We start from the raw sequence: 72,089 nt of genomic DNA, 5'->3' as shown, positions 1-72,089 counted from the left end.
ACTAATATTCTAACTATCTCCCCCTACCCAAAGTCCCAAGACAATTGCTATGGATTCTATAATTCTAGACGTAGTGAATATTTTGCACGATGAAGAACAAATATCAAGGACAAAAAATACAATAAATAACGAGCTCAACGCATTACAGTATCTTTGGATACTTCTTATGGAATCTTGAATTCAGGATTCTGCTCAACGAAAGCTGGTGGCCTTTTGTACACAACAGACGCAGCCCTAATTAAGATGCTAGCAGTTAAACCTCATGAGGTATTTTTTATGCCTGATGCCATAGTCAAAGAAATGTACCAAAAACTTCTCTCCCATCCACTCCCTCTCCTCCTATCTTCGATTTTCATCCTGGTTAAAGTATTGATATCAAACAAGAGATATTAAGAATGAAGAACACACAAAAATCAAAATAAAAGTAAGCATGAACCTTGAGAAACATTTCCAAAGGTGCATCAAATACTGCTTCCACTTCAGCTAGATCTAGAACAGGTTTGAATGCTTTCTTGTCATGAAGTATGCCAATGACTGGAACTACTCTTAGGAAGTTCTGCAAATCAAACAGTGATAGATTTCAAGTACTGGAGTGAAATTTTCCATTCAACCCTTTATTATATGAAGCTTATGTGAAATAGACTAACAAACAGGTGTCCAAATTATATAACATCTGGGAGTCTAAACATCAACATCATCAGCATAATGAGATGGCAGACTTGGCTAGAGTTTATTTTTTCATTTATAGAAATGTTTACAGTTTTCAATCTGTGGTGATTATCCATCAAATAAATTTCCAATCATTTCCTCTATTGACCAATCATATACCAATTATTGCTAATAACTTAATAAGATCTTATTTCCATGCAATGTTTGCCAAGGAAAATATTATTACATTATTCAAACTTTTCAACATTTAGTAATGTTGTTATTATCATGTTTATAGTGGCACTCTAATAGGTAACATATACACTTATACAGTGTCTAATTACTACTTAGAACTAAGAGTCTTTGACTACTATATATATGACATAGTGCTACTCATTGGAAGGAACACAAGTGTACATGCATTTCCAAAACTATCTTAGTTTGGGAAAATGTTGAAAGGAAATCACAGTAAGCATCCAAAATGAACAACAATCTCCACTTTTGATGCATTAATCTATACTTGACTCTCTTCAGTTCCAGTTTTCACTAAACAGTGTCACTCACATATGTAATCTCCACTTTTTCCTGTAAAAATGAAGAGGTCCGGTTCACATACGACGATAAGAGAGATTAAGGGGGAAAAAAGGAAGGGAAAGCATTGTTTATGGCCTATCCTACTACATATTGTGCATTGTTTGAGGAAGTATTGAAGACTGAGATGGCATAAAAACAGGATCACCAATGGATAACTTTTCCTATACACGTTATAAAGTTGAACATTTTTCGCCAACTCATGACTAAAAGCCACAAAAAATCATCTGTTCTACACTCAATAAACTTGGCTCTGTATAATTGAATTACCCATTAAGGATATAAAGAAAAAGATTCAGCCCTTTCTAATTTTAGCCTTGTGCAAAATATGTTAGCGTTATCCCGAACATGTATTACTCAATAGAATTCTAATAAAATTAATAAAAATTGAATGATACTCCTTGGATTAGACGATTAGTTATATAATTATCAGTACCAGATAGGGTACAATACTAAAGATTTTAAATTGCGACATCAATTTAGTTACATGTTTTTAATATTGAGAAATTGCAGTTAAATACAGTTGATGTCGCTTCAACTTTAGTAGAATTGAGGTTTGAAAAATCTTGAAATTGTGGCTAAAATTGTACATGTGATCTTGGACTGTATTCTAAAACCAATTATATCAGTAATACTTTCTAATTTTTTGAACAATGGGGCTTCATAGCCATAAAAAGTACACTATTCATGTCAAAGCATGACATACCTGCACGTCCATGGTCTTTCCTTTAAGCAAAGCAGCTCTCCACAAAATTTCATACTGCAGCGTTTTTATCTGGAACAATTCAAAACAATCTTAGACAATCCACAAATACAAATAGATCAGTTAGGGAAATGAACCAACTCATTGAGTAACTCACCCTTTCTCTCCCCAAGTTAAGCTCCTGCAAAATCAAGCAGAAACAGTTACTATCACAATCACCTTCAATTAACAAAGCATTTGTTCAATTCGGTGGAAACTAACTAACCGCTAACATGTGGCTATTTGACTGAGCGAGGTTCCAGTTTTGAAGCTGCAACTTCTTCACATCGCCTCTCAGCCTCTGCAGCTCCGCGCCACTCACTTCAATGATCTTACTGTTCAATTTTCAAACAACATTAGTTCAATTAACATTAACATTTCAATTTAATGCTTTCGATTCAGATCCTAAAAAGAGCACGAGAGGATACTTTCTTTCCGCAAGAAGTTGGATCAACGCCGTCCTTTCCTGCATCACAATTCATCCAATTAAAAACAGAAAGAGAGAATGATATTACAAAAGTGAAAGAGTAAATTAATGTACCTTCAGGAGTTGTTGAATGGAATTGTTCTCGAAAGGAATCAAATCTTAGCTAGCTCTTAACAAACAAAAATGTGGTTTAAAATAAGGTATGCAATCAATAAACGAGACACATATCCAACAAACATCTTACCTCCAACCAACATCTGCTTTTACATTTTTCAGATTACAAGCATTGTCTTCTCTCTCATTGAGTTGGTACTTCAAATCTACATTCAAAAGAACACAAAAAATAAAGTGTTGTGCGGTGAGAAAAATTAGGAAAAGAAGAATGCACACACGACATTGCCACTCTTACCTCATCTGCAATCATGGCAATAAGTGCTGAACTGTTGGTAGGAATTTGAACTCTGTTGGCCATTTGGTATGACTGGAGAAGATAAACAAGAATAACAATAAACGTCAGAGAGCTTGACAATTAGCCATAGGTATTAGACTGTAAGTAGTATTAAACAATAAAATGATCCACTTCCAAATAATAAACATGATACATCATTAAAGCACATTATCTGTTCATTACTACGAGTCAATTTGGCACCCCCTTAAAATTAGGGGTGAGAATCAGCAAGGAATTTTTCACACAAACTCTTCCCTGAATAATTCACCACAATTTTTCGTGAGGATACCAAACTAACCACGACTCGAAGATCGTAAATCTAAGTCAATCCGAGTGCTCTTAAATAGTAAATAATCACAGATCTTAGATCCTTTACACGTGACTAATTGAAATTACGATCCCTTTACTCGTCATTGATCCCAATCAAAAGATCTATAAATTAGGGGTGAAATGAAATGCGAATTGAAAACAGGCGTACAAAAATCTGCCCTCTGTTTAAAGTGATTTAAATGAATTATGCTCTGAAATTCCTCATAAGAGGATCGACGTAAACAAAATCAGCATCAAGGGAACTAAATCCAACATTTCACAGTTCAGAGCAAAGGAAAGATAGAACAAACCAGATCGGAAGGCCGGAAGCGGAGAGGGCGGATACGACAGAAGATTTCAGAGCGTACGGCGGCGCTTGGCGGAGCTAGGGAGGAGTCCGGCCTGGTTTGGAGCTGAGAGAAGTGTTACAGTGAGCGGTGTGCGGAGGTTACGTTTACGGAGGTGCGAAGGTTACGAAGGTGACTTACTTGAGAAGTGTTGTGCGGCGGTGATGAGTAAAAATACAGTTGCGGAGGTGAATGTAATCAGTACAGTGAAGGAAGACAGAAATGTGTTTACTTTTATGGAGGAGTCAAAAATATTTTCAATTTTTAAATTAATAAAAATAATCATAAATAAAAAAAATTGGCAGGAAATACTACTCACAAAAAAAAACAAATTACTTGCAAATTTATATTTAAAACAAAAATTTGTAGGAAAATAAAAAAAAAATCTGCAAATTCTTTTAAAAATTTTTATTTGCAACAAAAAATTCATATAATTAATATTTTTGTAATAAAATTTGCAAGAATTTTCTGCAAATTTAAAATCATAAAAATATTTGCAATAATTTATTGGAGATTTATATTTGCAAGAAATTTTGCAATAATTTTCTACAAATATTTTTTCGCATGAAAATCCTTGAATAAATGACATATTTTTAGTAGTGTTAATAACGTTAATTAAATAATAATTTTATTTTTAACATTATTTTGTAAGAATTTAATGATTAGGTATTTGTTAGCTTAAGTTCTTGTGCAAGTATAATTTTTATTCATAAATTCATAAAAAAATAAAGTTGTCATCTTTTGATAAAATATTAAAAAAACAAATATATTCTGCAACCAATAGTGAAAATTGAGTAGCATCTCTATCTTTAACGTTATTATGAGAATTTAATAATTAGTCATTTGCTAACTCAAATTCTCACACAAGTTTTTTTAAATAAAAATACACAAAAAAAACCTATTAAAAATTAAAGGATAAAAAAATATTTCTTAAGGGTAAAATAAGTATTTGTAAAGTTTTATAACTTATGCGCAATTAATTAAAAGTATTGTTTGTTAATAGATGTTGTAGGATATTAACACTTTTCTTACACATAATTGACTTTCGAGTCTAACTTTAATTTCAAAGACCATTTTTTTAAAAGTTTTTTTTTAAATATTTGTCTCTCAAAATAAAATATTGGTGGTAGTTTCATGAAAAATATTTTTGCTCATTCCCATGGTGATTCTAGTTATGATAAATTTTATATCATTTATAACGTTTGATAATTGAATTGTTTGTGTTTGTATGATTCATCAACATATTAGATGAACAAAAGCTTCCTCGATGCTCACATTCACTAAAAGAAATAAGAGACATGTTTTGCGTAAAACAAAAATAGATTCCCCAAATCACAGAAAGCGTCAGATAAATTTGCTCATGACTACTCCAACCTGACACACACATGGTTACATTCATTTAGTACCTAAAAAGTGATAAGTAGTTTCCTTGATCAAATAAGAAGTGACTATTTGGTGAAAATATTTAATGCATTAACGAACATTTCTCCCCACCAGGAATGAAGATGAAGACAAACAAAGCAAGTCAATAAGAGATGCTTAAGGATTTGTAATAGTCATCTTTATTGAAGCACCTATATAAGGAACCATGATGATTAAGAAGGAAAAAAAAACCAAATCAAATATTGTTCATACTTTTTCTTTCTGTAAAATAACTTTGTGTTGTATTGGTTGTATAATGTCTTAAAAGTAAGATGAAAAACAACATTGTTAGTTTTACCCAACTATAACTTAGTGTTATTGCTTTGAGCATATAGATATTTAACTGTAAAAGAATACTTGGTGTTAAAGCCTAAAGAAGTTGGGTCAAAAGAATATTTAGTTGTTAAAGTCTTAAGAGACTCTGTGTTGAAAGAATACTTGGATAATTGCTTGAAGAGACAAGTCAAAGAACTCTTAGGTTTGACCTAAAATTGGCTTGGAAAAAGAATACTTGTATCTTTGTGTAAGATAGTGGAACTTGATCTAGTTGGGTTAAGAACTAGAAGTAGTCTCGATGGTTGAGACAAACCAGTATAAAAATCTTTTGTGTTCAGTTTCTTAACTCTTTGTCTACACTTCTTTGTAAAGTTACTACTTTACTATTTCTAAAAAGTATGAGTTTTTGATTGATGCTATTCAACTCCCTTTCTGGTGTTTCTCTTTTCTCTACAAAATAAATGATGTTCTCACTTTTCAATGTATCATTAATTAAATTTTTCTTAATTTATCCTTTTAGAAATTATTTAACCATCACAATTAAAAGTAATGCATTTATTGATAGGATGATTATTTTGTACACTGTGAAACTATATAATCATTTACTTAATTTTATGAAGTAAATGATTGTGGTTTATTGTTTTAATCCATTAAAACTCTAAGGATTTGGGAATTCTCACAAGTTTAGTTATTTAGGAGTTTTTTTGAGTTGATGTTAAAGTTGACCAAGTTTAGGGAAAGGTATATAAGATTTTCTTAAGACTTGAACTTCATAAATTTAAGAGACAAAAACTATAGAGCCATAAATAATCATTCTTCCTTATGACTCCATAATAGGGTTCTGCTTCTTCCTATGGAGCTTAGATTGAGTTGTAGTTAAGTGACTCAAAGTTGGGAGTGTTGAGAATCGTTGTTGGAGCTGTTATTTGACAGAAGTTGAGAGTTGTGTTCTCCGTGCATTCTTCATTTTCTTCTTCTTTTTTGGAATATTTGAGGTAAGAAAAACTTGTAGAGTTGATCTTATTGTGTTGTATATGTTGATCATTGCATGAATTCATCAATTTTATGATTATATGTTAAATTGAGAAGTGGAATTCTTATGTTTTTGGGTTTTGGTTGGTTTTGAATATGTTAAGGAGAAAGTAATGATTTGAACTATTGGTTGGTTGCATGTTGAGATTTTTGATGTATCTTAGTTGGTTATAGTGTATACATGTGGTCTTTTGTCTTGCATGTCGGAATTGTTGGAGAAACGTAGGTGGTTGAGCCAAATCACGAATTCTGCCAAGTGAAAAAATCATCTTTGTGTCGGGTGCTACTTCATGGCGTCAAGCATGATGCAATTTAGAGGTTTTTACCCCACTAACGTTGGGTACAAGATAGGTAGCATTAGGTGTGATTCAATTAGGAGTTCTCTAAATTGCTTACATTGGGCATGGGTTAAGGGGCATCAAGACTGATTACTTTAGGAGTTCTTTGACTTAGTCACATTAAACATATGTTAAGTATAGGTGTGATCAAGTCAATGGCCCTTTGCCTTGACGATGTTGGGCACAGATTATGCAACATTGGGCATGGATCAAGTAAAGGCTTTCTGCCTAGATGATGTCGGGTGCAGGTTTGTAGTGTTGGGTGTGATTTACATAAAGACTCCTTATCTCATTTTTGCCAGGCACAAGAGAATTGGTGTCGGGCGTGAATAAGCTAGAGGCTCTTTGCCTCATTGCTACCGAGTGCTAGGTGAGTGGTCTGGGTGTGGATGCTAGGCATGAGTTGATCACGTTGAAAATGAGTATGTTGAATTGAATGTTAATAACATGTTGTTGTATGTTGTGTTGTGAATGTATGAGAAATAGGTGGATGTGTAGTATGATGTTGTGTTATGCATGAGGCATGTTGTAGTATTGAAATATGTTGATGAAATGCTTGATGCATATAGTTGTGTTGTGGACTTAGGACTAAAGGAGACGTGTTGTTTTTAGAAGTTGAAATATCCCATTAAGTTGATATGTGTTGTGGTGCTCTAAGAGCTTGATTGATGAAAAACCTTTGAGTATAGTTATCTCTTGAAGTGGAGTGTTGAGTCTCCTCAAGGTCCTTAGTTGATATCGTATGGGGGTAAGGTCAAGTCATATTAGTTTAGAAGAGACCAATCGAGCAAGGTACAAGGTTGGGGGCCAAAATCCATAATTGAATACTAGAAAGGTGCGTAGTATTTAAATGATAGTTAACTGGCTAATTCCATATAAGTTTAGTTATGCAAGCTAATGTAGTGGTAGGCTTGCACCTAAGCAGTTTTATCCTTGACAGTAATATTAAACTTTCCTAGTTTAAATGGCGAAATTCGAGAATTTATGTTGTGTTGTGGATTGATATCCAAATTTGTTATTGATATATCAAGCCCAAAAATATTCCATTGTTAAGTAGATTCGGTAGGATCGAGTCATTTAGATTGTTCACCTATATTGTAAGAGATCTCTTAATTAAAATGTGTGATGACGCATTGTGATGTTGTGTTTCCATGTTGTAGTGTTGTTTTATGTTGTTTGTTGTTAAGTCATTGAATTTTGGATTTTTGGATTGAGTGTTATTGTGCTGCTATGTTGTTTGGTTGGGTTGTATGGTAAAAGAGAAAACAGAGAGAAAAGAGAGAATAAAAGAGAAGAAAAAAGAATAAAAAAATACCAATGAATGGAATGAGAATCATTAGAGAAGATAAAGAAAATCATGAGAATGTTAACAAAGAGAGTGTCGAAGAAGATGAAACAAATCATTCGAGCAATTGAGGGAGAAGATAGTTACAAGTTATGACAAGGGTTAGAGCTGTTTGTCACTCAATACAAAAGGAGAAAGGACTTACCGGCTTTAGGGAAAATTGCGTAAGGGGAGAATTCAAATGAAAAGGCAAAAGTACCCTCATTTAATGAGATGTTTTTTTTAAACCGTCGTGACATATCACTATTTATGTTGCTTCGCTCCACGACAATTGCGCTTGCTCCAACCATTACACAAAATTGTTCCGCTCCAAGGTTCCTGTAACCACATAGGATCGCCCCGCACCTCTACTATTGTGGCCACTATGACCTATATTGACTACTATGATATGTGTTTGTGTGTGCGTGTGTATATACATAATTGAAATGTAGTCCCATTAAGAGATTTGTTTTTATATTTTCAGTTGATTGTTTCCTATACATATGTGTATAAACACACACACAATATATATATATATATATATATATATTGTTGCATGTATATTCAAAAACATTATTCTTAGTAATTTTAGGTAATTATATTTATGTTTTTCACTGCTTATAAGATACTGAACTAAAAAATATAATGAACTTCTAAGTCATTACATATTTTAGTAAAATTGTATAAAAAATATTTGTTATAATCCTTAATCTAGATGTAAAATTCTTAAACTTTATAGGACGGGGTAAAAATTTTTGACCAATAATTTTGAAAGTGATAAAAAATAAATTGAAATTTGACAAATTTTATTAAATTAAATTTTGAATATAAACTTGATGTAAGACTTCATATTTTTTTTCGTCACGACTCTGCACAAAAGTAAAATGTAGGTAGTAAGTTCTGATATAAACATACATGTATCCAATAAATACAAAAATAAAAATAAAACTATGAATATAAAATTGTATACAACTATTTTTAGAAAATATAAATATGGAAACATATACTATAACATCATATTCAAATCTTTATAATTGCCACCCATATACGTGGGGATCATAAATGTTAATAAAACAATTACATAGTGGAAGAATAATAAGGATATTTCTTCAGTGGTAGGGTATTATTCTTCTTTGATGTGATATCCTCCTCTAATATGTTAAACAAAGAAATTCACCAATAAACTATGGTAGAGACATGCACATGACTAGACATGGCAATCTAACTCGTCCTCGTGGGTATCCCCCCGAACCCGCTCCGATTTGGATGGGGAAAATCCGTGTTTATCGGGTTCGGGTTCGAGTTCGGGTTTTCCCCGATTGATAAAATCGGGGACGAGGGTGGGGGCGGGGATGTTAATATCCACCCCGCCTTCGCCCCCATACCCGCCCCCCGCCCCCGCCCCGCTTAATAATATAATTAAAAAATTATTTATATATATATATAAACCAAAATTATAAATATTTATATATTAAAATTTATATTATTTTACTTTTCTTTTATTTTTTTAAATTATTCATATTTATTTAAAAGAAAAAAAAATAAAAAAATAGGAGAGGGGGCGGGGGCGGGGGGCGGGGTGGGGAAACCCGAACCCCGCTGGGGGCGGGGATGGGGACCCAGATTTTATCCCCGATAGGTATCGGGGGTGGGAGCGGGGCGGTTTAAATTTGCAGAGGCGGGGGCGGGGAACGTAAAACCCGCTCCGCCCCGCCCCGTTGTCATGCCTACACGTGACTTTGCTATTATTAATAATAATTTATGCCATATTATTCAAGGCAAACATAAGGAATAACGGAATAGAGTTATATTTTGGATTTTTTTATTCATATATGTGATTTTTTTTTCTTTACAATATCTGATAACAAAATAAATTTTAGTCAGTGACCCTTTAGCTTAAGTCTTACCTTTGGATCAACTCTATTATCCTTTAAAAAATTATTTTGTTCTTTTAATTTTTAAAGTTTAGTTAGTGTTATCATGTTAAATACTAATTAATTTTTATTCTATGACATAATTTTAAATAATTTTTAATTGATTCAAATTATGAAATTTGTCTCTTTATTTCATTTTAACTTATGAAAAAATTTCATTCATGTTTACTTTATATTTTATTCTTCTACAAGTGTTTATGAAAAATTTTATCTAAATAAATTCTAACTCATGTAAAGTATTAGGTTTAGTATCATATGACAAAAAATAGTTTAAAGGTTTGTGTTATAAGCGTCATTACAGTGGTAAAACACTGTATTTTAAAATAAGTCAATGATCTAACTTTTAAGTATTGAATATAATTGGAATCACACATCAACTATAGACAAAACCTTAATAGAGTATAAAAGTAGAATGTATTTTTTACCTTATAAGTCAGTTTAACAAGGTAAATTAGGTCCATAATCCACTTTCTTTAGATGATATTATAGCATATGCTAGCGAGTGTTGTTGGGTTATCGATCAGTATAACAACCAAGACAAGTTCATACACTTTATAACACAACATTTAAGCAACGAAAAAATATAAATATATTTACCTAGGATTTACAATACCAACAATCATTGAAAACACAAATATAAGTCTCTCAATGAGACTACAATAAAAAAATATACAATCATATATATAGTAATCCGAACTGAAAACATACACATAGGTTGTCAATCAAGTAACTACTATTTACAAGCTACATCAAAGTCCCCCCAGACAACACCCCCATCTCCAACATGTCCCTCAAAATGTGCTCATCCTCCAACCTATTCTTGCCTTAATCTCACATAAATATAATCATTGTAGTCCAACTATAAGGAGAAATGAAAAAGTAAACTTGAATTCAAAAGAAACAACATAGTATAGAAGTAATAAACTAAATATAAAACAAATTCAACCATACAATTTAACATCTTTAGCCCACACTACAAAAAAATTGCCATACAGTGACACACATCCTATACATGTTACTAAAAATTACTTTTACCCACACAATAACTACAACATATGTTGGTATATTATTAAAAATTGTGGATATAAGCTATAGTGACACACAAAATGTATTGTTAAATCTTATTCAAAATCAACATTAAAATTGTGTGTAACTATATGTCAAATAGATATATACCTACATATATTGTACCTATAGTAACAGTTTTTGTATGTCACTATATGTAACATTTCTTGTAGTACCATCTTGATCATAACTATCAACATATTAGCATATGTACACAAATTTACAACAAGGCAACTTCTCTACTCACTACGTAGTTTTCCAACACAATTCAACATCAACTTGGCAACTAAAAATCTTCACAACATAACACAAATATCATAATATAACAATAATGTCAACTTTCAACACAAATCAACTTAACAACATATAAACATAGTAACATGATGCGTCGTCACACATTTAAACTAAGAGATTTCTTACAATATAGGTGAACAATCTAAGTGGCTTAACCCTACAAACCAAATTAACAACACAATCGTTTTGGGTTTACTAAATCAACAACAAATTTGGATATCAATCCACAAAACATCATGATTTCTTGAATTTTATTACTTAAACTAGAAAAGTCTAATATATATGTCAGGGATAGAACAACTAGGGTGTGAACGTACCACAACCTTAGCATGCATAACTAAGTGTATATGGAATTAACCTACTGACTACCCTCCAAATATTGCACCCATTTTAGTACTTAGTTAGGGATTTTGACACTTGACATTGTACTTTACTCGATTGATTACTTCTTATAGAGTAAAGAAAGACACAAGAATGGAGGTTGAATAGTATCAATCAAAAACTCAACATTTTTTTCAAAACATTTAAGTAGTATCAAGACCTTACGAGTGCAGACAAAAAGTAAAGTAATTGGAACATACAATATTTTTATATTGGTTTGTTTCAACCATTGAGATTACATCCAATTTTTGATGAATTCGATCAAGTTCCACTATCTTCACAACGATAAAAGTATTCTTTCATAATCCATTTTTGGTTCAATCTAGGTGTTCTTTGACCTTGCCTATTCAAACAACTACGCAAGTATTCTTCGAACACAAAGCCTTATCAAGCTTCAACAACCAAATATTCTTTTACAGTCAAGTCTCTTCAGACTCAAAAAGCAATAACACAAAGTTAAAGTTGATAAATAACTATGTTGTTTCATCTTACTATCAAGATGTGATACAACCAATTAAGTACAATGTTGTTTATAGAAAGAATGTTAATATCTTTACAAAAGAATGTTATCTAATGTAAGTCAATCTCTTATTCTATTTCTTTTTGAAAGCTCCAAGCTTCTATATATAGGTGCTTCCATGAATATAATTGTTGCAAATCCTTGAGCATTTCTCATATGCTTGCTCCATTGTCTTCATCTTCGTTTCTTTTGAAGAAAAGTGTCTATCAATGCATTAAATGCATTTCGCCAAATTGTCACTTCTTATCTAGATCAATAAAGTTGTTTATCACTTTTTTGGTGCCAAAAGAGAAACTATGCGTGTGTCAGTCTCGAAACAACTTTATTTGAAATTTGGTGTGTTTTGAGGGATATGCTAATCATTTTTCTGACTCAAAACATGTGTTTTGCTCCTTTGTGAATTAAGAGTATCAAATAAGATTTCTTATTCCTTTCAATTTATTAAGGAATAATATAGACAAAAATTACTTAGTTATCAAACATCATAAATGATATATATTAAAAAAGATTGTCTTACTGGTGAAGTAATCTATCTGATAATAATGATAACTAATGGTCTTATCACCGTTCATCTTATAGAGTGATTTGAAAAAAATTTTCTTTTGAAAAACGTCTAAGTTTATTATCATTAAAACTTATAATTTGAGAGATCTAAGATCACCTTTTGACCTAACACTTTTATACCAATATGACTCTACCTTGCCCCCATGTGGCATTAACTAAAGATCTAGAGGAGATCCACTTCAAGAGATGAGTATACTCAAGAAGAGTTTTTCAACAATTAGACTCTTAGTGCACCACAATACCATATCCTCACAATGGGATATTCATATTTTAAAACAACATCTCCTCTTTAGTCCTAAGTCAATTAACACAACTCAACTACATGCGTCAAACATTCACCACACAACTACTTCAACACTACACATCTTATCATCATACAACTCCACTATTATTCAACTTTCATTTATACTCAACTTCCAACTTAAATTAACTACTCAATATCATCATACATCATTCTAGATCAATGAATAACGAACTAGAATCTTGCAACAACATAAATCATGTGAGTAATTCAATTAATCTACTTAACACATGTTCAACATTTAGTCAAATAAACAACAAGTTTTCATTTAGTTACCCACACCCATTGCCATTCTCCCAACACATGATGCCATTGAGGTAGAGAGTCTTTAGCTCGCCTATGTTCGATGTCAATCCACCTACGCCCATCATGAATGAAGTAGAGAGCCCTTGTGTCAATCATGCCTAACATAGCTAGACCTAAGTCAGTCTTCACACTTGGTGCCGTTGATCTTGGGCTCAATATCACTAAGTTAGAGAGTTCCAAAGGCAATCACATCTAGTGCCCCTCAACCAATGCTATGCTCAGCGTGATCATGACAAAAAGCTTTCCTCTAACATATTCCTAACGCTACCAATCTTGTGCTCGACGTCAATAAGGTAGAGAGTCTCTAACCTATATCACATCTAATGACATAAAGCTAAAGCCGACACAATAATGATTTTTACACATGGAAGAATTGCGAATTAGCTCAACCACCTAAAATTTCTCAACTAATTCAACATGAAATTCATAAAATGGCAATAAACATCTAGAACAACTTAGAAACATCAACACATACCAACAAATACATAACTTAGGATCATCAATTTTCTTCAAAATATGCAAAGCAACCACAACTTAAGAAATAAGAACTTTGCACTTCTTAATTCAATCAATGTAAACCCGGTTAAGTTAATTCAAACAACAATTAACTCGTTCAACATAACAGGAATCCATATGCAAGCTTCCTTTACCTCTGATCGCCTAGAACAAAGGAAGAAGAAGAAAAGTGAGATCCTCCAAGGAACTATGGACGACAACTCTAAGGTCTCTAGTTCTCAACTTTATAAGATTTGAATCTTTATACAGCTACTCAATATCACACCAAGAAGGCTATAGAACTCTCATGTGGACTCAAAAGAAGGAGGAAATATCTCTAGCTCTAGAGCTTCTTTCCCTAATTTTTCTCTAGTTTCTAAAGAAATGAACTTATGAAGTTCAAGTCTTAAGGAAAATCTTATATACCTTTGCCTAAACTTGGTCAACCTTGACTCTAACTCAAAAAAACTCCTAAACAACTAAACTCATAAGAATTCCTTGATCCTTAGAGTTTTACAACAATCAAACAATTAAACACATCAACAATTGAGTTAATAAAATCAACAATTACTAATAAAATTCACATTGTTACAATCAGATCACTCACTATCACATTGTAATCAAATTACACACAGATGTTGAGTCGTGTAAAGGGTGTGTATCGGAAATTTCTCATTAACTAGAGATAAACCCTCAATATGATATATAAGAAACAATTTTTACCTTATAAGTCAATTTTGTAAGGTTAAGTTAGGCCTATATCCACTTTCTTAAGATGATATCAAAACATATCCTAGAGATTATTGTTAGGCTTATGGGGCCACCAACTATTGGACTATTATTGAACTATCCATAAATGCTTAGTCTTGTAAACTTTATGTTTGAGATGTCCAATCCTCTATGTGGGAGTATGTGTGTTAGAAATTCTGCATCAATTAATAATAAGACTTTAATAGAGTATATAAGTTAGGGTAATCCTCTTACATATTGGTTTGTAAAGTTGAGTTAAGCTCAATCTAATTTCTTTAGAGAATTTAAACACCAACAATTTCTTTGAAATGTAAAAAAAAAAAAAAACTAGTGGAGAAGAAAGGAAGAAAAGGGATACCCATTTATAAAAATAAAAAATAAAACATAATTCTCCTGTGGTATGCAAGATAACAAGGTAGGAAAGAAACAATCATTCAAATATCATTTCTTCTCAATGATTAAAATAAAGTTAAATGGGTACAAAGTAAAAAATATCCTTATTTATTATACTTCTAACTTATTTAGGATAATAATATAATTATGTACATATTTATTTTCTTTCTTTCACTTTTTATACAACTAAATAACCTAAAAATAATTTTATTTTCTAGTTTTTTTTTTCTTTTCTCTATTATCTTTTCCTTTTCACTATCTTTCTTATATTTTTCTTTCTAAACTAAACAAAGCATAAATGTTGTTATTGTAACGAATGGATAGGTTATTATACTTGGTGCAACATAACTTACAACACAGTAGAAAATATAAAGGTTTATCATGCAAATAGTATGAGTATCTATGCAACCTATATATGTATAGGGTGCAAAAAACATGAAACAATCCCTGCCATTTTTAACTTGAAAATGTAAATCCCCTTATGGGGTTACAACAAATCTTGTACATATATGCACATATACATCTAATAAATAAGTACTAAAAACATAAAATCTTAGCGTAGATCAAGTGTCTTTATATACATGTTGTATTAGAACAGCTAAACAAAAACAAAGGTGTCATCCCTAACATACCTATCCACAAAGCATGCACTTCAACCTAATATTGACCTACTTTCATAACAAGTATGATGATGGCAGTCCAATACATGGAAAAGCAAAGACAAGCTTGTTAAAAAAATCATATTATCATATATAATAAGTAAACAGATTCATGCAACATATACAACTTTAGCAATAGGTCACCTTTACAACTTAAAAGCAAAACAACAAATTTAACAACTTAACACCATGAATCAATTAAGCAATTGAACAACTTAAAATAACTAAACTTAACAACTCATGCATCATCACATATATCAACTTTGGAGATCTCCTACAACTTTACAAGTAGTCTAAGTGACTTGATCTATTGAACTATAACAATTAGCATGGTGACTAGAAATAACGGTTGGCATGGTGACCATAATTCTAGTTATTTTGACTTCTCAAATTTTGCCACTTATACTAGGAAAGTCTAATACTACTATCAAGAATAGAATAACTTAAGTATGAGCCTACCACGACATTAACATGCATTAACTAATCTTATATGGAATTTGATGTGATTCCAACTAGGTAAAAATTGAAGACTGACAAGTCCAAATTCATATAATAAAAAAGAAGGATTAATGGGCTAGAATTTAACTAATCTTATATGACTTTGGACTTGTCAGTCTTCAATTTTTACCTAGTTGGATTCACATAAGAATTATTCTATTGATTAGCCTCCTAATATTACACATGTTTCAAATACTTGGTTAGTGATTTTGGCCCAAACTCCATACCTTACTCATTGGCTGCGTATCATAAGTAGGGTTCGACCTCCATCATACTGTTTCAACATAGAAATGTAGAAAAGACAACTTTAAAAAAAAACTTTCTAATCAGAAGGCAACTTACTTATTGAAAGGATTCAACTTTAAACTCTTAGAGCACCACAACTTATCTATACAATGATATATTTTATTTTCTAAAACAACTTTTCTCAACTCTAGTTTTTCATGCAATTTTCAACTTTAAATACATGCCTTACATATTCTTATCACAACTTAACAAATTACAACATACAACTTACATCTTCAACTTCATACAACATATTATTTTCAATTTAAACAAAATAATTCATCATCATATATCATTATATATAAACATCCCATGAATAAAGGTTCAATCATCATCAACTTATATTAATAAAATATGTAAATTAACACAATATGTGTTTCACAAAAGCAAGATTCTCATTGGGCAAGCGATAGACTTCTTAAGCAACCAAAGCTATCTAGAGCTTGTTGTTAGGCGAGTTACTCTCACTCAAAAAGAAAAACTCTCTATGGCTTTTCTCGTTGGGTGCACTCTTGCTCGTTGAGCGACCAAACTACTATGGAGCTTGTTGCTAAGCGGCTAAACTCGCTGAGCAAACAAAACATTACATGGATTTTTTTTGGGAAACCATAACTCATTGAGTGATGACAACCCCCTATGGGTTCCTTCATTGGATGCAATATGACTCGTCAAGCGAGCTTTCATAGAAGCTACCATAGAGTTGTATTCTCATTGGACGACAATCACGTCATTAATTGAGAATGTTGTTTAGAGCAAAGGATCATCAACTCTGGATGAATGTTGAGTGAGCATCCATCCTTGCTGGGCAAAAACATGAATTTCCCTCGTAGAGATTAATCTTCTTTCATCAAATCCAACCACCACAACTTGAATCCTTCACATGCAAACCATCAAAACATGTTTAAACAACTCATACAATACAAATTAAACATCAATTTCATCATGTAACATCAAAATATCATGAATTCAACTTACTTAGGTCACATGTTTCTTTACTCTTGAAAACCCTAACTTTCAACTATGAAACACAACATCAAATCTTAACAATCTAACCACCAATGGGCTAAATAACATCAAAGATAACTTTAAAACAACTTAAAGATTCAAACAAAAAAAATTCCTTACCTCAATTGCTTCACAAAGTAAGAAGAAGAGGAGAAAATGGAGAAATATCAAAACCTTTTGTACGCTGATTCTTCTCTAAGATTCTCAACTCCTCAATTTGAATCTCTACCTTAACTACTTGATCTCTATCTCGGAGAAGGATCTAAGCACTCCTAGTGAAGTCAAAAGAAGAAAATGTCTTCTTTTACTCTAAACTTATCTCTCTAAAACTTCTCTCTAGAATTCAGGGAAATAATTTCATGAAGTTCAAATTCTTTGAAAACCTTATATATGTTCCTCAACCTTGACCTCAACTTAAATATCTCTAGATAAGTTAATTCTAAAGGATCTTTTGACCCTTAGAACTTTAAAAACAAATACAAACACAACATAACATCATATAGCAACATATGTTTTATCATCATATAATAAAATATTAAAATACACGTGTTATAATTATAACTTACAATATTGTTAAAATTTTGTTATGATTAATATTGTGAGACTTTATAAATTCACAGTTTCATAAAGAAACTAGAAGATAGTATTAGTCATGAATTTGAAATTAACAATTTTTTCATGAACTAAAAGAAAAAAATATAAATAAAACCTAAGTAAAAAATAATAATGTTTTTATTTTAAATAATAAATGTTCTATTATATTCGGTAAGAATAAAATATAGGGATATAGCTTTTAAAGGTAGCAAGAAAATTATGGAACTAAATTATTTGAATAGAGGCATATTATCTTTATTAATACTATTGAAAATGAAATCATGATTATACATTAATTTTAAAATATGGATTATCAAAAGAAAAACTTTTGTAATTTGACATGGTATATGAATATTCAAAATATAAAAATTAAATTAAACTTGAATTACAATAAGTTAAATTTAACTAATAATATTTAAAAGAATAAAATTTATATCTATAACATTATAACATATATAGTGACGATAACTAGTTTAGGTTATATTTTTTTAAAAATAATTTTATCTTTAAATTTTTAAATAATAAATAATAATATTAAAAATTAAGATAAAACTTAAATTTAAGAACTTAATGTTTGAGGATTAAACCCAACACTAATTAATCTAATAAATATTAATTTTTTTTAATATTTTCATTAGATGAAATATAGAGGTTATTCTTTTTTTTTTCTCTACTTTTAAAATTTTTTCAAACATTTCACACCCTTAAATAACTATTCACTGTTTATAATTTTTAATTATTAACTACTCGTGTTTAACATCATTTTTTTTATTATTTACTTTATTTTTAACACAAAATAGACGAAAGCAAAAAAATAAAATTACGTTAGTTATAAATAAAAATACTAATAACTATCTATTACAGTAGAAATTACGTAATTTAACGTGGAAAAAAATGTTAAGAAGGGTTTTATTAAGAGTAATATTAATGTCTTTTGTTAACTTTGTCCGTATCATTATAGAAAAGAAAAATCTTATACACTAATTTGACCACGAGTGTGTAAAACACGAGTACAAACAACTATCTTAATTCTTAATTATCTCCACTTTTACGAAGGATCAGAGACATTTCTATTGGAGAAAGAATGGCGCACTCATATATCAAGTGCAGTTCTTTAATGTTACCAACCAATACCAGTCATCAGGGTCCAGGTATTAATCATTAATGAATAAATAAATTAATTAAAAGATAGTGAAAGTTGAGAAATAATAGGTCTGAAGGCACTCAAGTTAGAGGATATGTACCATTTAGATTTTTTTTTCTCTCTTTCATGTAATCTTCCATCAAAATTAATTTAATATTTGAGAGGTGTGATTTTCACTTATCAAATGTTATTTTAATTGTAATATATATCTTTTGGTCCTGAATAATTAAATAAATAAATAAATAATTTGAAATCAACAATTTTATAAAATAATAATAAAGATCTTCTTGCTGACATTTTGTAAAAGGGTTCACAATATTTTTTTTCTAATTTTATTAATTGGGAAAAAATATAAAATAATATTTGAATTAAAGCAAGATACAAGTATACAATCACTTAATTTAATAAAGTCCCAACAAGAAAACTTATGAAATAGAAATATAACAGCTACAAATAATTATTGAGATTAAAACTTTATCTCAATGTCACATTATTAGAGTAAAATCTCCCTTTTTGTCTCTTCCTCATCAAACTCATCTTCTTATGCTTGTTCTATTCATGCATGTGGCGTTCAACCCATATACAAACATACAAACATAGAGAGTGAGAATACATCTCATTCATATACATCATATATAAGGTACAAAGATAGACACACACATCTATAATGTCAATGACATCATCCACACATGTAATCATCTTTCCATACATCTACAATAACCATATTTAACATTCATTCATCATTCAAGAACAAGAAGTTGCACAATATATGTCAATCATAAATTAAGACTTGTGCAATAAATGTTCCCAACTCTATATGCATGTGGCACCAATCTCCTCCTCCTACTCATCATCAATACAAAATAACTTACAAGTCATGGAACGAGACCACTGACCCGTCGAATAGTATTAGGACCACCCATCAATAGTGCTCCCCCTAAACCACCTCAATCAAGGGATATCTATCAAGGTCCTGTTGAAGTGTTACATCTAGTCATGGTAGCCTCTCACTCCTGTTAGAGGTTCCCATGGAGCATAGGTAGATGACCTATGATATCCCATTTTCATAGACTCACACTATCTCACGAACAAAACAATGCATGGACTCAATACTCACATCACAACAAACACAATATGCATAATTTATCCTCATGTGTCAGTCCAAAACATTGGACTTATCAATCTCATCTCATCATAAATACTTTCATAATATACATCACCACATCTCAACATTTCACCTCATCATCATTCATTTCACTAAAATTAAGCATGCACGAGTGTGCTTTATTAAGCACGATTGTGGTTCCCTCAATTTTGACCATGAAGGGCATGTTTCTTTAAGCACGGTCATGGTACCCCGTGCACGGGCATGCTTCCTTAAGCATGGTTGTGGTACCTCTTGCACAGGTGTGCTTCCTTAAGCACAATTGTGGTATCTCTTGCACAAGTGTGCTTCCTTCAAGCATGATCGTGCTTATCAGTCCAAAGTTACAAAATCGCATCGAACTCAACTAATTCACACATGGTTTTCACCCTCTCCTTCTCTAGTTTGCATCAAATCATAAAATTATCCAATATTTGTATAATCATCCCAAATTTAAACACATACTCCAATAATATCAATACATCATCAATTGATCAAAGTTTATCCAATTAAACTCAAAACCCCCAAATTCATACATGTAATATCCAAACCTTTAGAATCCATAAACTCATCACCAAACAAATTTAATCAAAGTAAATTCATGGTTCATAAAATAAAGTAGCAACAAATTCTCAATTTAATTCATATGCATCGATACAAATCAAACAAATAAACAACCTAAGAGACTTAGGAGTTGCCTTTTTACCCCCTATCCCTCATATATGTCCATGGATGTGATAATCTCACTCCCTCCACATGGAGTGACGATTCTTGCATAACAACGCTTCTCTGATAGCTCTTGTCGCTAATTGGTGTCTCCTCTGATGGTCTTCTTTAAATTCCCTCATGTGAGTGCTCTATGTTTTTCAGAAAGTGTGTATTGACCTAACCTCCTCTCTATTTTTTTCTTTTGAATCAATCTATAGGTTGGGTCTAGAGTCTAGCTAATTTACCTCTTCTAATTTTATTTTTATTAATAAAATATTTCTCTGATAATATTCTAATTAATCAAATTGATTTATTTTAAAAACATAGAATGTTACATTAGCTCAAGAACCTATCGAACTTGGGAGCATCAGATCGACCTTCCATGTCCCATGACAAACACACACGCACAGCGCACGCGCACGTACACACACATATATAATATGTTTCAATCCCGTACAAATTCTCCACTATTTTTTTAGAGTCTTTATGAAATTGTAATTTTTAATAGTTGGATGAAAGATTTTAATTATAATTTTTCTTACATAAAAATTTTCAAAATATTTAAAAAAAAATGATATGCTAAACCAAAATTATAAAAATTATAAAGATTTTTTCTTATTCACCTTCGAAGTTAAATTATTTACAAGTCAATTTTAACTAGTCTCATTAAACTTAAGTTATAGCATTATACACCCTTTGAGTTTAGGATCAATCTAACTAGAGGAATAAGGCGTAAACAAGATGACAATAGGATCGACAAGGCGGATTTTACTCTTCTCATTTCTGTCTTTGTAAAAGGCAGGATGAATTCAGGTTTAGGTTCAAGTTCAGATTTTAAGGAGGCAAGTATATATTTTTTAAAATTTATCCTCATCTTCATTGGATTTTTTTGGATTCGGATAAAGTCACGAGACCCAACACATTTTTAAAAAAAAATTTAATTTACTTATAAATTTTAAATTCAATTATAAGTTAATGCTTATATTATAATATAAATAATATATATAAAAATTAACAAATAAGAAAAAACTTATAAATAGAAAATTTAAGAATTAAATTACAATTTTAATTAAAAATATAATTTTAAGTTTGTTACTTAATTATTGTTATAATTTAAATTATTTAATTATTAAAATAATTAATTTGTTTTTTAACATTTATAAAAAAAATCAAAAAAATATATAAAAATATATTAAATAAGAAAGAATTTATAAATAGAAAATTTAAGAATTAAATTATATTTTTAATTAAACATATAAAGTTTGTTACTTATTATTATTATAATTTAAATTATTTACTTATTAAAAAATTATTTTGTATTTTAATATTTATAAAAATTAAAAACATAGCTTTAATTTATATATATATTTCTTTATTGTACAAAAATGTAAAAAAAAAAAAAAATGCAACAAGACAAGTACTGGGAGTATCTAACCTGCATCCAAACTCAAATTCTCTAATCGAAAAAAATCTGAAATCAAATCTATACTTGATCAAAACAATTTTTTTTTCCATCAAAATTAGGTCAGTATCAAATGAGGATCCAAGTGCGAGTTTAATTATCATATCTAAGCACAAAGTTGGATTAATAAATTGGAGTTAATTAAGGTCAATGTTGTATTAGTCACCAAATTCGATTTCAAGGAAGATGAAAACGATTACTCGAGACCCTTGCCCCCTCATAAGGTAATTGTTTCTTATGTTCACACTTTCAATCAACCAGATCAAGAAAAAAAAAAAAAAAAGGACACACTTTAAAACGAATGACATGTAAGATTTGTTTGATTTTTTTTTCATATGTAAAAAAAATAAGAAAAAAAATTACAAATTAAAATTAAAATTAATTTATATATAAATTAAAAATATTTTTTTAATAAAATTATTTTAAAATATTTGCTAAAATTTTATTTAAAATTTATACTTAAACTAATTTTAACATAAATTTTACTTTTTCTATAAATATTTATGTAAAAGTTCATCCATGATATTCATATTTTAGACCAAAGTATGAGTCTACATTGATTGCAACAATACGAATACAAAAATTAAATTAATTAAATTTTTTTTAAATGCTCCTTTAATCTTTATAATATTATAAATTTACTTTTTAATTCTTATGATTAAAAATATTTTATTTTAATCATATATATGTTATTTTTATTTTTAATTTCTGTAATTTCATGAACTCTATTTTTAGTTTTATAATAAATAAAAGATAAAAACAAAAAATAAAATATTTTAAATATAAAAATTAAAAGATAAAATCTACAAAACTATAAAAATTAAACTACTAGTAGTATTTGTATATTTTATAAGCATCTGGTATCCTTAAGACACTCATTAAGAAATCAAAACTGATACATATTCTTTTTTATGCATTTTTATTGCAGTCTTTAATAATAATAAAAATTATATATTGACTTCAAATACTAGCTAATAAGACTTTTTCATGGTAAAAATTAAACCAAATATTTAAACTTTATAAATTCTCTAACCATTAGGTTTGATCCAACGGTGCGAGGGTAGGTAAGAAGTTAGAGTAATATACATAAAGTTTTAAATTCAAACTTTGTTAACGTCATTATAATTATATATATATATATATATAAGAAAATAAAACCTTATAAATTTGAATTAATCAATTTCAATATATAAATGAAATACTTCTCACCATAATCAATTTCCATTTTCATTTTTTTACCAATACACCTCAATTATAAAGAAAGTTAAAAAATTATTTTTTTAATAACTAATATTACCCAATTCTCTAAATATTTGTCCGTTTATAATGTTTTTATTTTTTAAGAATATTGAGTGTTACATAATATCTGTTAAACACACTTTATTTGAATACATAATTTAAAAAATTATTGAAAATAAACAATATTTTTAATAAAAAAATACTTATAAATTTGTATGTAAAGAACTTGAATTGGATTAATGTTATAATTATCTTTATAACATTTTATATATAAAAAAATGTAATTAAAACAGTGATACTATACTGAGAGATGAATAAAGTAGTGAAAGAGAATAATTTGATGGGGCATGTGATACCTTTGGAATGGAACCTCCAAGCAAGTGCAGACAACACACTAATAAGTATAAACGGTAACACCTAAGTCTCCAGCCGCATTTTACTATCACCCAATTCTACACGCCAAGCCTTGACTCAACCACTCTACACCGTTTCTGGAACATCACATCATCTTCGGAGAGCATGTATAAGTAATCCCTGTGCCATATTATTATCACATCAGTTCTGTCTCACCTTATGGGTTGCTTAAATTTTAGTAGAGTTACTTGCAGAAACAATTTTGCTAAAATTTAAGCAACTTATAAAGTAGATCAGAACTGATTTGGCAGTGATGTGATACAGGGAGTTGCTTATAAGCAATCTCCATTGGAGATGTTCTAATTTATCTCCATAATTTTCTCATTTAATTATATAAATATTTCATATTCTATTTGAGTTAATCATCTATACACTGTTAGTGTAAAATTTTTGTATACTAACAACCAATTATATCATTTAATTGTATCATGTCACTGTAAACACATTTATTTTTAACAATGACATAACACAACTAAAAAATATAATTGGTTGCCAATGTAAAAAAACTTTACACTAACAATATATAGGTGATTAACTCATTCTATTTAGCATCTACAACTAAGGTTGGAGGAAAGACTTCAATTGTTACAAATTACTTATTCATAAATGGGTGGAAATTATATGCTTGTATTAGTTACAATATGGAGTTTATTCTCAAATGCTAGTCATCTTGAATTGCTTAATATTCTGTTGGAGGAATTTCCATGTACGTGCAAGGTTGAAAGAAGAGAAAAGATGAAAAAGTTAATGTGTGAAAATAGCATTTGGTCTAAAGTAGATCACTGTTTTGTGAGTGGCCTGAGTATGTGTTCACATGTAGGGATGTTAATCACGTCATCACAAGAATTGAGGATGACACATGCAAACACCATCAACAAGACACACGATGCCACTTAAATAATTCTCTCAATTAACCGTTTGCCTTTTCTTATTCTCCATTTTTTTTTAATTCAATTACTTTTTAATCTCTAAATTTATTTAATTTAATTTAACCTCTTATCATGTTAAAATAATGTAATATGTTTTCTTTCTGACTTAAGCTAAAGTGGTAGAGGCAATATCTTTTTTTCTTTATATATATATATATATATATATATATTAACTCACTTTTCGAAATTTTATCAAAAACTTTTTATTTAATCAGTTAATTTTTAACTTCATAATTTATAAGTTTCAATTAACTTATAATTTTTTTAACTAATATTCCGTACTTAGGAGGCAGATTTTTTTTAAGATCAATGGTGCCATTTTATATATAAAGGTACTTCATTTAATAATTCATATTTCACACCAAATTTAAATAATTTAACTATTGAATTAAAAGTTCATAATTTATAGATTAAATTTTATAATTTTTTAAAAAATTGAAAATTATTTAATATTTTATTTTATTAATTTAAATTAACTTATAAAATTTTTATAATTATTTGTCAATTTGAATTAATAAAATAAAGTATCAAATAATTTTTAATTTAAAAAAAATTTGTAGACTTAATCTATGCATTAAGAATTTTTAATTTAACAGTTGAATCGTTAAAAATTTAATTTAGAACATAAGTTATTAAATGAAAAATGATAGTTACTTCCTTAAGTGTTTTTCCTATATTTACTACAAGAAATGTTACATATAGTAACATATCAAAAATGATAATATGGGTATATTATATGTAGGTATATATCTATTTGACATATATCTACACACAATTTTAGTGATCATTTTGAATGAGATTTAACAACATATTTTATGTGTCATTATAATCTATACTCACATTTTTAACAATATATTAATATATATTGTATTTATTGTGTATTTAAAAGTAGTTTTTAGTGATAATTTTTATGTCACTATATAACAATTTTCTTATAATGATTTGATATTAGAATTTTGCTTACAAAGATTACAATTAAATGTATTATATATATGAATAAAAAATATAGAGCTCGTACTATTTTTTTTCTTGTACTAATGCACAAATTAAAATGAAATATAAATGTGTTTCGTATAAGATAAAAAATAAAACATATTTTCAGGTAACCTCTTCCAACCTTAATAAGAAAAATTGATCTGTAAATTTTAGTTATGAAACAATCAAAACATAATTTCTATGCAAAAACTAAAATGAAAAGATGTACAAACATATGACAAAATTTAATTTAATATCATTTCCCCCTTTCTCCCTCAAACTTCATAGCAATGTTAAAATAAAACTAAATAATGAGCTTGGTAAGTGTCTAGTTCACAATTAAATCAATCAAACCCACCCTTTTATAGTATGACTAACACTACTTAAAAAGAACGACAACCTTGGTAATCGTGAAAGATTTGATAAATCAAAGGTGGGGTTGACTTAATTTACCAAGCTTGATCTAAGGCTAAAACAATTCTAGTTAATTTATCAAATTTACCAAGTTTAATTCTGGTCATTACTTACTTGACAATGATAAAAGTGATGAAACGAAAAGAAAGGAATGTGATTTGATTTCATAGGATTCTATAATATTTCATTCGTCCACTTTATCAGCCTGTCCACTACAAAATTCCGTTAGGGTGGGTAATTTAACTTTTCAACTCAACTCAATAGTTAAATTTGTTCAATAAGACTAGTTTATAAAATAGTTAAAATTTTATAAATTAAATGAAACTTTATAAGTTATAAATTGAGAGATAAAAAATTAGAAATTTATAGACTTACGTATTAACTCGTTAAATTGAAAATATTTAGTATGATTTGATTATATTGATCCATTTGTCATTTGATTATCTTTGTATGTTAGAATAAATAGTAGCAAGGGAAGCATGTTATTTTATATTAAAGAATAAATTTGATTTTTGATTCTTATAATATTCAATTTATAATTTTTGTTGTCTAAATTTTATAAAATATATAATTTTTGTTTCATTCTTAAATATTCATTCATTGACAATTAGTATGAATGAATATTTACAATTTATTAATTTTTATGATAATATTTATGTTTATTTTTATATTTTTACTTAGTATGAAGTTTGTTTAAGAGTTTGTTATATGAGACTCTTTACCTGATGTAGAGACTCTGCTTTGATTATTTATGCATGGATTTAGTGATTTTTATATTCTTTGTGTGAATTTTAATTTATAAACGTATGTTGGATCTAGGGTGTCTCAAGGATGATGGTGCTGATAATGCTTAAGACATTAAGGTGTGTTGTGTTGATTAACTTAGAATTAGAGGAAAAAATATTTTAAAAAGTTGGATATTCCATTGTGATAATATTGTTGTGATGCTCTACAAGCTCAATTATTAAAAATCTTTTTGAGTAATTAACTCTTGAAGTGAATATTTGAAATTTCCTCCAAGACCTTACTCCATGTGGTATGTGAACAAGGTCGAGGGTTACTGACTATAAGTGATTACAATATAAGTGTCAGGTCGAATGATATTGATTATAAGTGACTAATGTTGATCCTTATGAGGATTAGGTCAAACCATATTTGTATAAATGATCAAATTGAGTAAGGTACGGGGTTGAGGGTCAAAATTTCTAACTAAGTATGGGAATGGATGTCGTATTTGAAAGATAGTTGACGGACTAATCTCATAGAAAGCTTAGTCATGCATGCTAATGCTGTGGTAGGCTCACACCTAAGTTGTTTTACCCTAACAAAAATAATAGACTTTCATAATTTAAGTAGTAAATTTTGAGAAACCATGTTGTTGTAAATTTTTATCCAATTTGGTTGTTGATCTAGCAGATGTAAAAATATTAGATTGTTGTTGGTTCAATAAGTTCAAACCACTTATATTGTTCACTTTCGTTGTAAGAGATCTCTTAGTTAAATGCATGATAACACATGTAGTTGAGGTGTTATGCATATGATGTGTTGATTGTGGTGTTGTTCATATGATAAGTGAATTTGTTGTTAAATGACATGATTGTGATGTAAGTTGAAATTGTTGTGATGTGATCAAGTTGTTTGCCATTTTAAGGTTGTGGAATGCCATGTTGAGATGCTATTGTTGTGTTAAGTTGTAAATCATGAGGTGTTGTGTTATGTGATTTACATGATGATGTTGGTAGTATAGATGCATTTACTTTTATACTTGTTTTGTGATTATTTCTTTTGAATACTAGTTTATCCTTGCATATTTTCTTATGGATTGATTATGATGATAATATTTATATGAGAGTAAGACATGGATAGGTCGAAGACAAAAGTTGAGTTGAGAGTCATGTTGGATAGTAGTACAATGTGGTGCTACTTTTGTAGATATTTTGTAATGTTGTTTAATTGACAATCTAAGTTACATTTTTAATTTTGGATTATCGCAAATGTGTGTGTGCACATGTGTGTGTAGGATGATGTAATTCCACTAAGAAATAAATTATGATTTAGTTTATTTATATTCCTATGCATATATTATTACATGAAATTTTTAAGACCTACTTTATGTTAACCAAATTATGTTTTTCGTTATGAGTAATTCTAGCATATTAAGTGCGGAAATCTAAGAAGTCTTTACACATATAGATATAACACTAAAACATGTATGTTAAACTCAAAAAACTATAGATAACAGCTGGGTTTAACTTTTATACATATTCCTTGTTAAAAAAAACCAAAAATCAATTAAAAATAGTTAGAATTAAAGTACACAATCACCCTATTTATGTCAAATTAAGATGATGAAAACTATGACTTAACTAAATGAATTACTAATCGTATCGATTTATGATACAATCAACCATGTTGGTTATATGAACAAATTAGAAATGATGAATTGGGAGATGAAAAATTGTTCATCCAATACATGCGAGTAACATGATTGTGTTCCGTGTTCGTGTTGGTGCCTGGTGCCTCAGGTCACAAGTTCACAACCGTTTTAACTTTGAAGTCTCTGTCCTCACCTAGTTATATATGGTCCCAGGCCCAACAACCAAATTAGTAACTATAGATGTAGGTCTTTTCATACTGATAGAAAACCCTATTTAACAATAAATATTATTGCTATTATTTTTCTCTCTTTCTCTTTCACCAAATATAAAATCAAAAATAATGTTCAAATCTTCTAATTATTGAAACACCCAACCACTGCACACGCAACAAACGGGAAAGTAGGCTCCATAAGTTCATATTACCTCATAAAATACAATTTAATTTTGGTTGTGTCAAATGTGATCAAATCATATCTAACCATTTTTTTAAAATTAAATTGTCAAACTTGCAACAAATTCCACCTTTCCTACACTCAGGTTCAATAAATCCCTCGTTTCAGACTTTCCCTTTAAAGGGGAACACACATTAATACATTAGACTACCTATATATGCATGTTAATTTTATCCTTTTTGGCATAGCTTCAAATTTTCCATCTTTAACACCGTACGTATCCTTAAAATAAAAACACCGTTGTGAACATAGATTAAATTATGATTTTTTTTTACTATTCAAATTGTCACTTAAAAATCATGTTAAATTTTGGTCAAGCTGGTTCTTACGAGATTGATTTAGAAACTCAATATTAGTGGGTAATTATTTTAGTCCTTAATATTATTAAACAAAAATAGTTAAATTAAAAGAGTTGACATTTTAGAATTTGATAAGCTAATTTACTGTATTATTGTTAAAAACAATTGCTTAAAAAATAAGATGAGAGTAATAAATAGTATAGGAATTAAAGTGATTGAAGGTGGAAAAAGGGGCATGACATGAGGTGGTGTTGGAATCATGCCTCAAACGCGGAGCAAAGTGTTTGGATATTTCTAGGAAGCAGCAAACATAAGAGTCAAGAGACCAGCCAACACAATCAACCAATCTATCCTCACACGTGACTATATTCCACCCCCTTCTCCCTCTCTATATATATATAACTTCCAACTCCAAAGAGTGCCTACCAAAACACAACGCACCAAAGCCAAAGCCACAAAAGGAGAGAAATACTTATATTATACACCTTCAAGGCTTCAACCAAATCCATCACCATCACCATCTTCATCTCACATATTCCTCCCTCCTCCTTAGTCATGGACAACATTGGCGAAGAGTACAAGCATTACTGGGAGACCAACATGTTCCTCCAAACCCAAGAGCTCGACAGGTTAATTGATTAATTGATTAATTGATTAATCTCAAATACTATATGTTAGGAAATTAATTGGACTAACATAAGGTTTTTGTTATTTTTGGTGACACTAGTTGGGGGTTGGATGAGGCCTTATCGGGGTACTACGATTCGAGTTCCCCTGATGGTGCTGCTTCCTCGGCTGCATCTAAGAACATTGTTTCCGAGAGGAATCGGAGGAAGAAGCTCAATGAAAGGCTTTTTGCTCTTAGATCGGTGGTGCCAAACATTAGCAAGGTACCTTTGTTTAATTTGTTTTATTGTGTTTAGGGTATTTGGGATTTATGTAATGATGAATAATAATGATGCAGATGGATAAGGCTTCGATTATTAAGGATGCTATTGAGTACATCCAGCACTTGCACGAGCAGGAAAAGATTATCCAAGCTGAGATAATGGAGCTTGAATCGGGTATGCCAAAGAAGAGTAGTCCAAGCTATGACTTTGAGCTGGAGCAGCTCCCTGTGGTGCTCAGGTCCAAGAAGAAGAGAACAGAGAACCTATATGATTCCATCACCTCAAGAAACTCCCCAATTGAACTCCTTAATGTTGGTTAACCCTTTCTCTCTCTCTCTCTCTTGTATTATTGCCACCATAAAATAAAATTGTTGTGGGGTATTGTTCATTTGTTCTTCTCATCTATAAAACAAATGTGGGGTATGCATAATTTCTTATCTGTCACACCAAGGGAATCTTTTAACTAAGATTTCACAATTTATCTATCTATCCATGAACCAGATGGCACCTCATATTGTTACAAGCTACAATAATTTTACATTAATTGCTGCTGCAGCTGCAGGTTACATACATGGGGGAGAAGACAGTTGTGGTGAGTTTGACATGCAGCAAAAGGACAGACACAATGGTGAAACTGTGCGAGGTGTTCGAATCCTTGAGGCTCAAGATCATCACAGCAAACATCACCTCGTTTTCGGGGGGGCTTTTGAAGACAGTCTTCATTGAGGTTAGTTTTCTTAGCTTCCTTCCTATTTTTCACAACAATTCCTCCTCTTTAATCTTACTTTATATATTCCCATTTTGAATTAACTTGGTAGGTTGTGAGATCCGGGTACCCTTTTTTACTCTAATAATAAATGAGCACAATGATATGTGCTGTATATTATATACAAAATTGAAAAAGCCATACAGCTAGGATAAGGGCCTACATGCTTAGAAACCAAGAGACCACTTTTGGTAAAGTGGAAGTGTGGAACACCCATTAGGGAATAGTATAAGACTTTTGAGGGCAATCATCAGGGCTTTAACCAGAATTTCCGACTAAAGTCAAGTCAAGACTTGTATTTTACATCATAAAATGTTTCGTGAAACTCCTAATTAAATGGGAACGTGGAATGTCATGTTTTTTCTTTTACTTATTTATTTCTTACACCGACAATCAATTATATCTTTTAATTGTATCATGTCACTATAAACACATTTACTTTTAACAGTGATATGACACAATTAAAAGATATAATTAGTTGTTAATGTAAAAAAAATTTATTATTTATTTATCTTGTTTAAATAAGACAAACCCCCTAAACAAATCTTTAAATCCTTGCAGTTAATTAGATAAAACAAAGTATATATATTTATCATGCTTACAATCACAACTTCAAGGTTTCTAAAATGTTTATTATTTTTTATTTTCTCTTTTAGTTACCTTAACAATTAAAGTTATAGAAAATTGAATTTCAAGCTAAGGACTTTTTGAATATTGTAATTTAAACCTCGAACAAAACAAGATTCTACTTTCTTTTCACCATGCTTAATTATTTTTATTATCCTTAAACTTGGTAGTTAAAAGTAATTATTAAAAATACAAAATAAACAAAACAGTTCTTTTGAATTAATTTATTTATATAGATGAAATCAAAATTAAGTTTATAGATGGTTTTATTATTATCTTTTTTTATCAAATCAACATAATTATCTGTTAATTTAGGATAAGTCCCTTTCTCTCCAATGAAGTTTGGCCACGTGATTTTGGGTCACTACCAATCGAAGTTTATAGTGCCTTAATATTTTGTCATCATTGCGATCTTGAACATGAACACATTTATAAAAGACAAAAATTAATTAAGCGGAACATGACAGTTATATTTGGTCTTACTTTTAATAAAGTTTAAATTTAACAATTTATTACTCTTTGATATTAAAATTAGATTTGATCGGAAATTGGTGTGGAGAGAGTTTGGTACAATGGAAATAAAAAGATTAAAAATACGGTGGATCAAAAATAGAGAAAAGTAAAATAAATTAATAAATTTAATTTCTGCTCATAAAGTTCCTTCCACTTCATGGTACTTTGACGGTAGAATGTCTATTTTCATGGTACTTTCACCTAGCAGAGCATTAGGGAACCAAAAAAAAATTATATATTTTTTAGAAAAAAAATTCTTAACTCGTTTTTAATTGTCATTTAAACTTTTTATGCGTAAAAACAGTATTTCTTCTTGTTCTCCATAAAATAATTCCTTTGGGTATTTGTGGTTTTGTTTTTTCTTCTACATACATAATAGTTACTTTTTAAAAAACAAAGAAAGACAAATGCTACGAAATATTCACTTGTTTTGTTGATAAGTAATTTCGGTTGAAATTTTTGACTATCTTTTATTTTTATTTATTTATTTTTAGTTATATTCTTTTTATTCACAAGACTTGAATTTACAACACCAAAAAAAAAAGACTTGAATTTGAAATCTTTTTTAAAGAAATCGAGTCAATTATCACAAAATATGACTTGGTACATAATAGTTATTTTTTATTTTCACTTTATAAATGTATGAGTTAATTAAAAATTAAGTGAATAGCAAAATTAATTTAAAAATTTATTTTAAATGTTATAAATACTTCTTTTGAATCTATATAAACAAAAAATTTGATTAAAAAATATTTTAGTAAATAAAATGTATATTTTATTAAAATTGTGAAAATTAAATACATTTAACCATCTTTTTTAATTCATGCGAAATTAATTTTTTTCTTCTTCTTATATATAGGTTTAGAGGTAACAAATGAAAGAAAAAAAAAATAAAGATTAAAATATTTTTTAAATCTTTATAATCTCATTTACTTCACTTTTTAGTCTTTATACTTATCTTTTCAATTCTCTTTAGTCTTTACAGTATAAGATAAATATTTTTAGTTTCTATACTTATAAATTTTTAATCCTTTTAATCTTCATTATTAATATTTTGTAACAATTAATTTTTTTTGGATTTCAAAATTTGATTAACTTTTACTTCAAATACAACATTAACATAAAACAAAATGTTACAAAAAAAAAATAATAACAATATGGACTAAAATAATTAAAAAACTACAAGTACAAAGACTAAAAATATTTATCTTAAATTATAGAAATTAAAGAGGATCGAAGAAGATAAATATAGATATTAAAAATACCTATTTTAAATTATATATACTAAACATAAACAAAAACTCAACCTAAAATAAAAATGAAAGGAGAAAAAATTATGTCCCCTTGATCCGAAAATGTTGCAACCACAAGCACATGCTCAATGATTGGTGGAATTGATAAGGTAAATGCAAATAAGTGAAGAAATAGGTACCTTAGTTGTTGTGTATAGGGCAAAACCCTAAAGAAAAAACATGTAGGAGTGGACCAAATTTGGGAAATAAAAGTAAAAGGGCACATATTTAACATGCTCCTTAAAAGACATGAACCTTGCTGTGTAAGAGGGGACATTGGTTTGAATAAGAATAAGAAAGTGGCTAACACATTCCCAAAATCAAAACGTGTTTCTCATTCTCCCACGTGCGTCTTATCTTTCTTCTTCTCAATACGAACCTTCCACCGCACTCACTCTAAGGCCCACATCGGAAAAAGGCCTCACTCTAGCCCAATACCCAACTTCTGCCCTTCACGAAACGACTTGTCGTTTAGCTCCTGTCCGTTTCTACTCACTATTTAGTTAGTCCAAAAACGGAAAATTTAGAGACCCTACAAGTGTCGTATGTTCTTAACTTTAGGGTTTAGGAACCTTCTTATTAGCCACAAACACATAAACGTGTCTTTATATTTTATTCAAAGTCAATTTTTCAAATCGTAAAATGGGATACGTGTCTTCATGAGTTTAATTTATTTTAAATATAAAAATAAAATAATTAACTTAATTAAACTCCTCCTCATGCCATCATCTTATATTTTAAATAAATAAATAAATTTATTAGATTTTTTTTATCCTATAAAATAATCTAAAACGACACGAGATAAACAACATAGTATTTTTTATTTTAAACACATGAGACACATAATTGAAGATTAATAGTTAATTACTCATTTTTAATTACTGAAAGTGATTCTTTTGTCGCATTCAATGTATTTTATGATCTTACTTTGATATGATGTGAGTTATTATTAATTTTGGAGTGACGAATCAAACTTAGCCACCGTCAATAGATTAGAATTATTGCAACAGATGACTGAGAAGATGGTCATTGAAAATCAAATAGTGCCAATCATGAACAATTATTTATGCTAAAAGATACCATTAATGACTGAAACTCAAAGTTAAAGCTTTCTGGAACCTGAGATTACCTCATTCGGACTTGTCTTAATCATATAATATGCATAGTGACAGGGAAAAAAATAAATTTTGGTCATATAATCACATATATATACATTATTAAAACTTAATGCTTTTAAAATTACTATATAATGTATTCTTAATTATTCCAGAACTTTAATTATATCCAATTTTTTTATTTACTTTTCAAGTGCATTATGTGTCACTGTCATCTTTCTGTTTATTATACAAAAATAATATTTGGTGTTTTAAGAACATTGTTAAAGAATCAAATATTTTTTAAATATCATTAATATATTTTTATTTAATTTTTAATAAATATCTATAATAATTTTAATAAAAAAATATTACTTATTATTTAATCAATACCACTAACCTTTATTTATTTATTAGTGTAGAAAATATATTTCATGTCTATTTCTATTTTGAACAAAAATAAAAAAAAAAAGATTAAATAATAGTTGACAGCTAATAATTATGAGAGTTTGAGTAGCTATAAAGAATAAAATGAGATATAACATAGAAGTTATAAGAATAAAATTATCCAAAATTTATGGATAAAAAAAATTTCCTTTATTGTTAGTATATATATAAGTGTTTAGAAAAGTGTCATGATACTCTTATCATACTACAATAATCCAAGTGAAAGCTGAGTTGAATTCAAATTTTGTTAATAAAAAAATATAGATAAAAAAGATATTTTACTAAAAGTAATTAATTAAATTTTTTACTGAAGTTATTTATCAATAAAAGGAGCAGATACTTCGGACGATAATATGATAAAAAAAAGGGAGCATTTTATATGTATGATATTAAAGTAAAAAAAAAAGCATTTTATATGTTTGGTATTAAAGTAAGTTATTGATTACTACTTAATTAATGTCAACTTCAAAAAGATAGTATTATTTATATATTATATTGATTCATAGCAAATATTTTATAGCATATTAAATATGACTAAAGGATCATAAACTTTTATAAAATACCATAGATATGGATGCTCGAGAAATATTAAAAAGAATTAAGAATAAGTGCCCCACTATCTAAAACAATTCATAAATACTATAGTGGGGACATAATTCTTTTCTAAACTATATCGAGCTAGACGTGGCTGTTTCTATTTCAAGAATTATTTTATGATCTTCTTAAACTATTTTTCAATGTGCTGTACAGATGTCAAAACCTAGTTCTAAGAGCAAAAATAATAAAAAAATATTATTACTATTATAATAAAATTAACATTAGGCCACGTTTTCCAATATAGATTAAAATTTCTGTTTATTATATTATTCATTTTATTTAATATTTTCTTTTTTACTTTATATCTTTGTATATATTGATGTTTGAATAATATTTCTTTTTCAATATTTATATTTGTTGCGCAAAATTCTTAAGTTAGGGGGAGTTTGGTGTATAGTATTTTCTTTCATTCTTATAAATCATGTTTCAGAGGAATCACTTTTTTGTTTTTTTTGGAAACAACTGTTAAGAAACGTTATAAATATGTTTATTATGTTTAAAATTTTCTTTAGAATTTTATTATGAGCATACGATTAAAACTCTTCCACTTTATAATTAGATTCGCACCTTCCTTCCTAAGAATGTATAATTAAAAAAAATTATAGTTACAACTTCACATCAAACATAAGAATCTCCAAAAAATTTAAAAGAATAATTCCCTACCGAACATGTCCTTTTATGTTATTTAGCACAAAACTTGTTATATGCTGAAGTTTTTAAACAGCAATAACAAAAGTTAAAAATGAGTATCATTACTAATTATTAATGTTTAAAATAGAAGTAGTTGAGGATAAAAATATATTGTTTAAAATAGAAGTAGTTGAGAGTTGATGTTATAGTTGAACTACCTAGAGTTAGAATAATATATATAAAGTTTTGTTTTAATTTTTATTGATAAAAATATTTGATTATATATTTATTTTCAGGCAAATGAAGAAGAGAAAGATCATTTGAAGATAAAGATCAAGACAGCCATTGAAGCTCTTAATGACCCTCAAAGCCCAATGAGCATTTGAGCAAGAAAATCAAAATATATAAATTGGGGTCACTAGTATATAAATACAAGGTTTAGGAACTGTGGCTTTCGGAGGAGTTTTTCTTCATTATGTGCTATATTTGGTTCTGTTCGATTGCCCTCAATCTTCAACTTTGTTACCTGTGAAACTTTGTTGTTAGTGCATCAAAAATGTTTTTCCTATAATAAAACTGCATTTTACATCATCGTGGATCTTCTGTCTAAAAAATGTTTTGTAATTTTTCTTATATAATGTTAGTCATCTACCAACTTCAAAATCAATTTGGGTTGGTGTGGGTAATGAGTGACTCACATCATTTAATCAAGTGACTAAGGATTCAACCCCTGTATTTATAAATATAAAAAATTTAAGATAGAAGAAGATGTGTATCTATTTTACATCTATTAAACTTTTTGAGAGATTAGTTTTCGTGTTCAACAGATATATTTCTTAGTAATGGAAAAAAAAATATACCTGTCTCATAAAAATCATAGGTTAGCTTATTTAGTATGATCAACCACTCATTGTAGATGCATGTAATGAAAATTTACTAAAAAACATTTAAATGGGAGCTAAGCCAATATTGAAAATTAATTTTGGAGTTTGTATCTTTTTTATTCAATTTTTAATAAAAAAAAATAAGATGAGGAATTAAAAAAATGCGCCAATAAACTAAAACTAAGAAGATTATTATTACAATTTACACTTTTTATATTAGTTGTTAAATTGATATAGATATGATCCATACAAAAAGTCAGATATTTTTACATTAATTGTTAAATAATTAATAGAGTTGTTATGTCAAAATACGATCATACCACTATAAACTATTGTTATTGAGTCAACATTCGATACAACAACATAAGCATCAATTTGGGTTATTTGGACTAACAAGAATGAAATTATTTTTAGAGACAAAACGGTATTGCATTTTGATTTTCTTTATCAAATTAAAATTATTTCTTGGCATTGGTGGATGTACAGGAATGGTTGTAGGCTAGTTTTTTTTTAGGATCTTGGTGTATTGACCCATGACTTTGTATTTTGGGAAGTTAACTAGTGGGTTGCTGGTGTATATCCTTTTGGATTTAGGCAACTTTGCTTTTGGGAGGTCTCTGTTCTACTTTGTGTAAAACTTTTGTATAACCTATTTCTTTAGTTTTTATTAATATATGAGATGTGCTTTTCAAAAAAAAAAAAAAAATCAACTCCACCATGTAAACATCAAATATGCAATTGACTTATCATATAATTCTTTTATGATAGCTACCGTTATACAAAATCATTTGAATGTATATTAATATTGTCATAGATAACAAATGTGACAAAATAAAAAAGAAAGCGTCGTATCTTATTGATAACATTAATGATGATAATGAAAAAATTACCGAGAGATTCACACGATTTGAGGTTGAAAAATGTTTACTCATGGAGGTAATAGGATGGTGTTAAGAAAAGGTGAGTTGTAGAGGATTTGCAAGGGAGGCAAAGAACAAAAAAGCACAATATGAAAGTGATGCTCACGTTTTAAGATTTAAAGGAGATTTTCACGTTAGTTCAATTTTTATTCAATGAAAAATGTATCCATTTACATAAGTTCAATTTTTAACCAAAATAAAACCTCTTTTTAAATCAATTAAAATTTAATCAATATAAAATGCTCTTTCTACATATGTTAAAAAATAATTCATTTAAAAAAGTTCTCTTAAATTTCAAGAATACCATTGTATTATTTTTACCTAAGTGTTATTTATCATTCCATGTAGAAAACATGACGTAATACACAACTTTTTTATACTAATGGACTACATATGTTAGTCTACTTAAATAATGTTTTAAAAAAATCGATAAGGTACCAGGTCAATGAGTTAAAAATTGAATTCATAGACATTTATTGAATCACATGTCCAGATCTTTATTTATTTATTTTTTAAATTATGTCTTATTTTTTTTGGTAAAGATAGGAAAAATTACAAAGATGACCGTAATATAATATACAAATTGTACAGTAATAAAATATGTTAATTTAATAGTCATTAAAATGTTAAATAATTATATTTATCTAAGTTCAAGTCTCTTGATATTTAAATTACCTTTTATTTTTGTCAAAAAATATATCATATTATAAAAGATTAATCAAATACTATCGAGAATTCAACATTTTTACAAACAACATAATTAACACAAACACTTAACGTCTAAACTCCAACAACATGCTGACCTCATAAGACTGGGACATACTTATATAACTGAGTAACCTTAACTAGTTACCATGTTCAAGGACTAAAAGTTTAGGAATTAAAACTAATAAAATTGTTTAAAAACTAAAAGTAAAATATATCAACTTAAAAACTAAAAGTATATTCAATCATAATTAAAAAAAGAAATATAACACTACTCATTAACAAAAATAACCTGATCAAACTAAAAATATTTTACGTAAATCACAATTATACTCACCTTGATTAAAGACGAGATCTATCGAGATAGAATTCACTATAATCTCATTAACTTAATCTTTCTTAACTTCTCACTTGAACCAGCCATTAAATTACTACTGAATTACTTTCACGCAACCAAATCATATAAAAATTATTGTAGTTATTTCAATAGCATATACCCGTGACGTACTCTTATATCAGTTAAAAAATTCTATAAATTATCAACAAAAAAATAATATTAAACAGTTTCATTAATATTTTTGCTTTAAGAAACCAGGAAAAATATTTAAAAACTTGTTAGGAATATTAACATTGTTACTCTTCCATAAATTAGTGAACTCTTCATCTAGATGAAAAAATCCAGATATCAAATTCGCTAGCCAAGACAATGAAAACCTTTAGATTTGGATAACAACACAAGGAATTCAGAACTAGGCAATACATTTGCAAGACGATGCTCTACCAATCCTTCAGCAGCTGACTAGCAACATCCTTGTAGCTAACTTTCTTTTTCTTTATAGTTGTAGGCTCTTCTTCTGCATTGGAGCTTTCTGGTAGCTTCTCTGCCTCTGCATTGGAGATTTCTGGTTGCTTCTCTTCTCTAAGACTAAGATTCATAGGTTGCTCATCTTTTTTGGTGGCAAGGCTAGGAATCATGTCAAATAACATCGCCTGCAAGGGGTCAGCTGAAATTTCAAGTTTCTCAGACACCTCATTGTGCTTATCAGCCATTTCTAATTCAGGAACCAATGTTCTTTCATGTTCATTGCTTTTCAAGTCTTCTTGCTTGTCTATATTATCTGGTCTAGAACTTTCCACTGTTTCAGCAACTTGGACATATCCACGTTCCTCACTCTCCTGGGGTTCTGAATGTTTCTTGTAAAAATCAAGACTTCTTGCGCTAGTGTCAATCTCCTGCTCAATTGGTCTTTTGTCATGAGAATCACTTTCATCTGATGATTCATATTCATATAACTTAGCAGGCTTTTTCACATTTTGTACTCGTGCTCTTCGGGCTTGTTTGGCAGCTGGTTTTACTTTTTTGGTACCACTGCCTGCTGGTCTTCCTCTTTTTCTTTGGCCACCCTTCTCTTGGGATACCAAAGCCATACTGTCTTCACAAGCAGCTTTTGCACTTCTCTGTTGATTTCCCTTGACAGAGTTAGAAATATTTTGGTCTTCTACATTATATCCACTCTGATGAGCCTCTAACACCAAGTCCTGTTCACTAAAACACAGAGAGAAAAACCATCAAATGCCAAGGAAAATATTGATAAAATAGAAGTTCTAAGGACGACTCCTACATTCAACCATAGTTAATCACGTCAATTATGCATTTTTTGCCTGATGTACCATTTCAAAGACAAGGGGGTTATCATCATCAACATTCTTAGCAGAGGTATACTAGAACACCGAAAAAAATGTTTGAAATAAATAAAAAATACAAATACTAAGTTCTAATTTTTATCAATCTACCGGCTCAGTTTTGACAGACAAGGAGATGATTTCTCTGCATGAGTCAGTTCTTCATAGTCTAACAATATGATGTGGATCATGGTTCAAATTTGATTGTGTGAGCTAATCAATTCAATTTATCATTTTTTTTTATTCTTCTCCCCTATCATTTTATTTCAAGATGAAGCCAATGAAATCTAAAGGAAGTTGAAGCATTTAGGTTTGGCCATTTTCTAAAGCCAGTCTTGCGAATTGTCATCAAATTGACCCCCCTTCAGAAACCAAAACAATTTACAGTAATACTTTCTATTTATATGTAACGCTTTATCTCATTTTAGCTGTTCATCTTTCTATTTCACTACCAAATTCATGGCAGTCAATTCTAGCATCCCCCATTTCATTAGGTTGCATTAAATAGCCTTATTAAAGCTTATAAAAATAAATAAATAATTGGATGCTAATTGAATTGGCATAACATGAATTTAGATCTCACAGAACTTTTAATTATTGCTACACCAAAGGACCATCTACTGTGTCAAAGACAAGATCAAAAGTGAAAAATTGTTATCTAGTACACTGGTGCAAATGCCCGAAGAAGAACTCGGCATAATACCTTAGTTACATGTTACAACACTTGTGAGGAACATATAATATATCAAAATATTAAAGCAAGACTCCGACATTGTCATCCTCCAAAGTCAGAATATAACTGTTGTGCATGCATAACCTTACCAATCTTCAGCAGTTGACTCTTCTATTCCCCAGGGCTTCAAACTGTAAGAGTCTTCTGATAATCTTTGGCTACTGTCTGAACAATCTTCTAACCACTGGGATTTAACTATGCACAGCCTCTTGCTTCGGAGAAATTTTCTTTCTACTGAAGTGAAACTACATAGTCGAAATTTCCCCCTCATGTCCCAACCCAAAGAGGAAAGAAAAAGGAAGGGGGGAGGGATAGATTAGAGAGCATGTGAGAACACAAAATAACATACAAATAATTATCATTCACCTAGTGATGTCAAACCAAGCTGAGAAATGAAGTTTTTATTCACCACTTTTTTTAATAAGAGAATAAGTTTATTAAGATGGAGAATGTCATTAAGCTGGGAATGAAAATTGAAGTTCATAACTCGTAACTCTGATCAATCAATAGTAAGAAACATCATTTTCTCCTAAAATTACAACCACCATATAGTTGTTCAGATACATTGAAGGAGCACCAGAAGAAAGCTTACTCTATGGAAACAAGGGCCATATGAGGATCTGTCATTATACATATGCTGATGTGGCAAGCTCTATCTCAAATAGACATCCTATGTCAGTATATTGTGTTCTCATTATACTTTGTACCGAATATGGAAAAAAAAGGACACCACTACTTGAGCAGTTATGCTTGCCAAGACCCTTGTTTTATTAGTATCATCTACAAAACTACCGAGATACATCAACTATATTACTATATATAAGTCATAAGATAAGTATTAGCACCTTCATGCGCAGGTTATATCTCAATAGACTCTTGTTTTTCAACATTCATTTTTCAAAAATCATGAAAATAAATAAATTAAAAAGAAACAAAATTTTGAAAAACAATGAATGTGTTAGAAGATAAAAGGAAAAAAAGAAAAAAAGAAAAGAAAAGAAGAGTGAAGTATGGGGATTTTGAAACCCAACACTAAATTATGTATGATAATGGACAACCAGTATAAAAATTAATGTTTAAAATGGATCATTGAACTTCTTAAGAGACAAATTAATAGGTAAAATAGTGGTCGAGCCATTGGTTGAACTAGCGAAACAAACACACACACACACACACACACATATATATATATTATTAAGTAATAAATTAACATTAAATTGTGAAAATCTGAGCAATCTAAGTACGAGGGCTTGCACTACACAGGCCCATGAATTACAACCAGATTCTTTGTAATCAGAAAATAAGAGGTCTAGCAGTATCTCAAATAAATAATAGCAATCAATATGTGGACCACATATATAAGCATGCTTTTGATTAAAAAACACAAAACTGGCTCAAACCAGTTTTGAACCAGTTTGACCAGTTCTCTGATTGCCTGGGTTTTTGGATTGTTTAAAGCAGTGACTTGATTGATTCACTGTTTTCCCATCGTACTTGCCAGTCTAGTCTAGTTTTTTTTTGTTTTTTTTTATTTTTTTTATCAAATATAAGAAACATGAAAAAAAAAAAAAACCTAAAAATTGAAAAACTACAACTATCATGTAATTAACAAATTATACTAGTTGATGATACACACTTTAAAAGGTGCTAATATAGACAGACCACTTACCTACTCTCTATTTCTTCAAAGTCAGTCTGACATCCTGGAACGAGCAAGGCCACTAAATGAGATGCACATGCAATATTAGAGGTAACTTTTCCACCACCCATGAGAACTTCAACCTTGAATCTCCTCAAAGAAAGTTGCAATATAAAATGCCAATCTCCTTTCCTATATGAAAATATTGAATAAACAGAGAGCTAAGGAACAAGCTTAGTGAAAATAATGATATCATAATCAAAATCCAAAATCTCATCAAGAGCTGAAGTTAAAAAATAGATTTGATTTAAGATTATATCTTACAATGAAGGTATTGAAGTGTGGAAATAAATGGAGCATCCATAAAATAAAGACCACTTATCCTTTGGACAGTATTTTTTCCTGTAATGATCGACAGTGCTGACATCTTCTGACCTATGAATATTGCTTAAGAGCTGCATAGGATGATACGAGTGAAAGTTAACTCAATTTACTGGCATCAGCTATATTGACTATGCTAAATATTAAGGAAGAAAATGGCAGATCAATCCAGTAGTTACTAACTACGATGTGAACAACCCATCATATAGCAAAGGTCCACAGCACACAAAATGGACAAAAAAAAAAGTGAGTGCAACAATCAAAGGTAACTAAACTTAATTGAAAGCCATATCCCAATTTTCATATTAACATGGTGATTCCTTTCCTTCAAATTTCAATTTGAATTTTTACTTTAGACAGAGAATCCAAAACTTGACAAGATACAAACTAGCTAGCAGCAAATGCAATTACCTGCTTGATGTCTCCAAGAGCAAGATCCAAGTAGTAAGAGTCTGAGAACTCATCAATTTCTTCTTGTAACTTCTTCTTTGTCTGTTCAGATAGGAAGAGGAAGTACCTTTCAAAGGAAACATTGGAAGCAATATACAATCAAAAGAGCTTTTACAGATGTAAATAAGTTTATATTCAGCATATATCTTACTTTGGATGTAAGCAGACAAGCTTCTTTTGTGCATAGGAATCTAATACCCAAGAATAATGAATGATATCACCGTGACGTTTTGCTGCTTCGAATTTAAACCCTACAGTACAGACAACAGCCTTTTATTAGATCTTCAGCCAATAAAGCTGTCTTTTTCACACAGGCATTTGCAGACACACACATATATAAACAGCGAGAGAGAGAGAGAGAGAGAGAGAACCCTTGCTGTCTGCTGCAACACAATGCGTGACTGAGTTATTCAAATTCATTGAAAAAGTTCCCCCATTCTCAGCAATTATTTTGTGAAAGGACTCAAGAGAATGAGATGGAGGCACATTAACAAAGTCTGTACATGTCAAGGGAAATATATTGCACTTATAAGCATTTTAAGATCAATCGGGATGATTGATGAAACAAATTATTTCTCCAATGTTGTTACACTCTCATCCATTAGAAAAATTACAAGGAAAAGGGGTAATACAACATAAAATATCTTTGTAATGGAAAGAATTGTGTTCCTTCTATTTTAGTGAACAAAAGGCCCTTTTACTATGAGGAACACAAGTATAATGAAGCCTGAAGGGATTGTCATCACATTTTGTGCATATGCTATTGCTTTGTTTTGACTAAACAAGCATTTCAGTGAATGTAGAGTGAGAAAAAAAAATATATGAACATATTGAAGCACATGCAACTCGATAAAAAATTAGGAGAAGAGGGAATTTGGAAAATGTTAACAAATGTAGATGCAGATCATGAATGTGTAGAACAAAATAGGGTATTTGTACATCGTCATACAGGAATTCAACAAACTAATACAAAGAAAGGACTTGAAAACCTTCATGCAAACTAATACACACCAACTTTAACATGAGGAAACAAATATAAAGGCATAATTTTAAAACAAATTATAAGAAAAAAAAATTCAGCAGTTAGTGGACAGGTGATTGGTAGACAGCAAGATTGTCCAGGATACAGAACATCATGTTGGAAAATATTAAGGAACTCCCCTTAATGCTGGAAACATCAGTTTGAATTAAATGCGAAGGAACAATGGACATGTTTTTCTTTTCTCCCCTTTTGGAGGACTTTGTTTGCTTTGGTTTATTGTCCTGCTTGCTGCCATATTCTGTACCCCTCTGTGTGGTACCATTGCTAGAATGTACTAGTTCTATAAATGCTGTAAAGGGAGAAAAAGAAAGGAATCAGTCTTGCTGCAACATCATCAATGAAGATACCAAAATCCTATTTTGCTAATCCCTTACATTGAACATCAAGGCATTCATGCCAAGCTTTATCATATCTCACCCTGTCAATCCTGGGAAATCTCAGACTGTAGGGAGCAGCAAATACCTGTAAATAAAATAATTCAGCTTAAAACTGTGCAGCTCACAAGAGAACAAAGATTATGTAGACAGAATAATCTATAGTTCAGATAGACAGCATTTGGAAGGAGATACCTCAGATTCTATAGTTCGGATGTCACTGGTTATAGACAGAATAATTGATCTGCATGAAGAGAAAGGTAATTATTGATCAACGTTGAAAATACAAGTGACATACACTTACTGGGTTCATAATTAAGGTGGAAATACTTACTTCTCAGGGCTATCAACCCACACATCAGGTCTTTCCTTTGAATGATTAGTTACTTGATAAAAACTTGGTGGCCTCTTCTTTGGATATTCATACTTTCTGAGAGAGAAAGAGAAAGAGATGTTGAAGATATTTGATAAATTATAGAATATCATTTTAGCTTCATTACCAGAAAATACAACCAATTAAAACACACAATAAGGACAAAAAATACGAAATATTACCTAAAAAAAAATTGACCTGAAAATATAACTTACCTGAAGTAAGGTTTTAGTTTGGTTACTACAGCATCAAGCTCATCATCAGAGAGTCCAGTACCAACTCTGCAAAAGGAGATAAATCTGCAATATAAAGAAGGACCTGATTAATAGTGCTATGTACAGATAGCTATGCATATAAGTCAAATTGTTAAAACAAACTAGTTTAAAGTATCACAACTATCTACTTTATCCAAAAAGTGGTACCATAGTTTGCTAACAGTACAAGAACAAAATCAAACATCCAGAAAATTTGCAATGGTTCACCAAATTCAATGCACAGCTCACTTATATTACAGGCATGGGTGTATGTCCATGCCAAACTAACTTATCAAATTTCAAGTATACTACTTAACTTACAATATGTTTGCAATGTTGAAAAACTCTAAATTTTAATGCAGAAATTGAAATTTTTTGAAGGCAAGAGGGAACGAAATTCATTAATCATTTAAATAAGAAAAGGGATGCAGCTGAATCTTGGTCATATGTTTAAGTGTTGAACACTTCAACCAAACATAATTTCCCACTGATTTATCTCTTTGGTTCTCTCCCCCTTCTCAATTGACAAAGCCAACTGACTTTATCATCGAAGCATGCAAAATTGAATGTGCCAATATTAAATTCACACCCATTTTCTCTTTGATAACAACAAAAAAAACCCGCTTTTAGATAGTAAATCAACTTTACGGAAAAAAAAAAAATTTGTTGGAGAATAATCATAAGCTTCAAAATTTTTGATGCATGAAAAGAACTTCTTTTTCAGATAAAAAACAATTCTTAAAATTTCAGCTATTATCTGAAACAAGCAACTTTTTTGCGAACAGTTTTTTTGCTAAAAAAAAAAAGCTGAAACCTCTTTTAATAATTTGTCCCAAACACACTCTCAATATATCTGATGTTATACTCAACATCACAAGGAAGATGACCGTGTATTGAATGGACTGCAATGACACAACTAATCTTATATTTTTACTACCAAGGATTGAGAATACAACTTGGAGCAGTAGAGAAGAGGGGAGTAGCAGCAGAAGTGAGTTGTTGTATGAATGTGGTTGTAAAGGTGAATTAGGCAACAATGATGGTGGTTGCTGGAGGTGGAGTGATGGTAGGTCTGTGGCTGCAGCAATGATGGGGGTTGAGGTTATGTGCTACAGGTGAAGGAGGGGGGAAGGAGAGGAGGAAGAATATGATGGGTGGTGTTATGGTGACGCGGAACTTGATGGAGAAGCAATCAATGATAGCTCGAGAAATATGCTTTTCTCGCTGTATATTTAGGGGTTAGTTTAGATTCTGTTAGTTGGTATAACTGACACCTGTCAGTCAGTTATAACTGACCTGTTCACTGATGATCCTCTGGTCTATATATACTTGTTGCAACAGAGGTTCATCATCTTTGTATCATTTTTCAGATCCAGTAATAAAACATTTTCAGCATTCTCGCTTGTCAATTTCTCAATATGGTATTACACAGCTGATTTAACATTTTTAGAGTATATAAGACATGTGGCAGTGATGATGTGGCAATTAGATTGCCACACCACCACTTAACAGAATCAAGCCAACAACAGGGACTAAAATTGGTCCCAACTTACAAGGGACCAAAACCAAAAGTTGACAATTATAAGGACCTAAATCATAAAAAATCCATAACAAATTTATACCGCTTAGGGTGTGTATTTGGGGATGGACGCTCTGCAAGGCCAACCAAGAACTGAGCAACCTGAAAAGAAAAGCATGCCCCTACAAGTTCATTTGAAGAACAAAATAATAATTTGGTAAAAAGTCAAATGCTATGAGAAAATGACTAAACCTCTCCTCCACGTCGTCCAGAACCATAGTAACCACCTACAAATAGTAAAAACAGCAAAGTCAAGATAATCATCTTAAACAAGCTGCTTCAAGATGTATAAATTTAAGAACACAATTTAAATACCTATGATAAGTACATCCAGATCAGAACCAGCTTGAATGTATTCTGGCTTCAGTTTCAGCCACTTTCCACTACGATCACTAGGTTCCCATTTGGAGCTGCAGTCTTTTAAAACAATTCCCTCGTCTCTAAATAAAGGAAAAGAACAAGATGCATAAGTGTACATGATACACCGAGACTTCCAATTAGGAGGGTGAATGTGAGGAGGAACAGAAGAAAAGTAGTGAATTGCAGCCTCTGAAATAGTGTAACTGTCTAATGACTGTCCAGCTTACAGCCATAGTTAGTTAGGATTAAGGTTGTTGTAATAGAAATGAAAAAAAGGAGAAAGGGGAAGGAGGAACGGAACTTTTTCAGAGAATCATAAGTACAAAGAACACTGGTCTCTCAAACACTAGTACCTATACGAACCTTCTGCTATATCCAGTTCTGTAATAACACTAGAAATGAAGAAGGAAGGCTAGGACTAAGGAACCACAACTGGGTTTTGATTTGGCTACATTGGAAGTCCAACATTGCCTACATCAATTACCAGGGTGCAGTTTATATACTTATTAGACAATTTGATTTAAAGCTGGTGGATATTAAAATGGATAAAACATGGTATTGAAGTCAACAGCGCAATCAGGCTCTGATATCATCTTAGAATGTGGATTTGAGTCTAATTCAATCTTACAAAATTAACTTGTAAGGTGAAAGTTGTCCCCACTTATATATACTAATTTGGCTTTATGACTAGTCGATATGGAATCTCCAACAATGTAGATAATGCACAAGCTCACCAACCTTGTGCTGAAATTAAATCTTCAATCCTTGCCACACTTACTCTTCTAAAAGCTAAAAAATAAAAAGGTTCAGTTTCATTTCAGCACAAGGTAAGGAAGTTTGTGCATTATCCATGCTTCTAGTCCAAAGGGCCCTTCATGTTAGATATTATAATATAAAACTATTCAGGCATCCTTTTCACCTATCCACCTAAAGATTTGGTATAGTTGGTTCATGATATGCTCCTCTCTTATACTGAAGGCTTGTGTCATTTAGTTTGACACAAAAAAAGGGCTATTAAGTGTTAAAGACTTTCCAAATCCCCTAGATCAGTCTTTGGACAAGCCAGTTAAAAAAATTACAGATTTCCGCTTTAAATGTCCACATATAGCATGGTTGGCAATATTAACCAAAATAAATCAAGGTTTTCACTAACCTATTTTCAATGGTTTCTTTGAAAAACCTCTCGACTTCATCCACAGTATGAGCAATAAATGACCAACAAGGTTCACCTGTGTAACAGCACAAAAATCACAAATATTATACAAGCATATGCTAACTCGTTGAATCAATAACAAGAAAATCACGTGAAAATTAACAAATGAGGATATTGAGATTCGATAATAAATATAGCATCAAAGATATGCATATTGCCAGTAGAAATGTTGGTGCACACTCAAGATTAAAAAATACACATCCATAATAAAAATATATATATTGTTGATTTGGAATGACAAGGCATTGCAACAAGACAAAGGAGATGGCCAGAGAAAGTGTAAGTATTACCATTCACCAAACTTAATTAGTTCATGCCATCCTCATCACGACACTTCAACACCTAAAAATCCTTTCCTTTTATCCCTTCTTAAGAGTCCGACCAATTATGAGTTTCTGAATAGACTTATACATGAATTTTAACTTTTATCTTCCTTTACACTTTTTTTATTGGGTAAAAAGAAAAATTTATTAAGATGAAGAAAAGATAATTACAAAAAGTCTAGTGAATCAAGGATAATCCATAACAGAAAAGTTAAAAATAAATAAATAATAATAATAATAATAAAGAACAGTGAAAAATCTCAATGAAGGAAAAATAGAAAATTACCCAATAACTCAATATATCTACTAAGGAAATCACTGTAAAAAGACCAAGTGCTTTAAGAATAAGAATGCAGCAAGGCTGTCGACATATTAGAAATGGAAACTCCCCTGAAACACCGTGAGCTGAGAAGCCATATGCATAATCCTACTCTATAACAAGTTTGACGGTAAAGACATGTCCTTGACGATATGGGCATTTCAGCTCCGCCAAAATACACTTTAAGGGATTCTTGCTACATGAGAAGTATGGTGTTGTGTCATTGAAGGGCTTCATTTCATTAGCTACTGTACAATATTTACTACTAGGTGTAATCACCTAGAATAGATTAGTGTCCCCAAACCTCACACACATTCTCTTTCTCTCCAGCTTTCCTCAAGTTACAATAAGAAAATATTGTCAGAGTTGCCTTAACATGTCTTAGAATATAAATTTCATTTATATGTTTGAAAAAAATCAACTCAAGCCACATAAGCAATCTACAATCATGAAAGTTGGATACTAGATAGTGAGAGACAAGACAAATGCTGATGAGAAATTCTTACCAGAAGAAAGATGGCTGTTGATACCACCATTAGGTACTAAAATTTCCAAACGACCCTTCATTGGCCTTACAATTTTACACAAAATCTCATGTCGTTCCTTCAAAGTTTGGTGAATCACACTAGTATCTCCAAAATAAAGGATATCAAATGCAACATCTAGCCACTCTCAAGTCAAGGAATATCGTATATAATTGTCTTGCATTAGAAAATCTTCATCACATATTAGATATTCATTCTTCCATTGAAACCAAAACCATATCAAATTTCCTGATAGCTGGAATTAATAGTTGAAATGTTCAGATACAAGGATACAGCATAACTGCATCAAGAAAGGACCTAGAAAAGGTTAAAATTGAACTTGATAGTTACTTATAAAAAGTTAAAAAAAAAAAAAAGCAAGAAAGAAAAGATTCAAAATAGAAAACCTGTCTATCACTATCAAGTCCATCTCTTGCTGCCTTGGCTGCCCAGAATAGAAAATATTAAATGGTAGTGTAACAGAAAATTAAAATTTTACAGTGACCAAGCCATATTAAAATACATACCTATTTCCTGATTTGAGCCAAACTCAGCAAAACGTTTCAAGGATGTGTCCCACACCAACATTTCACCATCAAGGATGCACCTAAGAAAAATCACAAGGACCCAAGAAAAAAAATACACAAGCTATTTCAGAAGCATACATACACCACTTCTTTATATATACATTATATCAGACATAGCCCCTCCAAATTATAGTTGCATGCACCCTTCCCATCAAAAGAATAAAAGAATGGGACAGAAATTATTCAAAATAAACAAAATTGTAATACACGAAACACTATAAATGTTCACCTATCTACAAGAACATTTTGAATTATGATTTCTGACATCGCATGTGCATATTCAGAATGATCAATAAAGTTCCTGCAATAGTGGATGAAAAAGTAAATAACAGAATATCTATCTTGAGAAGAAGAAAAAAATCTGCAAGAAATAAATTGCGTAACATTATAACATTCATAGTGTTACATTACGTTGCATTGTTGATTCTTCAATAAGTTGCCATATTAATATAAAATAATTCACCGAGCATTCTTATGGCTTCAAGGTCAGAAATAACACACACAGGAAAAGTGGGGTGAAAACAAGAATCCCCCTAAAGTGAAAGGGCCACAGTCTGAAGTAAGAAATAATAATGAAAATATAAAATATATTCAGATATAAAACATGCATGTGCACTTGCCTTGAGAAAAAATGTATCTCAGTTCCATTTTTATGAATTTGAATGCGGTCACCATCAAATTTGCACTCAACAACCACTTCCTTCCCATGAAGCTAAGTAAAAGTAGAAGCATACAAAAAGGAAAAGTGAGTAATAAATACCAAACTAATGAATTCACTATGCATGAAATCATGTATTATGATTCTTAAAAAATTTGACTTAAGGCCTAACTTAACCCCACAAAACTGACTTGTATTTACACCTTATGTCTAGTCAATGTGGGACTAAACAGCCACCCTTGAGGATGCAATTAAGGTAATCCCCAAAGGGGCCGCAGCTAAAGCAGGCAAGGGTTGACCGCAATTAATGTGGCTTTCCAACAATGATATGATCTATCTAATATTTTAAAATATAGTTGTTAAAGTCCTCAACTTCTGTGTTGAAAATCACCTTAAAGAAGCATGCATAATCTTTGCCCGCAGTTTAAATTAGAATAGGTGGTCAGTGGTCACTGATGTTGAAATTATAGGGTTTAGATAGGGAAGGAAGAAAAGAAAGAATGCTTTCAATAATATTCTTCTCAAATTGATATGGCAATATAATGATGTGGTACAATACAACAGTGAAATCACTAACCTATGTTTACACTAGGAATCAGGTTTGGACTCCTAACACTAATCAATAAGGGAACAAATAACTCGATTAAAGATAAAAATAAAACCCCAAGGAAGATCCCTCAAATTAAGGTAACCCAAATACAAAATTAACCCTAAAATAATCATTAATAAAAGAAATAACAAATAATGCCACACACTGTTAGATATTTTGTATATTTTAACAACTGAATACTGACAGACACTGTTAAAGAAAGATAAGAGCCATTCATTCCAGATATTTATTGTCAGGATTTGAAGATGTCCCGAGGGAGATTTAGAGATAGACTAGAATGAGTGGTGGTAGAACTTCAAAAATCAACAATTCTTTTACCTAATATTGTACTAGTACGGCTAATAAAAAGAAGTTAATAAAAAACTTGATGCAATTGACACCCCAAGAAATGATTTACCAATCATTTCCCAAGTACATTGCATCTAGAAGTGATCAGATGTCTTAGTTTTCTTAAGTAAACATTTAGAAATGCAGATCTGAATGAATTCACAGCATAGGAAGTTCAAAGACTTGTGCTATGCTTCAAGCTGAAAATCAGATATTTCACAACAGAATTTCAGCTATTCATTTGGCAATTGACGAGAAAACCTATGATGCTTGATGGGTAACAAGGAATTAACTTGATCAAGATGACAAAGACAACAAAAACTTTTTTATCAACACTGGGGTAAGGAGCAATGCTGTCAAAGTAGTGGCAGACTTCAGCCCTTTGCACAAAGTTCTATGAAAAGCAAAAGAATATAAGATTAGAAGAATATCTCAAATGAAGTGTGAAGAGACAGTTGAAATGAAGATGCTTTGCAGCATTGAAAGATTGGACGGAGTTAAGCTCCAAGTAGTTATCTTTGTGACTCTTCTAATCACTTGTGCCTTGGCAGTTATTAGAAAATGTTTTCCTTTACTAAGGGGGGTGTATTGGATTAGGATTTTAAAGGACTTTTTTAGTTAAAAAAAATCTTGCGGATTTTAAAAGACTTTGCAGGATTTTCATGACTTTTAAGATTTTGCAAGATTCTACAAGACTTAAAATCAGGATTTTAATGGATTCTGCAAGACCTTTAAATTAGGATTTTAATGGATTCTGTGGGATTTTGTGGAGTTTTGACATTTGATAAGATTTAAAAAAAATTATACATTCAAATTTAAAAAGAGTCAAAGATAAAAATAATAAATAAAAAAATAATGTCTAGATAAATAATAATAATAATTCTCTATAATATTCTATCATCTTTTTATAGCATCCACTATCAATTGTAACAATTCATCGGAATCATTCTTAATCCAAGCTTCATAGTTTTCTTTCTCTTTTCATTTTTCTTTATTATTTCCTTGTGAATCTTCCATTTGAATTACTAAAACAATATATGTTAAAAAATAGTTATATAAATAATTACGGATAATAGACAAAATCAATAAAATTATATTATTATTTTTAGAAGCACACCATCATACAAGATCGAATATATTTTTGCTATCCAAATGGATCAAATACCTCAGTTATTATAAAAAAAAATGTAAAAACGAAAATATAGAAACATAAGATAATTTTTTATATAAAAAAATTAGTATATTCGATACTGAAAAAATATTTAGATATATAATTTTTTTTATATAAACAGAAGTATTTAGATATAGAGAATATATATATATATATATATATATATATATATATATATATGATAATTTTTAACGATATTTATAAATATAAATTATTCTAACAAATATTTTAACAATATTTTCTTTTTTAAAAAATAAGTTAATGAAGGCATAAATCCTAAACCCTAAAAAATTAGATATTGCAATGTCTTATGTTAATTTTCTTTTTTTAAAATATAAAAAATCTTAATTTCATAATATAAAAATAAAAAAGAAAAATTCATAGTAAAAAAAATAAAATAATTGTTGAGTCATAAAAGGAGGAGGGATAAGAGTAACAAATTCAAGGGAAAGAGAGAATTCGCAATTTTTTTGCTAAGAGGGTTCTTCCCCCTACTAAGATCCATTTTTATCTCATTCTACTCACAAAAACCCTAACAAATTCATCTTTTATATATATATATATATATATATTGTTGAGATTATGATATCAATTTCATCTTTCACCTTTTTCTTTTCTTAACGTGTGTCATAAAAAAAATTACCACTTAAAAGTTAAAATTTCAAGTATTTTTTTTGTGTTATATAAAGGAACAAATTCAACTACATAGAATAAAATAAAGTAAGTCAATTAAAGAGAACGAACAGAAAAATAAAACAAGTCAATGACACTATCATTTACATATTAGAGTTTCACAAAATAGGAGAATGGTATGAGAATAGTATTATATATGAGCAATGAACAATAGTGTAGTATTATTAGTAGAGAAAAAATGGAGAAGACAGGAGCATAGAAAAAAAAGATGAAAAACTCACTTGAAAATTCTTAAAACACTTGAAAAATCATTTCAAACAATCCTTCAAAATCCGATGGGTTTGGATGGGATTGTTTTATGAATCTGGTATTTATAGATAACACTAGAAAGTCTTTCAAAATCCCTCTCACACAACAATCCTTTAAAATCCTTAAATTTTTGAATACCAATGGATTGTTTTTAAGTTGTAAAAAATCTCAAATGAATACCAGTGGATTTTAATGGACTCTTTAAAAAATCCTAAAAATCCAGATTAAATACCACTGGATTGTTTTTAAGTGACATAAAATTCTGATTGAATACCAATGGACTTTTTTACTCAAAAAAAGTCTTTTAAAATCCTACGAAATCCTAAACCAATACACCCCCCTAAAGTAAATATGACTATTTCACTCCAAAAATAATTAATATTTACTTTCAAAATATCCAACTAATATCTTAGCCATTGACAGAAACACAAAAAACAAAACAGAAAGAAATTTTAAAAAGAAAAATCTCTGTACAGATAGGATAAGGATGGATGATGGACACTGCCTTAGAACCTAATGGTCAAGTAGCATGCCATTTCAGGCGTGGGAGGTCCCACCAGTGGTTTCAAATCATGAACATTGTACTCTGTTCTCCATCTCCATGTGATGTAGCAATGAAAAGGGATAAGAATGACAAGTGATTTGGTTGGGGCATAAATGACTGATTAAAAGGCTTAGCAAAGCAAACCTTCTTCCATGCTTCAGTTGCATTACCAACTCTCTTAGCTAATTGGGGGCGTACAGCTTTTCCAACTTCAATATCCTGCAGAAGAAAAGAAGATTTAAGATTGATTTTACAAAGCATATTAACAAGCAATATGCAGATAAGAATTTCCATTTATATTTCGATCTTTATTTTCCATGGCGATACTTCAAACCTTTGATAACTGGTAATAACTTGAAATATCCTCTCAGCCTCATGGATTTATAATGAAAACTTTACAAAATCAATTCCCTAAGACTTCTATTTATAACTAATACATATATGATTTCCTATTCTAATTACCAAAGAAAACAACTGTATAAACTAATACCAATTAATTCACATTATATCAACCGTCCCTCCTCCTCAAGTTAGTGTATACAAGTCATAGGCATCATCAAGCTTGTCACACATGCATGTTAACTGTGGGCCTTGGGAGATAGAGAAAACATCTACTAGTTAATCATTAAAGTTCACATGAGGAAGTGGTTTCTCCAAAGAGGAACTTCTCTCAAAAACATGAAAGTCTATCTCATTATGTATAGTTCACTAACGAAAGATTGGATCAGAGACAATATACAAGGCTGCTTGCTTATGAAAAATGAGTTTGACAAAGCATGTTGAGTATAGTTGTAGATATACTATTTTAGAAGAAATTATTCTGTTTATTTCCCTTTCCTTTTTAACAGATTAATTTCTTTATTTCCTTTTATTAGGGCAGATTTGTTTGCTACAATCTAGCTCTATTACAGGTAAGCAGTTAGTAGCACAAGTGTAAATGACACAAATTCCTTGGTAGAATCGTAATTCAGAACATAACATTCAAAAACCCTTATTTCATTCAAGTAAGCCTATTTTGTAAAACTTCAATTCTACTAGTTGTTTTAACCAAACAAGTTCACACTGTTAAAAGTCATGGCTTGAACTTCTGCATTTGATCTACAACAACATTCTGCTTTTGGGTTTTCCAGAAGGGGCATTGCCCAACCCGGAATGATAGTGTTCAGCTCTAATTTGGCTCGTTTGGAGCCAAAGTTGAAAGAATAAATATGATAGTAATTGCCATCATTGTATGGGTTATACAGAGTTCCAAAACTATTTTACTAAATCAGAACTAACCTGCCGCTTATGACGTTGATTTCGATCCCTTAGCTTTTCACATACTAATTTTAAGTCACAGGTAACATTAAACAAGTCTTCTGCATCAGGATGGAACTCATGAAAAATGCTTTTTTCACTAATTCCCAGCTTTAGATCTGCAACAAAATTTAGTTACAGGCTCAAAGCTCATTTAAGATATTAAATCAATTTACTAGCGTAAATGAAAAGCACCTTTCAGAATTATCATGATAATCCACTTCATTTCCTGTGCATTAGTCTTTTGGATAAGGGTAGAAAGAACCAAAATTTTCTCAGCCCTGTAACAATGGGCATGTCATTAAGAAACACATTATATATATATATATATATATATATATATATATATATATATATATATCATAAAGAATAGTGAAGCCAAATGTTAAGACCATCAGATATTTTAACATCACCAATTCAACATGAAAAACTTAAAACATAATAGCAACATATTAGACAGGAATGTGGGGAGAGAATACCAGAGAGAGAATGTGTCATAGCTTATGCACATGTGCTGCTCTATTTTGAAGAAGCTAATATGGAATAACTTATACAAATTAACTTATACATATCATGTTTGGGTAAACTTCTTTAGAAACACTTCTAGGAGAAAAAAATAGAAAGTAAATATGATATAAGCTTCTCCAAAAGCTCTCCAATTAGTTTCTCCAAAATCCTAATTTTAATTTATGCATAAGCTAATATTAGCTTGTGAAAAAGTTTATTTTAATTTTTCTTCCCATTTTTTTCGTAAAAGTGCTTCTGGAAAAATTCATCCAAACAAATTCATAAGCTAATTTTAGCTTCTTATTTTCTTCTTCTATATGCGCTTAAAAAAAATAAAATCCAAACAGGTCCACTCTATTGCTGGATAGAGACTCATTGACACGTTTAAGAATTTTTCCATGGCCAGTGATTAGACACACAAGCATGTTCCAAAAGGAAAAAATCCTCTGCCTGTCGGTGATTATACATCAAGATGATTATTAAGCTAAAGAAAATATTTTTCACAAACCTCAATGCCCATAACCACAAGGAGAATTCCTTGCGGCATCAATTTTCTTTTCTCATGTCAATCAAAACGTTTCACATCAACTGCAAGGTTCATTCTTGTTTTCTCAATATTTCACAAACTCCCCCTCTATCAGAACTCATGCAATATCACACAGTAACTAAAAATGTTTTTTTTCTTCTTCTAAATCCACAGGAATTACAATGACACCAACTACAAATGTTTTTTATTTTTATTTTTAATCGAATGTCCAAAAGCTAACAACCAAAGATTAATCTGTGTTTGCGGAAATTATTTTAACACAGACAGTTATCGAAACTATGAGTACCAAGTTGACCCCATGTCAAGTGCAAGCCTTAAGACCACCGGGCAAGCTTGGCAACTAAAACTGTTAAATTGCTACAAACAACAACCAAATGCGGAACCGCAAACAACAAAAGCGGCTTACCTGCTTTCAGCGGAAGCCAACCTGTCAAGCAACTCATTAAGCTCCCTGATCGTCAATCCACCCGAAGCCGTCCCCTGCCTCCGCTGCAGCACCTGTTTCAAAGCCACCGCAATTAACATTTCCACTTTCACACAACCCTAAATTAAAACGACGATGTCGACGGACCAACCTCGGAGGCGACGAGGGCGAAATTTCCGGCGGTGGCGCCGGTGGAGGCGCCGCCCTTGCGCCAGTTGACGAGGCGGAGGGCGTCGGGGGAGTCGCGGGAGATGCCGAGGGCGTCGATGAGGGAGGTGGCGAGGACGGACTCCTTGAGGCCGTAGGAGCCGCGGTGGCGGTCGAGGTTGGGGAGGAGGAGGCGGACGGCGGGGAAGAAGTTGCGGTCGGTGCAGAAGGCGTCGAGGAACTTGCGGAACTTGGCGCGCTTCTTCGCCGACGACTTGGCTCGCTGCGTCCACGTGAAGAGGCTGCACAACACGCTCAACTTGGTTTGCTCCGTCATTTCAACGTTGAGTTTGAGCCAGTGAAGGAGTGAGTGTGGTTTTGATTTATATAGATTCTGTTGTGTGACTTGTGAGGGAAACGGTAAACAGAACACCGAGACTTCGACTTGCTTAACTTGCTCCATACTCTCCTGTTTTACGTTGATTATACAATTTTTTTTTGAAGAAAAAATTCAAATTTTTATCTGTTTCGGTTTATTATTTTTTATTTTGAATTAAATTTTAATACTTTTAAAAATGAAATTATTAACGGTTAAAAACATTTTATATCATGATGTAAATTATTATTTTAAATGTAAACTATAATTTATTTATTATAAAAATTAATTATAATATAATCATATATTCATAAATATTTATTTATTATAAATTTTAGTTATAAAAAATATATTTTGTGTCTACATTAAAAAATAAAAATTATTATTATTATTGTGAATAATTTTAAAATTAGATGAAAAAGAAACTTGTAAGTTGCAAGATATAAATAATGATAAAAAAAGTTTATCCAAAACTAAACATAAAAGACGATTGCTATAAAAGGATAATGTTTTTATAGATAAATATACTAGTGACATTTTATCTAGCATGTGAAGTGATACTATTAAAGTATGATCAAGTTCAATGTTCCAAATAATGTATAAGGTAAATATGATGTCATCATGTCAAGGAGTTAAGTCTTAAAGAAGTCAAGAGAAATGCGTTGAACTTAAAAGAAGAAGGTCTAAACTTTTATTAAATTTTTAGTCACTTTTAGTAGTTTACTTTATCTTTTTTGTGTATTTTCTCTTGTAAATATTTTCTTAATTTTGACATTGTATTAATTAGAATAGGAGATTTGAGCTTGTTGAACTTAATTGACCCATGAGAGTATCTTTTGGTCTATCAGAGGTGACATCCACTTGAGGAGGAGTCCATGTGAGTTAGATGTCGACTTTATGGAGACAAGGTGTCTCATGGTTCAATTCAAGTAGCCAACATATCACATGATCTTGTTTAATCACACCTTTGGTATCTTGTCATGTGACAAGTCCCTATCAGCTCTTCTAGATCTAGGTGTTGAAATGACTCATACTTTCCTTGTCTTGCCACGTGACAAGCTTCTATGGACTCTTCTAAATCTAGGATAGTGACATTTTTAGGAGAGAAATATGAATTTCAAAATATAACAAAAGTTAATTGTCTTGAGTATAAGTTAACCTAACCTTGATTGCACTTTAACCATAGTTAGTTTAACTTGCATTACAAGCAACCAAACTCTATATATAGTTTTTCCCTCCCTTGGCCAAATCACTTTTGATCAATAGTGAGAAATAATATTGAGATTTCTCTTCCAAAGTTCTTAATTCTCTCTTTTGGGGAAAACCTATCCTTATAAACTTGTATCAAGGAATTCCTCGTTATAGTAAGTTCTTCACCTTTTGGCTTATCTTCATTTGAAGTGGCGCACACCATTATCCTACTCCACCACCATTTTTTAGTTTCATTTGAGCTTTGGAGATCCATGGATGAAGATTGGGAGCACATCAAAGATAGTTAAAGAGAAACAACCACCATCTCCTCCACTAGCTTCATCATATTTGGTATCATGAGCTTTGGTTCATCCATGGAGGTTTCTTCTTTACTTTTTTGTGTTGTTTAAGTCTTCTCACATGCCTTGTGTAGTGTTTGTTGCATAGATCTAATTTTTGTATGTTGTATGATAGATCTAAAATGTCTTGAAAAATTTTGGTTCAAAATTTTTTTAGTTCTAGTTTTTATGAATCAAATCTATTGTATAACCTTAGGATTCTTGTTCTATGAGTTTTCCTTTATTTTTTTATTATGTGTAATATGTTTTTTGAAGCATGAATATCATTTGTGTAGTCTAGGTTTCAATTTTCTTTTGAAATTTATGCAAATGCTTATGTCTTATATGTCATGTGTAGCTTGTATTGTCATCACTTCTAGTAATCTTTTTTTGGTTTGGAATCTTGCAAAATATATGTTATATATGCCTAGACTAAACTGAATAATGTGCTTTTTGCTTATGATATATCTTTGAATTCAGGCATGTTATTAGATCATGAACATGTTCCTAGTAAAGTTAGGTTTCCACATGTCTTGTGGTTTTCACTATTTCTTGTTTTCTTGAATTTTTTTTGTTTCAATTTGATTTCAAATTTTGATGAATCATTAAAACTTTTGAGGTTGCAGTAAAATCATGTTTGAACTCTCTTTGATGTTCAAAGGTTTGAAAATCAAAGGCCTAAGTAAAAGTAAGAGTAGAAACAAAAGTATAAAAAAAATAGAAAAAGTATAAGAAAAATATTTATGATAAAAAAGTATATATGTGGAGCATTTTGTGAAAAACATTTCAAAAATATTTGTCATATTTCATTTCATTTTAATTTACATTTAGTTTGGAAGTGGATTTGAGTCTTTCTTGATTTTGTAGTCCAAATCTAAAACGATTCCTAAGACTATTCCTTTGGTGTTCTAGCTTCCAAATTGTGTTTTAATTTTTGCTTGTCTATTTTCTTGCAATTCTGAGTTGTGTCACGACTATTCTCTTTAAGTTTAACATAACTTTAATTGTGCTTTTATTGTTTGTCTTTTAGAATTTCCTCAAGTGTTGTTTTAGTGGGCAAACTTTTTGTAAAGGTAATCAAGACACTTGCCACAAGGTTAGCATTTTGGAATATTGATAAAGCATTAAGAGGATATGCTCCTTGGTTAAGGCTATCTTTTGGGATAGCTTGAAGACCAAACACTTGGGGAGAAGAGAAAACGCTATAGATCTCTTACACTAATGAGTTTGTTCATTGTTTAGGAGAAGACTTGAAAAAATTGAAGATTTGTTGTTTTCCTTTGATTTTCGGTTTTAGTGTTTTATTTCAATTTTTATAAAGGTCTTTTGCTTGGAAGTGGTTTTGAGAGATTCTAAGTGTCTACTCAAAACTTGCAATTTGTTTGTAAGCTTGTTTAGTATTTTCATTAGTGCTTGAAAAAGTGTATTGAGAGACTCACAAGTGTTCACCCAAACTTTCACATAAGAACACATCTAGTTTGCATTCTTCTCTTTCTTTATTTGTTTTCCAAACATAGTGTTCAAGAGATTCCAAAGACTTCTTAAAACACATTAGGTTGCATTTTATTTAGACTAGGAATTTTTTTTCTAACAAGTGCATCATGTCTCATAACACTTCACACATTTTTCAAAGTGGTAGTGACTTTAGTTCACCTCCAATCCTTGAAAAACTTATGATTGAACTAAAGGCACTTAAGCTTTGGAGAAAGGAAGAGATGTTAGAGAAAGAAAGAAAAAAAGATTGAGATGGAAGAGGTAGAAGAAAAAAAGATTGAGATGGAAGAGGTAGAAGCGCACCTAGAGCATGAGATTAAGGAGTTTTGAGAACAACAAAAACTTCTTAGACAAGAGAAAGATCTTATCATCTATTGATTCTTTAGGCAATGGTGTCAATTGCTTTAGGATGATATTTGTTATTCAAGTGAACCTCATGCACTTGAAGAGCTCCAAGAAGTTTATCAAGAGTGACAACTTTAAGATCTTGTGTTTTAACAATGGCGGTGACTTTTGGTTTCTAGACATTTGAAAGACTATCCAAGATCTTTAAGTTGTTCTAAGATTTTGAGAACTCAGTTCCTAGGGATTTTAGCCCATTTAGAATTGTTTGAAATCTTCCAAACATTTGATCAATGGTTTCACTTTCCTTCATGGAGAACAACTCATAGTGCCTTTGAAGTGTGACAGCTCGTTTAAGCCTAACATCTTAAGTTCCCTCAAAAGTTACCTTAATGGCATCCCACATTTCTTTAGTTGTTGAGTAGCTACAAAACTTATTATATTCAGTTTTGGACATGTAACAGATAAATATGTATCTTGCTTTAGTGCTTAGTTGCAAACTGTTATAATCTTCCTGAGTATACTAACTCTTAGGCTTAGTTATTGCGATATCACCTTGAGTGGTAATTCTACAGAGTTGGTACCGGGTGGATTTGATGAACTTCTTCATTTTGTCCTTCCAGTATAGGTAGTCTTCTTCGTTAAAGGTAGGAGGCCTTGTGAGAGACGTCCCTTCTGGTAAGTACTATCCTTCATTGCTTGTTATCGTGGATCATTTCCTTCAGCACTGTTAGATTCTCAACCTTGTAAAAGGCTAAGCTCTGATACCAAATTATGGAGAAAAGATACACTAAAAGGGGGGTTGAATATGTTAAGCCAGACGTAGCACATTTCCACTGAGGTTTTGAATATGACAAATATAATACATGTTGTTATTACTAACATGTGCATTAGTATTTCATATGGATAACAATAAGTTCAAGCTATGAAGTATGATCAAGCATAATCTAGCTGGACAAGCAATGAAGTATGATCAAGCATAATTTAGCTAGACAAAACATCAGATGATAGAAAATCTAGTATCAAGACTAAGGTCGATTCAGGCACAAATCAAGATACAAGATAAGACTAGTCTATCAGTGGAAGCCTGAGGCATCAAACGTAACTTGGCCAAGACATCAACATGAAGTGATCATCAGATAAAACCAAATAAACTAGAAGACGAAGTTATCACTCTTATGCCCAGACGAAGAAGGTAGTCAGGATTGTAGACCCCTAAAATTGTCCGGGTCGGAAATAAAGCTTGAAGACTCTCGAAGACTGAAGGAAGATCAGCCAGAAGGACTCCTGGAAGACCCTAGGAGGGTTCTCTGTAGGTCTAGAGGTCTTAGAATAGCTCAAAATAAGGAAGTGGAGGGAATGAAGCCCAATACGGCCGTACTGAACTTAATACGGCCGTATTGAAGCTTCAATACGGCCGTAGTGAACTCAATACGGCGTATTGAAGTTTCTAAAACTTCAATACGGCCGTACTGAAACCAATACGGCCGTATTGAAGCTTCAATACAGCCGCAGTGAACTCAATACGGGCGCATTGAAATTTCTGAATTTCAATACGGCCGTATTGAACTCAATACGACCGTATTGAAGTTCAAAAATTTCAATACGGCCGTATTGCTTCTGTAGGCCGTATTGCGCCTATTCCCTATAAATATGACGTCAATTGGACGTCATTCCACACTTTTTTACATAGTTTTAACCCTCTCCTTGAGTATTCTGGGGTTTTTGAGCAGTGTTCTGCCCTAGAAATCACTCGGAGAGTTGATCCGACAAAGTTCTTGAGCCCCGAGCCATTTTGCTTGAGGATCGAACCTAGTCGAAGGGAAATCCTCCGGATTTCCATAGTTAAAAGTTTTTAGGAAGGAGCGAGCGAGCTTGTAGAGCGAGGGAACGCCAAAAAGCTTCCCAGTTTCACTCAATATATAAAAGCACGCTTCAAGAGGTTTCTTCTTAAATCCTTCCTTTTACTGCTTTCTGTGTGCATATTTAAACTGTCAACATGTAGATAGTTAATTTATAATTGCTTAGAATAAATAGGGGTAATTTAGTAATTTTACGCTATCATTTTAGAAAATAATCTGTCATAGGGAACCCGAAAGGGGCGCTGTGGGGTGCTAACACCTTCCCCACGCGTAACCGACTCCCTTACCCAACTCTGGTTGTAATGGCCAAAGTTGATTTGTAAAAATCAATTGCCTTATCCCTTTTTCCAATGTTTTGAGTAAAACGTTGGTGGCGACTCCACGAACCCCTCCTTTTTGCGAAAACCACTAATCCATGGAGGGTCCCGCTTGGGATTAACATGGATTGGTGAATCATTTAATAAAATTGCTCGTTTGACAAGGTCTCAGTTTGAGAATACGTCATTCTAGCAATCCATATTTTTAAACAAATAAACGAGTCCAACCATCCTTCGCGAATGCCGAAAGCCCGTTTCGGGCCGGTGGCGACAGATGGCGACTCCACTGGGGAAGCTTCGAGAGTCAGTCCCATTTAGTGACAGATTATTTTTAACAAATAATAGTTAAAATTACTTCATTACCCCTTGCTTGTATGATAACATGCTTTATATATTTGGCTTTAAATAACTGTTGTTTGTTTAAATTTCCGCAATTGTTTGAAATAAATTGCACACAAACCTTTGCACACAACAGTTCCCTCTATACCCGGGGGCATGAGTGGTAATCCATAGGGAGTGGATGTTAGTACGGCCGGTTGAATGGGTCTATAGGAGCCTACGAGACCGTTGTCGGAAAAACATCACTCAAGGTGATAACCATGAACTCGAGTCCGACAGTGCGTTGGAACTTTCCATCGACTTACGACGAGAGGAATTGGGTCCCTATAATGGGGGCACCTTGGGGGCCTTTGACCAAGTGAGAACAGTTAGATCCTCCTTGAATATGCACTTTTCTGCAGGAGACCCCTACCTCGTGATTCGTTCGTGACTGTTCGTGGATGAGTGAATTGTTTGTGTAAATGCTTATGTGCAATTGTTTGTGCATTAATAAATAACCTCGTAATAAGGTCTAAGAATAAATCCCCATGCATGAAAATGTCATGACATGAGAGGAAAAACCAATGTGTGAAAATATAAAAGTAAGGGGCATGTGCATCATTACCAATAAGAGACCATGCATCCTCATAAAAACATACATTTTAGGGTCACCAATACCTCTTGACATGAGTGAAAGAGACCCATGACTATAGAGATTCTCCGTTGGGGAGAGATCATAGATAAAGAAGGGTGGTAAACTTCCGTCTTAAAAAGGCAGCGCCTTAAAGATGGAGGTTTATCAAGCTCATGTTAAAGAGTGTATTCATTCCATAAAATAAACTAACTAAACATTCATTTTAGAAAGTGGCTGGTCATCTCTCTGTCCTTACGCGCGCACGGAGAATCAAGAAAATGGAAGCATTGGAGGAGCAAAACAAGAAGCTCACAACCGAGCTTTCACAGCTTAAAGAGCAAATGGCGCAAATGATGGAACTCATGCGTCACCACAACGTCCATGGATCTCATCACAGTGAACATGGGTCCCATCATGAGGGAGAGGAGGAAGAGCATGAAAAAGATCCTCCACACACTGTACCCCTTGGGGCTGGAATTATGATTAAAGAGCCCGAGGTTTCAAAAGAACAATTCCACGCCCTAGAGGATCGGTTGAGGGCTATGGAGGGGCATGATTTTGACATCAAAGATGCCGCTGACATGTGTTTAGTGAGGGACATTCAATTCCCTCCTAAATTTAAAGTGCCGGATTTCCCAAAGTACGTGGGATCGACTTGCCCCAAAAGTCATCTCACCATGTACTGTCGCAAGATGGCTGCATATGCCACGAATGAAAAGCTCTTGATCCACTGCTTTCAAGAGAGCTTAGCCGAAACTGCACTCAATTGGTATATGCAGCTGGATGGAAATCAAGTGTGCACGTGGAGACAGTTGGCCGACGCCTTTCTCAAGCGCTATAAGTATAACATCGACCTAACACCCGATAGGTCAGATCTTCAAGCCTTGAGTAAAAAGAATGATGAATCCTTCAAGGCGTACGCCCAACGTTGGAAGGAGTTGGCGGCACAGATAGAGCCCCCGCTGTCGGATAAGGAGACGGTGTCCTTATTCATCAACTCGTTGACTGGTCCCTATTACGATAAAATGATAGGGAACACAACGACACTCTTCTCGGACATCATCACCATTGGAGAAAGGGTGGAACAAGGACTTAAAAGTGGGAAGCTGGCTAAGCCTTCCCAACCATATGAAGCTAAGAAGGCCTTCGGGAAGAAGAAAGAAGGAGGAGTCAACGCTGTAACCATTTCTCCATCTTCTTCCACTTCGAAGTCAGGCAAATCGCAATACAACTCTGTGAAGAAGTTTGACAAACTTCCGACCACTTATAGCGATCTCCTGCCGAAGCTAGTGGAGGCACGTCTTATAGCTTACATTCCACCAAAGAAAGTGAATCCACCTTACCCCGATTGGTACAATCCACAAGACAAATGTCTATACCATTCGGGGGCACCGGGACATTCAACGGAGAACTGCAGAGCTCTCAAGTATAAGGTCCAAGACCTTATCGATGCTGGGTGGGTCACTTTCGATTCGACGGCGCCCGACGTGAGCAAGAATCCTCTACCGCAGCAGGAGTAGAGAGAAGGGCAAGCCATGATAGGGCCCCTCCACATTTTTTCTTTTAGGGACTCATGATCAGTACCCGAGATCATGAGGACCTTTTCATGTAAATAAAGGGTTTTGTACAGTTTTACACTCATATATCAATAAAGAGGCATTTTTTCACACATTATTCTCTCATTTTGTTCTATTCTCTCTCTCTCATTAATATTAATAAACTCTAAACCTAAACAGAACCAATAAATAATTATGTCTGTGATTGCTCGCTCTGACCGGGATCCGAAAGCCGAGGGTGAATGGGTTGAGTTGGACAGTGATGAGGAGACCATCTCTCCGGATCTGCAAAGACTGCTAGATCAAGAAGCTCGTCTACTCCAACCGAATCAAGAAGAATTGGAGACCGTGAATTTGGGGCAGGATCAAGAATTGAAAGAGGTCAACATTGGGACCCGTATCAGTGATGGAATAAAAACACAATTGATTCAATTATTGAGGGAATACAAGGACGTATTTGCATGGTCGTACCATGATATGCCCGGGTTGGACTCCAACATTGTCGAACACAAGTTGCCCTTAAAAGAGGGGTTTCGACCCATTAAGCAAAAGCTTCGACGAATCAAGCCCGAATGGTCCTTAAAGATTAAGGAGGAGGTAGAAAAACAATTGGACGCGGGATTCTTGGTTGTATCCTAGTATCCCGAATGGCTGGCTAACATTGTGCCAGTCGTCAAAAAGAATGGGAAGGTTAGAGTGTGTGTTGATTATAGGGATTTGAATCGTGCCAGTCCAAAGGACGATTTTCCCTTGCCCCACATCGATACACTTGTGGATCACACCGCCACAAACACACTCTATTCCTTTATGGATGGATACTCGGGGTATAATCAAATCAAGATGAATATAGAAGACCGCGAGAAAACTTCTTTCATTACACCCTGGGGAACTTTCTGCTACAGGGTGATGCCTTTTGGACTTAAAAATGCGGGTGCCACCTACCAACGAGCGATGGTGACGCTATTCCACGATATGATCCACAAAAAAATTGAAGTATACGTGGATGACATGATCGCAAAGTCAAAAGACGAGATGGACCACATCCAATATTTGAGAAAATTATTCAATCGGCTTCGTAAGTATCAGCTTAAGTTAAACCCGGCTAAGTGTACTTTCGGAGTTCGGTCAGGTAAGCTTCTCGGGTTCATCGTCAGTGAAAAAGGCATAGAGGTGGACCCCGATAAAGTAAAGGCAATAATGGAAATGCCTCCTCCTAAAACTGAGAAAGAAATTAGAGGATTCCTCGGCAGGGTGAACTACGTCGCAAGGTTCATCGCACAGTTGACTGACACGTGCAAACCAATATTCAAGCTGTTGCGCAAGAATCATTCCGAAGTTTGGGATGAGAATTGTCAACAAGCTTTCGATAAGATCAAACAGTGTTTGGCCAATCCACCAGTGTTGGTGCCACCTGTCGAGGGAAGACCATTAATCCTCTATCTAATGGTGCTTGATGAGTCCATGGGAGCTGTGCTAGGACAACAAGATGAAACAAAGAAGAAAGAACAAGCCATCTACTACCTGAGCAAAAAGTTCCTTGATTATGAAACCCGCTACACGCCACTAGAAAAGACGTGCTGTGCGTTAGCATGGGCAACACAACGGCTCAGGCAGTATATGATTAGGCATACTACTTGGTTGGTTTCCAAAATGGACCCAATTAAGTACGTGTTCGACAAACCGATAATCACTGGGAAGATTGCCCGATGGCAAGTGCAATTATCAGAATTTGACATCATACATGTCACACAAAAGGCCATCAAGGGTAGTACCCTAGCTGATTACCTAGCACACGGGCCGACCAATGACTATCAATCCCTTCAGGATGATTTCCCCGATGAGGATATAATGCATTTACAACATGAAGATCCTAAGGATGATACGTGGACCATGTATTTCGATGGAGCCTCCAACATGCTTGGACAGGGGATTGGAACAGTATTAATCTCCCCACAAGGAAAGCATATCCCCTTAACGGCAAGACTCAACTTTGACTGTACAAATAACATGGCCGAATACGAGGCTTGCGCGTTAGGAATCCAAGCAGCAATCAACAATGGTATCCTAAAGCTCAAAGTATTTGGAGATTCGGCTTTAGTCATTCACCAACTGCGAGGTGAATGGGAAGTCCGAAATCCTAAGCTGATACCATATGTTGAGCATATCAAAGACCTGATACAATTCTTTCAAAATGTCGTCTTTGAATATATCCCAAGGGAGGAAAATCAGTTCGCTGACGCCCTTGCCACACTATTATCGATGTTCGCCTTGGATAAGGAGCATGAAATGCCCATCATCAATATCCGGCGGCACGATAAGCAAGCGTTCTGCCTACTGATAGATGAAGCTGTTGACGATCATCCATGGTTCCATGACATCAAACAATATCTGTCAAAAGGGGAATATCCTGATATGGCCAGCGATAATGATAAAAAGCATATCCGAAGAAGGGCCATGGGATTTCTGTTGATTGGAGAAACCCTCTACAAAAAGAATTATGACTCGGTCTTGTTGAGGTGCATAGACCAAGTCGAAGCTCAAAATGTAATCAAAGAAATACATGAGGGGGTTTTCGGTACCCATATTCCCGGGCCTGCAATGGCTAAGAAAATCCTCAGAGCAGGATATTATTGGTCGACCATTGAAAGGGATTGTTACCAATACGTCCGGAAATGCCACAAGTGTCAAGCATACGCCGACAACATTCATGTCCCACCAACGCCACTCAATGTGTTGGCTTCACCATGGCCATTCGCAATATGGGGCATGGATGTTATTGGACCCATCGAGCCAAAGGCATCCAATGGACATAGGTTCATCCTTGTGGCCATTGACTATTTCACCAAATGGGTAGAAGCGGCATCGTATGCTCATGTGACCCGAAAGGTGGTAACATCCTTCATCAGAAAGAATATCATATGCAGATACGGTATTCCCGACAAAATCATCACTGATAATGGATCCAATTTGAACAATAAGATGGTGGAAGAACTGTGCAAAGAGTTCAAAATTCAGCACCATAACTCTTCCCCATATCGACCAAAGATGAATGGGGCGGTCGAGGCAGCCAATAAGAATATCAAGAAGATAGTACAAAAGATGGTTGTCTCATTCAAAGACTGGCATGAGATGCTACCCTTCGCTCTCCATGGTTATAGGACTTCAGTACGTACATCCACAGGAGCTACTCCATTCTCCCTTGTTTATGGAATGGAGGCAGTTCTGCCGGTTGAAGTCGAGATACCGTCTCTGAGAGTAATCATGGAAGCAAAACTTTCCGAGGCAGAATGGGTTCAAAGTCGACACGACCAATTGAACCTTATCGAAGAAAAACGACTGAACGCCATATGCCATGGTCAAGCCTACCAAAGGAAGATCAAAAAGGCTTTTGACAAGAAAGTCCATCCTCGAATCTACCATGAGGGAGAGCTGGTGATGAAGAAATTGCTACCAGCTCAAAAGGACAAAATCGGAAAGTGGGCCCCAAATTACGAAGGACCATACGTGGTGAAGCGAGCCTTCTCCGGAGGAGCATTGATTCTCACAGACATGGACGGAGAAGAACTTCGATACCCAGTCAACGCTGACGTGGTAAAGAAGTATTATGCTTGAAGACGTTGCTTGCATCAGCCCGCTAGGATGAAAACCCAAAAAGGGCATCCTAGGCAAAAGTTAGGGCAAAACAAAAAGCCCGCCAGTACAAGGGTACTAGGCAAAACAAAGGCAAAATTATCCCCGCTAGGACATGTCCTAGGCAAAAATTAGGGGCAAAAGAATAAGATGCAAAAAGTAAAGCAAGCAACGATCACTTGAACCGAAAACCGAAAGGCGGTCCAAGTGATAATCTTCTAGAAGCAAGCGTCTTGCAGTATCTACACTCCTGGCTCAGGCATCTCACCCGAAACAACTAGGGAAACGGGAAGAGCAGCAATCACAGATATAATTGTTTAAGCCAAAAATGTATAGCCCACCTCGGCCAGCCATTCTTCAGAAAATCCTTTTGTAAACCTTTCTGTAAAAACACTTGTGAATATCAATAAAAATATCCATTTGTTTCTTTTCTTTCTTGACCATGTGATTATGCCTCTGAATTGGTTTTTCATAAAATTGTACGAAATTCCATTAATAATCAGTCAATAAAAGAAAATTGGAGGGGTTCCTGTAAAATCCATAATCTCCTGCATAAAGGCTCACAAAAATACTCCCTTGCGTCAATGACAGAAAGTCCTCCAAGAAGAAAAGGATAGGGAGAGCCACTCACTTTTCTAAATAAATGAACAAAAATAAAAAATTGTATTGCATTTGTGCATCACACACACATTAGTTGTACATTCAAAGACCTTATCATGAGGCAATTACATAAAATAGAAAAATAGAAAATTGCTTGTGTATGACAGCAGCAAGCAAAATACAAAGATTCAGAAAATCAACAGCATCATACAGAATAACTGAGCCTGGAGAGGCTTGCCGAAAGAATACTCACAGAATAACTGAGCCTGGAGAGGCTTGCCGAAAGAATACTCTCAGAATAACTGAGCCTGGAGAGGCTTGCCGAAAGAATACTCTCAGAATAACTGAGCCTGGAGAGGCTTGCCGAAATAATACTCTCTCATAATAACTGAATTTAATTTCTTTGGCACTTTTAATTTCTGTACAGCAAAAGCCAAAAACATAAAAAAGGCAAAATACAGAAAAAGCCAAATCAGAAGAAAAGGCAAAATACAGAAAAAGCCGAAAATAAAAAAGGCAAGGATACAGAAAATCCAACAAACAGTTTGTACAGAATAACTGAGCCTGGAGAGGCTTACCAAAATACTCCTCATCCCCCAACTGTACAGAGTAAATGAGCCTGGAGAGGCTCGCAGAAATAATACTCCCCAGAGGGAACCTCAACTCATGCTCTTGGATTCAAAATCCCCAGCAAGAGCTATCAAGCAAGATCGTCAAAATCCCCAATGGAAGTACGATCTCCCAAGCAGAATATCCAAGTCAAAGGACTTAAACTTCCTCAGTGAAGATAGCTCTCCAACTCAAGTGTCGAGTGAGGCTAAGCCTGTAGAGGCTTCCTAAATAATACTCTGGGATACATAAGATCCCTCATTCCCCAATCGCCTACTCAGAGGCATCCCTGCAAAAGGAGAAAAATCAAAAAACATCAATAACCATTCCCCAAGCGGAATCCGGCACTCAGCCGAACACTGAACCCCATTCCCCAATCGCCTACATAAGAGGCACTCCTTCAAACGGAAAAATCATAAAAAGATCAATAATCATTCCCCAAGTGGAATCAGGCTCTCAGCCAATCATTGAACATCAAGGTAATATGCCTAACAGAAGAGGCTAATCAAAATCAACATCCAGAATCCCCAGCGGATAACAGCCTATACAGAGGCAGCAAAAAATCAGAAAATCAAAAAGAGTTACCCGAACAAGGATAACCGGGATACTCCACCAACGTCGAAAGGACGTCAGCCAATCATAAGGCACCGCTCACATCAGAAAGAGCATCTTTGTGTCTGCATCCCTAAGGAATCAGAAATTCCCCAGTGGGCACCAACTACGCAATGGAAAGTTGGGACACAAAAAAACCTATGAGTAACTGCACATCCCCTAGACGGATCCCTGCGTTATCCGGCCCTCAGTGGCACAAAAATCAAAAAACGACCGTCGAAGCAGCATCGTGGACTGTGGAGACAAAATCATCACAAATCCCTGAAAAGGAAATATTCACGCTACCCCGTCGTCACAAACACGGAGGTATGCAGCTTCCGGCTCGAGCAATG

The 72,089-nt window shown here is 32.1% G+C and overlaps 3 protein-coding genes across 4 annotated transcripts in view; 1 reads left to right on the top strand and 2 right to left on the bottom strand.

The window, feature by feature from the left end:
- Positions 1-3,640, bottom strand: part of LOC109794189 (shugoshin-1-like) — a 6,468-nt gene extending 2,828 nt beyond the window's left edge. Inside the window, exons 1-9 of the mRNA XM_083059295.1 lie at positions 3,477-3,640; positions 2,818-2,889; positions 2,653-2,728; positions 2,410-2,447; positions 2,208-2,312; positions 2,100-2,123; positions 1,946-2,014; positions 437-556; positions 1-357 (exon numbers count right to left, since the gene is read on the bottom strand). The exon at positions 1-357 is cut by the window's left edge and continues 2,828 nt beyond it. Of these exons, the coding sequence (XP_082915421.1) occupies positions 340-357; positions 437-556; positions 1,946-2,014; positions 2,100-2,123; positions 2,208-2,312; positions 2,410-2,447; positions 2,653-2,665 (387 nt within the window). The 5' untranslated portion in view covers positions 2,666-2,728; positions 2,818-2,889; positions 3,477-3,640 and the 3' untranslated portion in view covers positions 1-339. The remainder of the gene's footprint in view (positions 358-436; positions 557-1,945; positions 2,015-2,099; positions 2,124-2,207; positions 2,313-2,409; positions 2,448-2,652; positions 2,729-2,817; positions 2,890-3,476) is intronic.
- Positions 3,641-29,902: 26,262 nt separating this feature from the next.
- Positions 29,903-36,953, top strand: LOC109815366 (basic helix-loop-helix (bHLH) DNA-binding superfamily protein). 2 transcript variants are annotated; one of them, XM_083059292.1, is made up of 5 exons: positions 29,903-30,135; positions 30,234-30,396; positions 30,471-30,707; positions 30,953-31,123; positions 31,215-31,531. In XM_083059292.1, exons 1-5 carry the CDS (start codon positions 30,062-30,064, stop codon positions 31,245-31,247), a joined length of 678 nt encoding a protein of 225 aa, XP_082915418.1. In that variant the 5' UTR covers positions 29,903-30,061; the 3' UTR covers positions 31,248-31,531. The 2 variants fall into 2 exon arrangements, with proteins under 2 accessions (XP_082915418.1, XP_020235664.1); XM_020380075.2 differs by lacking the exon at positions 31,215-31,531 and adding an exon at positions 36,659-36,953 and having other exon boundaries at positions 29,908-30,135.
- Positions 36,954-39,472: 2,519 nt separating this feature from the next.
- On the bottom strand, positions 39,473-58,309 carry ATLIG4 (DNA ligase IV). The gene is made up of 27 exons (XM_083059289.1): positions 57,883-58,309; positions 57,714-57,805; positions 56,449-56,534; positions 56,236-56,372; positions 55,102-55,176; positions 51,326-51,417; positions 50,935-51,006; positions 50,646-50,725; positions 50,526-50,563; positions 50,413-50,419; positions 50,101-50,256; positions 48,893-48,968; positions 47,695-47,819; positions 47,572-47,606; positions 47,423-47,481; positions 45,762-45,845; positions 45,508-45,603; positions 45,369-45,417; positions 45,174-45,261; positions 44,885-45,088; positions 44,129-44,254; positions 43,909-44,008; positions 43,719-43,824; positions 43,251-43,381; positions 42,957-43,118; positions 41,377-41,532; positions 39,473-40,417 (listed from the first exon to the last, which is right to left on the bottom strand). Exons 1-27 carry the CDS (start codon positions 58,213-58,215, stop codon positions 39,649-39,651), a joined length of 3,534 nt encoding a protein of 1,177 aa, XP_082915415.1. The 5' UTR covers positions 58,216-58,309; the 3' UTR covers positions 39,473-39,648.
- Between the last annotated feature and the right edge of the window lie 13,780 nt (positions 58,310-72,089).

This window comes from Cajanus cajan, chromosome 1 (assembly GCF_000230855.2).
Source record: "Cajanus cajan strain Asha chromosome 1, NIPB_CcT2T_4, whole genome shotgun sequence".
Classification (NCBI taxonomy): Eukaryota; Viridiplantae; Streptophyta; class Magnoliopsida; order Fabales; family Fabaceae; genus Cajanus; species Cajanus cajan.
This window is presented reverse-complemented; position numbering and strand designations above follow the sequence as displayed.

Bases quoted from the DNA above. Each gene is read 5' to 3' on its own strand.
- LOC109815366 (XM_020380075.2), top strand. From the start codon at position 30,062: ATGGACAACATTGGCGAAGAGTACAAGCATTACTGGGAGACCAACATG. The intron at 30,397-30,470 runs GTACCTTTGTTT...ATAATGATGCAG, and splicing joins TGGTGCCAAACATTAGCAAG to ATGGATAAGGCTTCGATTAT. The intron at 31,124-36,658 runs GTTAGTTTTCTT...ATTTATTTTCAG, and splicing joins TGAAGACAGTCTTCATTGAG to GCAAATGAAGAAGAGAAAGA.
- ATLIG4 (XM_083059289.1), bottom strand. From the start codon at position 58,215: ATGACGGAGCAAACCAAGTTGAGCGTGTTGTGCAGCCTCTTCACGTGG. The intron at 56,535-57,713 runs GTAAGCCGCTTT...CCATTGTTACAG, and splicing joins TTGGCTTCCGCTGAAAGCAG to GGCTGAGAAAATTTTGGTTC. The intron at 43,825-43,908 runs GTAAGATATATG...TTCCTTTGAAAG, and splicing joins CTTGTCTGCTTACATCCAAA to GTACTTCCTCTTCCTATCTG.